The sequence below is a fragment of the Nerophis lumbriciformis genome, linkage group LG25, assembly GCF_033978685.3.
Source record: "Nerophis lumbriciformis linkage group LG25, RoL_Nlum_v2.1, whole genome shotgun sequence".
Classification (NCBI taxonomy): domain Eukaryota; kingdom Metazoa; phylum Chordata; class Actinopteri; order Syngnathiformes; family Syngnathidae; genus Nerophis; species Nerophis lumbriciformis.
In genome coordinates this window covers 10058956-10131044 of record NC_084572.2, presented here as the reverse complement: position 1 = coordinate 10131044, position 72089 = coordinate 10058956, and the positions used below count along the sequence as shown (strand labels likewise).

General features: G+C 41.5%; 1 protein-coding gene across 6 annotated transcripts; it reads right to left on the bottom strand.

Annotated features, from left to right (window-relative positions):
• Nucleotides 1-21473: 21473 nt before the first annotated feature.
• LOC133621570 (uncharacterized) lies at nt 21474-48386 on the bottom strand. 6 transcript variants are annotated; one of them, XM_061983683.2, is made up of 4 exons: nt 35983-36484; nt 27064-27450; nt 22970-23142; nt 21474-22133 (listed from the first exon to the last, which is right to left on the bottom strand). In XM_061983683.2, exons 1-4 carry the CDS (start codon nt 36167-36169, stop codon nt 22002-22004), a joined length of 879 nt encoding a protein of 292 aa, XP_061839667.1. In that variant the 5' UTR covers nt 36170-36484; the 3' UTR covers nt 21474-22001. The 6 variants fall into 6 exon arrangements, with proteins under 6 accessions (XP_061839667.1, XP_061839663.1, XP_061839665.1 ...); XM_061983679.2 differs by having other exon boundaries at nt 21474-23142; nt 27064-27118; nt 27191-27450; XM_061983681.2 differs by lacking the exon at nt 35983-36484 and adding an exon at nt 48045-48386 and having other exon boundaries at nt 21474-23142.
• Nucleotides 48387-72089: the final 23703 nt, after the last annotated feature.

Below are 72089 nucleotides of genomic sequence, written 5' to 3'. Positions count from 1 at the left end.
GGGAGGTGTTTAGGGCACGTCCGACCGGTAGGAGGCCGCGAGGAAGACCCAGGACACGTTGGGAAGACTATGTCTCCCGGCTGGCCTGGGAACGCCTCGGGGTCCCACAGGAAGAGCTGGACGAAGTGGCTGGGGAGAGGGAAGTCTGGGCTTCCCTGCTTAGGCTGCTGCCCCCGCGACCCGACCTCGGATAAGCGGAAGAAGATGGATGGATGGATGGATGTTTTAAAGCAGCTGTTGTGAGAGTAGTGTATGTGTGTGTGCACCTTTAAGAGTGGCAGTATGTGGTGTGAGTGACGTGAGTAAGATTAGATTAGATTAGATTAGATTTGATAGTACTTTATTGATCCCCAAGGGGAATCGAGATTTTCAGCACAATCCCCTTCAAGATCAGACAAAACATTACACGGAGACAGAAAAAGGATCATTGATGGGTCAGCCAGAAAGTCCAGTGCCCCTTTCAAAAAAAAAAAAAGGTGAGAAACCGGTATATGTAGGGGAAGAGTAAAAAAATATTCAGTCAAAGGCTGGACTCCAGGGCGCGGGTCCAGACTGAGGCCAAGGAAAAAAATCTCATAGCCATAGCACACATAAAGACACTAATCAATAAAACTCGCGACAGAGGGGAGTGTGAGGGACCACGAAGGCCAGTCGCTGCTCCGTCCATTGCCCTAAAGGAAATAAGCAGTGGTGTGTGTGTGTGTGTGCGTGTGTGTGTGTGTGTGTGTGTGTGTGTGTGTGTGTGTGTGTGTGTGTGTGTGTGTGTGTGTGTGTGTGTGTGTGTGTGTGTGTGTGTGTGTGTGACCATCGTTCAGGGTGAGTTGTTGTTGTGTCTATAGGCCCGGAGTCGCTCTGCAGGCAGTGCAAGCAAAGTTCAACTCCCAGGTGTTGTTGAGGAGGGAGGGCGGGTAGTCAGAGCGTCCCTCGCTGAGGAGTCCTTCAGGGATGTTTCCCAACAGCCTTTCTTCTGTTCTTGAGCAGCGTCAAGGCCATGCGAGAGAGTCAGATCGTAGATTAGGAATGTTGTTTTCCAAGCGAGCAGACATTTTCATGGCCTGTCTTCTCTAATCGTCCGTGCCAGCTCTCAATCCAATTGTTTCCATTTCCAGCAAGCCTCTCTATGATGTGATCCATCTTGCCATTTAGTTCAGAAATCTCCACAGTCTGTGATCCCACAGCTCGACCCATGCCTTCCATTGTGACGGACAGCCTTTGTAAGTGAGTGGGCGAGTAAGGAGAGCTAGTGGTAGCATGTGCAGGAGTGGTGGATGTCCGCTTGTGCCCTGTGGAAATAATAAATAAAGTGACCAAGTTGTAACTAATCGACGGCCTTGTCCTTCCGATCAAAGAGCGGAGCTTTATGGACCCAGTGTTACCCCCGACAAAACGTGGGCCCTGGAGGGAACTCCCCTGCGCTCCTCGACCACGGTCTGGGAGCCCACAAACAGGAAAGGTGTAAAGCAACCCTTGCAGAGCGGCGGCTCCCTGTTTAAAGTGTCACCTTTATTGTTAGTTTAGAAGCCCAAATACCTCCATATTGCACTTCACGCACCCTCTTTATTAACCAGTAGAATTGTCCTTTGTTGCCTTTCTTCCTCTCCACCATGTTATTGCTTGTGTGCACTTTGTGTGTGCGTTTTGACACACTCAACATCATGTAGTCACCGCCACACTGCGCCATTCAGATGAAAGAAGGGTACCGGTACTTTTCAAAGGTGGTATAGTACCGATTTCAATTAATTAGTACCGCAATACATTATATGTATACCGTACAACCCTACTACACACACACACAGTACATAGAAGAAAGTGTGTTTTTGTTGTTTGTGTCTAGCAGACGTCCAGCAGCTGATCGGTAATCCAGAAGAAGTTTCCCCTCAGTCAGGGGGAGCTCCACTTTGAAGCAGGAGACTCCACAACCACCCTGCATTAAAAAGGAAGTGGAGGAACTCTGCATCACTCAGGAGGGAGAATGTCTTCTAGGACGAGAGGAAGCTGATTACACCAAGTTTCCACTGAGTATTCTCTCTGTGAAGACTGAAGATGATGAAGAGAAACCACAAGTAGACAACCTCTTAGCTCCACTATCAGATAGTGAGGCTGAAGACGAGGTTGAAGAACCTTTGAGCAGCGATAAAGACTGTGAAGGTGATATGAGGACTCACACTGACAACAAACACTCTTCAAAGAAGAGAGGTCAAACATGTTTGAGCTGCTCAATTTGTGCTAAAAGTTTGACTAAAAACAGCCAATTTATCACATGAGAACACACACAGGTGAAAAACCTTTTAATTGTTCAGTTTGTGGCAAAAGCTTTTCTCAAAATAGCGATTTGACTGAACACATGAGAACACACACAGGTGAAAAACCTTTTAAGAGTTCAGTTTGTGGCAAACACTTTTCTCGAAATAGCATTTTGACTGAACACATGAGAACACACGCAGGAGAAAAACCTTTTAATCGTTTAGTTTGTGTCAAAAGCTTTTCTCAAAATAACATTTTGACGCAGCACATGAGAACACACGCAGGTGAAAAACCTTTTAATTGTTCAGTTTGTGGCAAAAGTGTCATGTCTGTGTGATCATGTTTTGTTTTAGTCATGTTCGGTTTTGTTTTTGGACTTTTTGTGCACTTTTGTTTGTTTTGTCACCATAGCAACCATTAGTTTCACCTGGTTCACATCTTCATGTCACGCACCTGTCTCACGTTTTCACATTTTGAGTCACGCACCTGCTGTCACTAATCATGTCACTATTATTTAAGCTTCCAGTTGCCAGGCTGTCTTTCTGACGACATCACACCCCTGACACTTTGCTTCATGCCATGTTTACGTTTCATGCCCAGTTCACGCTGCCAAGTAAGTTTTAGTTTATTAATGACACAGTTAGTGTTTTTGTTTCATTGTTCATAGTTTCTGCCTTTGTGCAAGTTTTGTGTTTATAGCCAAGTTTTGTACCTCCACTGTGAGCGCCTTTTGTTTGTTCCTTTTTATTGTCATTATATTAAATCATGTACTCACCTTCACGCCACGTATGGTTCAAATCCCGCCATAGTCCTAGTCTTGACAAAAAGCTTTTCTCAAAATAGCATTTTGACTCCGCACATGAGAACACACACAGGAGAAAAAACATTTAAGTGTTCAGTGTGTGGTAAAAGCTTTTCTCGAAATATCTCTTTGACTGAACACATGAGAACACACACAGGTGAAAAACCATTTAGCTGTTCAGTTTGTCGCAAAAGCTTTTCTGTTAAGGGTAGCTTGATTGATCACATGAGAACACACACAGATGAGTGTGAATGTTGTCTGTCTATCTGTGTTGGCCCTGTGATGAGGTGGTGACTTGTCCAGGGTGTACCCCGCCTTCCGCCCGATTGTAGCTGAGATAGGCTCCAGCGACCCCGAAGGGAATAAGCGGTAGAAAATTGATGGATGGATGGAACACACACAGATGAAAAACCATATAAGTGTTCAGTTTGTGGCAAAATCTTTTCTGTGAAGAGAAAATTGACTCAACACATGAGAACACACACTGGACTAAAACCATTTAATTGTTCAGTTTGTGGTACAAGCTTTTCTCATAACAGCTCTTTGTGTCGACACATGAGAACACACACAGGTGAAAGACCATTTAGTTGTTCAGTGTGCTGTAAAAGGTTCCCACATAAAGCAGACACACAAGAACACACAAGGGAAACTAACCAATTAGCTGTTTAGTTTGTGGTATGTTGCTCGGCGACATCCACCCTAGCCAGGACCTCCTCACTGCTTCTTTCACAAATATCTGAGGTATTCATTCAAACTTGGATTATTTGGATCATAATCTTATCCACTCATGACCCCATGTCTTCTCTGTATCTGAAACCTTCCTGAACAGTAAGATAGGTGATGCTTCAAGTGCTTGGTTACTCCTTCTTCAGTCCAGGGACCTGGGGCCTCATGTGTCAAGTTTGCGCACGCTCAAAAACCTGCACTACGCCCTTTTTCACTGCAAAGTTGAGATGAATCAAAACTGACATAATTAAAATGCAGCATGAGACACTGCACACTGATATAGTTCTGTGAAAATGATAGTCTTCTGTGCAAATGTAAAGAAAGTGAACAGTGTGGGATTTACTGAAATACTGTCAGTCTTTTAACTTTTTATTTGTGCTTTGTTGAAATTGTTCACACATTACACAGCTTTTATTTTTCTATCAATACACCACACACCTACTCAGTGGCCTAGTGGTTAGAGTGTCCGCCCTGAGATGGGTAGGTTGTGAGTTCAAACCCCGGCCGAGTCATACCAAAGACTATAAAAATGGGAGCCATTACCTCCCTGCTTGGCACTCAGCATCAAGGCTTGGAATTGGGGGTTAAATCACCAAAAATGACTGCCCGCTGCTCCCCTCACCTCCCAGGGGATGATCAGGGGGATGGGTCAAATGCAGAGGACACATTTCGCCACACCTAGTGTGTGCGTGACAATCATTGGTACTTTAACTGAACTTTATGCCTAGAAGACAGGAAGTAACTCAACAATCTTGAATAATTTCTACCTCAGTTTGTATGGTTTGTTGAGGTAGCGCTGGATTAATATGTGGAAATGACAAATGAGGTAGTTGATACATAGAATAGTTTTTTATTCATGTTTTATTTTGTTTTTTGTTCAACCCTAGATGGGTTGTGACTTAAAGTTTAATAGAAACACTGAGATTAAGTCAAAGTTCATTGTGTTCTTCAAGGTGTTTTTGAAAATCTACCATTTTTTTGTCACATTGTGTTGGTAACGAACCCCAAGATGCAGAGAAGGCAGGTTTGGTACAGGAAAACATGATTTAATGTCCATGAAATGAAGAAAAAACACAAACCAGGAACCAGGAACAGCCAAACTGGAAAACGGGAAACAGGATCCAGCAAACAGGAACTAGGAACAAAAAGACAGCTACAGGATACAGGTTGAAGGACAAGTACAAGTAGTAATGGCAACGACAAGTATCAATGACAATACTCCTGGCAAGGCAGGTTTAAATAGCATCTGGCTGATTGACAGCAGGTGTGGCCAGGTGCCAATCAGCCGCAGCTGAGGGAACAGAGCGCTCAGGGAGACAAGCAGGAAACAACTAAAACAAAAGCGCTGACAAACAGAGGAAAAACTAAAACATAACCAAACTGTCAGGGACAAGCCTGACATTTTTTTCCTCTAAATTTTCAATTAAGTTGAAGTGTTTTGTCAAGAGGATTATTTGTGATATGTACATTTTCAGAATGTGCTTGTTCTATTTTGGACCAAAGTAAAATAAAGAAAATAATCTGAAGTTGTCATAGTTGTAATTTTAAGTTATCATGCCATGATTTTACCCGTTCCGCCCACGTGGAAATAGATTTTCCTGTTCCTAAAATGAGTTTGACACCCCTGCTGTAATGTGACTCATGTGAGCAGGTTACTGTATAAACACATTTTGTTATAAGTTATAAACATGTGTTCAGATCAATGTCAGTGTAGCTGCTGACAGAAGCAACATGTATATTTGACATATGATGTCATAGTTGGTGAAATAAATACAATGCATAAATATAAGTTCATATTGTACACATAATGTGATTAAAAAGGTCTTTCCTTGGGTTGATTCACGCAAGTTTATTTAACTTTATTTTTGTTACAAACCTATGTCAATTGAGTGGGGAATATATGTTTTGTTTCTGGTTTGGTCACGTTGTTGGGGGGACAATTAATATGTGAGGGAATCAAGAAAGTAGCATGAGACGACAAGTGTTTGATGTGGAAGACGTTAATGGAGTCTCGGATTGAAAATAAACTTTATTCCTTTGGAGTTTATGAGGCCAACGAGGTATGATTACTTCTGATATGTTTGTGAAATCTATTAGTTTTCTTTTTTGGATGTCAGACTGATTGTAAGCTCTGGTTGATTATTTTCTTAGGTTCACACTTTCACAAGACTTACTTTGTGAAACAACTTGCTGTTTGCTTGAACCCACTAAAAGACAGAATACAACATTGTCGATTTTTGTTGAATTTCTATCTCCAAAGTATTTTGATATCAAAAATGTTTTTGCGATAAGGAGCACTTCAATTATGAGCCAGAAATGTAAGAAAAGATGAAATGGGTCGCTAGTTATTTAAAAGGTATTTTTTATTTTTTAAAGTGCAGTTGTCGATCGGAAGTTGCAAACTTCTGGCACATGCGCAAACACATGGAACAGTGGTAAAGTGGAAAGTCCAAGATGGCGGACTAAGCGACGTGGCTTTCCGGAGAAGTTTCACATTTACGATTTTATAGATCAGTCACAAGCTACCTGCAGGCAAGGAAGAATCAGAATCAGAATCAGCTTTATTGTCATTACGCAGGGTAACGAGATTGAGGCCATTCCATGCTAGAAAAACAATGTGTAAATATATAAAAATATAAAAGATATAGAAGTGCAATGAATATGGTGTGAAATGAATATATACATGAAAAAAACAGTGTGGTTGGTGGAATGGGTTATTGCACCGAAGAGAAGGCAGTTATGAGGGACAATGGGGCAGTCCATTCAGGATGGTTATGGCTCTGGGGAAGAAGCTGTTCTTTAGCCTGTTTATTTTGGTTTTAATGCACCTGTAGCGCTGCGATGAGGTGGCGACTTGTCCAGGGTGTACCCCGCCTTCCGCCCAATTGTAGCTGAGATAGGCTCCAGTGCCCCCCGCGACCCCAAAGGGAATAAGCGGTAGAAAATGGATGGATGGATGGATGGCACCTGTAGCGCTTCCCAGAGGGCAGCAGGTGGAACAGGTCAGAGCCAGGGTGGGTGCTGTCCTTGATGATGGCACTGGCTCTGTTGAGGCAGCGGGAGGTGTAGATGTCCGTCAGAGAGGGGAGAGGGCGGCCGATGATCTTCTGAGCCGTCTTGACCACTCCTTGCAGCCTCTCCCTGTCTGCTCCAGTGCAGCTGCCGTACCATACTCTAATACAGTAGGTCATCAGGCTCTCGATGGACGAGCGGTAGAAGGTCAGCAGCAGGTCAGGCTTCAGGTTGTACTTCCCGAGGACTCTCAGGAAGTGTAGCCGCTGCTGAGCCTTCTTGATGATTGATGTGGTGTTGACTGTCCAGGAAAAGTCATTAGAGATGTGGACTCCAAGGTACCTGAAGGTGTGGACCCTCTCTACACGCTCGCCGTTGATGTAGAGGGGGGCAGGGTCGGTGCTGCTCCTCCTGAAGTCGACGATGATCTCTCTGGTCTTGCTGGTGTTGAGAGCGAGGTTGTTCTCCGAAGACCAGGCCGTCAGCTTCAGGACCTCTTACCTGTAGACAGCCTCGTCACCCCTGGAGATGAGCCCGACCACTGTGGTATCGTCAGCGAACCTGACGGTAAGGTTGTCACTGTGGGCCGGACTGCAGTCATGGGTGTAGAGGAATCTCTTGAGTTCTTTTTGGCTGAGATCGCAACAATTGCTGACCAGCAAAAGAAAATTGTGGATCTGATGGGTGACATTCAGTCACTCAAAAGACTGACACGGAGAAAGACAAAGCTATAAAAGTTTTGGAATATCGCGTGGAGCAGTACTCCCGCATGAACAACGTGATCGTCAGCGGACTGAAGACCAAACATCCGTCTTACGCCTGTGTGGCAGCCCGGGAGAACGGCCAAAAGGCTCCCGGGAGGTCGTGGCTGCAGGATCCGCGGGTCCGTTCTCCCGGGCTGCCACACAGGCGTAAGACGGATGTGGAGGACTTTTTTTCCGCATTTTCAAGGGTTGTAAAAAAAGTATTTGTAATGTGGAGAGTGTGTGTGGTGATGCAAAATGGCTAGGGCCCCGGGGACCCAGCAAGACCGTTGGTGTAGCGAGCCACTCTTTTCTCTTTCTCTATCACCTACTTAATTTCAAGTAATATTTAGCACAGTGGTCCCCCCTTGCCAAAACAATCCGGAGGGGTCCCCCTTTACTTTTTATGCTCCAGGTGTAATGATAGTGTTTGACCACATGGTGGTAGTAATAGTCTACAAATGACTAGGAACCAATTATAGTATGTGTCGAGTAGGAGTCTTTAGAGGTAAACACACCTTGTACGCACAAGTGTTGAAGAAGCGCTTGTAATATGTTATCTTTATTAAAAGACAGTTCGACAAGTCATCCAATGATGTGTTATTTAAAACAATAACATAACATGGTACCAGGAGTAAAAGAAGATTGAAGTGGTGTATTGTGAAAAGCGACATGGATTTGAAGCCACCTGAAAAGCTGAAGCTGAGTGGAAATGTGGACAGCAATTGGCGCACCTTCAAGCAGCAGTTCCAACTGTACATGGCGGCTATGGCACTGCAGGATAAGCCGGATGCAAGGAAGGTAGCGTTACTGCTTACAATAGCAGGCCCACATGCCATTGAAGTTTACAACACTTTCGTGTTTGACAATCTAGATGACAAAAACAAGTTGGATGTTGTCATTGACAAGTTTGATAATCATTGCTCTCCCAGGAAGAATGAGACATATGAAAGATATGTGTTCCGTTCAAGAGTCCAAGCTCATGGAGAAAGTTTTGACAGTTTTGTGACTGATTTGAGGCTAAAAGCACAAACTTGCAACTTTGCTACACTGAAGGACTCTATGATAAGGGAGCAGATTGTATGTGGCATAGAAGGCAAAAAAGTCAGAGAAAGACTGTTGAGAGAGACAGAACTGTCGTTGGAGAATGCCATTCAAATTTGTCATGCAGCAGAATTGTCACAGATGCACGTCAAGACATTTGTTGAAATGGCGTCCACCGCAGCGTGGGAGGTTACAACGTGTGTGCCGTGTCAAGGGGACGGAAGTCGCAGCCTACACAGCAGAAGAGTGACGTCATGTGCCAATGCAAGCGCTGTGGGTCGCAGCACAAGCCAAAGCAGTGTCCAGCATTTGGTAAGCAGTGCTCCAAATGCAATGGAAAAAATCACTTTGCCAAACAATGTTTTGCAAAAGGAAAATCATGCGCTAAAAAGGACAAATCTGTCAATGTAGTGGAAGACACTGATCCGGGTGAAACATTCTTCGTTGGCCTAGTGAACAGTGAAAATGAAACTGAAGAAGAAGTCAATGCTGTTGATAAAGACAAGTGGATTGCACCGCTACAAATAAATGGAACTTGAGTTACCATGAAACTAGATACTGGTGCAAAGGCAAACTTGATCAAGGAGATGAGAGAAAAACCGAAAATCCACAAAACAACAGTTGCACTGAAAGACTACAATGGTCGTAGCATTGACAGTCTAAGCACATGCAAATTGAGAGTCACTGGAAAAGGAAAAGTGCACCACCTGCTATTTTCAGGTGTCACTGAAGAACGTGAGTCATTATTGGGTGACAAAGCATGTGAAGTTTTAGGACTGGTGACAAGAGTGTATCCTGTGAACACAGATGTGAGCGCTCAAAAAATTGAAACTGATTCAATAGTGCAGAATTACGCTGGTGTGTTCACTGGTTTTGGTGCTTTACCTTTCACATACAAAATACAGCTTAAAGAGCAGGCACGTCCAGTTGTCCATGCAGCACAAAGAGCTCCAGCAGCACTTAAAGAGCGTCTCAAAAAAGGAACTGGACCGGATGACATCACTGGGTGTCATAAAGAAAATTGAGGAGCCAACACATTGGGTAAACTCCATGGTCTGTGTGAAAAAGAAAAATGGCGATCTAAGAATATGCATGGATCCAAAAGACTTGAATGAAAACATTAAACGTGAGCACTACCAAATACCAAAATGTGAAGAAATAACCAGTGAGATGGCTGGCGTAAAATATTTCTCAAAATTGGAAGCGTCAAATGGCTTTTGGCAAATTAAACTAGACGAAAACAGTAGCAAATACTGCACTTTCAACACGCCTTTTGGTCGCTACTGCTTCCAACGCCTACCATTTGGGATCAAATCTGCATCAGAAATATTCCATAGAGCAATGGAACATATCATTGAAGGCTTGGAAGGCGTGCAAGCGTACATTGACGACATTGCTGTGTGGGGAAGAACAGCAAAAGAACACAACGAAAGGCTGACCAAAGTGTTGGAAAAAGTACAAAAATATGGACGCAAATTAAACAAAAAGAAGTGTCAGTTTGGAGTGTCAGAAATAATTTTTCTGGGTGACAAGCTCAGTGCACATGGCGTTCAACCTGATGATGAAAAAATACACGCCATACAAAGAATGCCAAGTCCCACAGACAAGACAGGTATACAGCATATATTGGGCGTGGTCAACTATATTGGCAAATTCATCCCAAACCTTGCTGTGAAAACATCCTGCATTGGTGAACTCCTTCACAATGACACAGAGTTCAAGTGGACGTCCAGGCACGAGAATGAGTGGCAGAGACTGAAGGAAACACTCACTACTGCACCTGTGCTGACGTTCTTCGACCCTACAAAGAAAACAAAGGTGTCAACAGATGCTTCAAAAGATGGAATAGGTAGAGTTTTACTACAGGCTGATGGTGAACACTGGAAACCAGTAGCCTATGCATCACGGTCCATGACACAGGCTGAATGTAGGTATGCTCAAATAGAAAAGGAATGTCTGGGGTTAGCATATGGCCTGCAGAGCTTCCACAACTATGTTTATGGTCTCCCTACCTTCACTGTAGAAACAGACCATCGCCCACTAGTTTCCATCGTCAAGAAAAACCTGAATGACATGACACCACAAATACAACGTTTCATGATGAAGATGCAGCCATATGATTTTCAGCTCATCTACACACCTGGAAAGCACTTGATACTGGCTGATGCACTCTCAAGAGCACCCATGGAAAACAGTGTCAGTGCTACTGAAGAGGATGTACAAAACCATGTGAATATGGTGTCAGCTGCACTTCCAGTGTCAGACATAAAATCACAACAAATCGCTGAGGAAACGGCAAAAGATGAAGAGTTGCAGCGTGTTATTACCAACATGCAGAATGGATGGCCTCCACGTTCCAGCCCACGGTTCTTCCATGTTAGAGGTGAACTAAGTGTTGTGGATGGACATCTACTGAAGCGAAACCGAATAGTCATTCCACAAACATTGAGGCAGGATATACCACAAAGAATCAATGAAGGTCATCTAGGGGTTGAAAAGTGCAAGAGACGAGCACGCGGCACTGTATACTGGCCTCTAATCAACAAAGACATTGACAACATGATTGGCAGATGTTCAACATGTCAAAAATACAGAAACAAACAAACCAAAGAACCCATGATATTGCCTGGCATTCCTACTGCACCATGGCAGAAAGTGGGAATGGATTTGTTTCATTTGAAGGGCAAAGAGTATGTTGTTGTAATTGACTACTATTCTAATTTCCTTGAAATGGCTTTGCTATCAAGCACATCATCAAACTGTGTGATCACACATGTCAAATCTATATGTGCTAGACATGGTATACAGTATACTGTGGTGAGTGACAATGGACCATGTTTCAACAGCAAAGAGTGGCAGCAATTTGCAAAACACTATGATTTCAGACACGTGACGTCAAGCCCACTGTACGCACAGTCAAATGGAAAGGCTGAGAAAGGAGTACATATTCTCAAACAACTTTTGAAGAAAGCAGTGGATAGTAACTCTGATCCATACCTAGCACTACTTATCTACAAAGCAACACCTCTTGAGTGTGGCTTGTCACCCTCTGAACTACTGATGAACAGAAAGCTTCGTACTACACTACCAAGTATGTCAACATCAACGCATAGTCAACAAGTACAACGGAAGCTAAAGCAACAAAAGCTAAAGCAGAAGTCTTTTTATGACAAAGCAGCCAAATCGCTCCCACCACTATCACCAAGTGACACAGTGAGAATTGAAAGTCCTGATGGTTGGAAAACAAAGGCTACTGTTCTCCAAGAAACATCACCACGATCATATACTGTGAAGACTGAAGAAGGACAGATACTACGTCGCAATCGTCGCAATTTGCTGAAGGTTCCAGAGACTGTTTCAAACCAAGCAACAGGTGAGTCCGAGGTTTCATCTACACCGACTGACGTTGAAACAATGCCAATACAGCACATAAATGAAGATGTGATTGACAATCCTGAACCTGTGTTGAGAAGATCCACAAGGCAGATCAACAAACCTGTGGATGATGACTACGTTTATTATTGAACTCTTTTCATTTCAAACTGATTGACAAGCTAAAGAGTTAATGTTTTCTAAAATATTAAAATGTTTTCTAATACTGTAGTGCATGGATAGTTTTTGAAAAGATTGCATATTCATGTGGTCAAGAAAGAAAAACAAGTTATTTGTTTAATACATGACATTGTATTAGCAATGTGTGCTTAGCTTAGAAAGGGGGATGTAATGATAGTGTTTGACCACATGGTGGTAGTAATAGTCTACAAATGACTAGGAATCAATTATAGTATGTGTCGAGTAGGACTCTTTAGAGGTAAACACACCTTGTACGCACGAGTGTTGAAAAAGCGCTTGCAATATGTTATCTTTATTAAAAGACAGTTCTACAAGCCATCCAACGATGTGTTATTTAAAACAATGACATAACACCAGGATCCCGCGTCCCCCCTTACGACATTACAACATGGGAAAAGTCAGCCCCCTTTAAAAGTATTTTATGATGGCAACTGTGGTCGGGGCTCCAAACGCCAAAATGCGGCGGGCGGTCCTTCTTTCCACCTTTTTTTGGCAAGAGCCCCTCATATGCTTTTTTTAAGGGATGCCCAACCTTAGCTTTTCCAAGGTGGCTTTTCCAAGGGTCCCCATGCAAACAAGTAATGAAATGTTAAGGGAAAAGGATAAGCCCCCAGCAGCATACCTCAACGATTGCAAGTCGTTCTCTTTCTTTTTTACCTCTTTTTGTGTCCATCATTTCACCTATTTGGGTTCAAAATGTCACCCAAGCAAGTCCGTATTTTCCGGACCAATCTGAGTTTGTGATTTTCAATGCAAAGCCAAAGCCATGGTCCCCCCTTACTACGAAAAGTCGGATGTATTTTTGGCAAAAACTTTATTTTGCTTTTCTCCCCCGAAGTCCCGCAAGTCCCGGGATGTTTGGAAAACTTAATTTCATCATTTCAAACAATGCTTTTTTTCGCTAAAATGTCATATGGGGGATTTTTTGTGTTTGCAAGCGTTTTGGAAAAATGGAAGTTCCACGCCTTGAAAATCTTGGAGCAGACGCAGACGGTTAATGAAAAAGAAAGATTTGGGCGGTTTCCCCGGGAGCGAGAGTCGTAAAACAGCTGCTTTAAAACATCCATTCATCCATCCATCTTCTTCCGCTTATCCGAGGTCGGGTCACAGGGGCAGCAGCCTAAGCAGGGAAGCCCAGACTTCCCTCTCCCCAGCCACTTCGTCCAGCTCTTCCCGGGGGATCCCGAGGCGTTCCCAGGCCAGCTGGGAGACATAGTCTTCCCAACGTGTCCTGGGTCTTCCCCGTGGCCTCCTACCTGTTGGACGTGCCCGAAACACCTCTTAGGGAGGCGTTCGGGTGGCATCCTGACCAGATGCCCGAACTACCTCATCTGGCTCCTCTCGATGTGGAGGAGCAGCGGCTTTACTTTGAGCTCCTCCCGGATGGCAGAGCTTCTCACCCTATCACTAAGGGAGAGACCCACCACCCGGCGGAGGAAACTCATTTCCGCCGCTTGTACCCGTGATCTTGTCCTTTCGGTCATAACCCAAAGCTCATGACCATAGGTGAGGATGGGAATGTAGATCGACCGGTAAATTGAGAGCTTTGCCTTCCGGCTCAGCTCCTTCTTCACCACAACGGATCGATACAGTGTCCACATTACTGAAAACGCCGCACCAATCCGCCTGTCGATCTCACGATCCACTCTTCCCTCACTCGTGAACAAGACTCCGAGGTACTTGAACTCCTCCACTTGGGGCAGGGTCTCCTCCCCAACCCGGAGATGGCACTCCACCCTTTTCCGGGCGAGAACCATGGAGGTGCTGATTCTCATCCCAGTCGCTTCACACTCGGCTGCGAACCGATCCAGTGAGAGCTGAAGTTCCTGGCCAGATGAAGCCATCAGGACCACATCATCTGCAAAAAGCAGAGACCTAATCCTGCAGCCACCAAACCGGATCTCCTCAACGCCTTGACTGCGCCTAGAAATTCTGTCCATAAAAGTTATGAACAGAATCGGTGACAAAAGGCAGCCTTGGCGGAGTCCAACCCTTACTGGAAACGTGTCCGACTTACTGCGGCAATGCCGACCAAGCTCTGACACTGATCATACAGGGAGCGGACCGCTACAATCAGATAGTCCGATACCCCATACTCCCTGAGCACTCCCCACAGGACTTCCCGAGGGACACGGTCAAATGCCTTCTCCAAGTCCACAAAGCACATGTAGACTGGTTGGGCAAACTCCCATGCACCCTCAAGGACCCTGCCGAGAGTATAGAGCTGGTCCACAGTTCCACGACCAGGATGAAAACCACACTGTTCCTCCTGAATCCGAGGTTCGACTATCCGGCGTAGCCTCCTCTCCAGTACACCTGAATAGACCTTACCGGGAAGGCTGAGGAGTGTGATCCCACGATAGTTAGAACACACCCTCCGGTTCCCCTTCTTAAAGAGAGGAACCACCACCCCGGTCTGCCAATCCAGAAGTACCGCCCCCGATGTCCACAGCATCCAGAGCCTTAAGGAACTCAGAGGGGATCTCATCTACCCCCAGGGCCTTGCCACCGAAGAGCTTTTTAACTACCTCAGCAACCTCAGCCTCATAAATAGGAGAGCCCACCACAGATTCCCCAGGCACTGCTTCCTCATAGGAAGACGTGTTGGTGGGATTGAGGAGGTCTTCGAAGTTTTCCCTCCACCGATCCACAACATCCGCAGTCGAGGTCAGCAGAACACCATCCCCATCATACACGGTGTTGATAGTGCACTGCTTCCCCTTCCTGAGGCGGCGGATGGTGGTCCAGAATGTCTTTGAAGCCGTCCGGAAGTCGTTTTCCATGGCTTCCCCGAACTCCTCCCATGTCCGAATTTTTGCCTCTGCGACCGCTGAAGCTGCACACCGCTTGGCCTGTCGGTACCTGTCCGCTGCCTCAGGAGTCCTATGAGCCAAAAGAACCCGATAGGACTCTTTTTTCAGCTTGACGGCATCCCTCACCGCCGGTGTCCACCAACGTGTTCTAGGATTACCCCCACAACAGGCACCAACTACCTTGCGGCCACAGCTCCAATCAGCCGCCTCGACAATAGAGGTGCGGAACATGGTCCACTCGGACTCAATGTCCAGCATCTCCCTCGTGACATGTTCAAAGTTATTCCGGAGGTGGGAATTGAAACTCTCTTTGACAGTAGACTCTGCCAGACGTTCCCAGCAAACCCTCACAATGCGTTTGTGCCTGCCAGGTCTGTCCGGCATCCTCCCCCACCATCGCAGTCAACTCACCACCAGGTGGTGATCGGTAGAAAGCTCCACCCCTCTCTTCACCCGAGTGTCCAAAACATGAGGCCGCAAATCCGATGACACAACTACAAAGTCGATCATGGAACTGCGGCCTAGGGTGTCCTGGTGCCAAGTGCACATATGGACACCTTTATGCTTGAACATGGTGTTCATTTTGGACAATCTGTAACGGGCACAAAAGTCCAATAACAAAACACCACTCGGGTTCAGATCCGGGCGGCCATTCTTCCCAATCACGCCTCTCCAGGTTTCACTGTCATTGCCAACATGAGCGTTGAAGTCCCCCAGTAGAACGAGGGAATCACCCGGGGGAGCACTCTCAAGTACTCCCTCCAGTGAATCCAAAAAGGGTGGGTACTCTGAGTTGCCGTTTGGCGCGTTAGCGCAAACCACAGTCTGGACCCGTCACCCCACCCGAAGGCGTAGGGAAGCTACCCTCTCGTCCATATTTGCAGTTGCAGCATTTTGTTAATATGAAGGTGAAAAATATAACAAAGACAAGCATATGTTTAATTGAACTGTTTACAAAAGTCTATAATTGAGAAACTATTGATAGAAGTGTTTCATGCTTGTATAAGAAATCATACCCAACTTGATATATTAAAAGAAAATGGGAGAAGGAAGGAGGGATAACTATATCTGAGGAAGAATGGACAATAAAATGGAAATATCAATGGACTTGAACCAGCTCACCAAGTGGAGGGAGTTTGGCTGGAAAAGTTTGATGAGAGTTTTTATTACACCTTCTCAGAAGTGTCACTATGATAACAACTCCCCTGCCTGCTGGAGAGATGGTGGGAAAGTAAATGCAAACCACTACCATGTTTTGTGGGACTGCTCTGCCATAAAGGACTATTGGAAAGAGATACACCAAGCTCTACAGGATATTTTCTAATGACCCTTGAAAGTAACATTCTGTTTTTCCTACCCCAGGATTAGCTGAAAAAAGATAAATACTTCATTAATATCCTACTGGTGGCTTGTAAAAAGAGCATTACTGTCATGACTTGGACTGTGGGGTTTTTGTTTTCCCAAGATGCAAAAGGATTTGGATCGGACATGGCTTGAAGGTAAATACATTTCTAATAATAACACTCAAAAGAACAAAAGGCGCGCTCAAGGCGGATGTACAAACTTGACTAATGAAAACAAAAGACTTGCACGGGGGCAAAAAACTATGAACAATAAAAAACACTAACTGTGGCAATAATAAACAAACTTACTTGGCATGGACATGAAGTGCGCAGACGTGGACAGAGTGTGACAGGGGGCATAAATGCGAGGATAGCAGGGTGAGAAAGGCTATGACTCCAGGACGAACAACAGAAAATGAAAAGCTTAAATAACACAGACATGATTAACAACAGGTGCGTGACTCAAAACAGGTGCGTGACATGACAGGTGAAACTAATGGGTAACTATGGTGACAAGACAAGGGAGTGAAAAAGCCAGAAACTAAACAAAACATGACTAAGACAAAACATGATTACACAGACATGACAGAACTCCCCCCTTACGGACAGATCCCAGATGTCCAAGAAAAAACTTAACAAGAGTCATGGGAGGGCGGGAGGGGGACATGGCGGTGTGTCGCCAGCCCAAGTGGCCCCGAATCCATCGAGGCATAGTCATGTGGCGGCGGCGAGTGGAACGCCGCTGCAGCAGGCGAGGTGGGCGACCCAGGACAGGCCACATCCGTGGCCGACTGGGAGGTGGGCACACTTGGCGTGGCGGGCGACCAGGTAGCGGCCATATCCGTGGCCGACGAGGAGACAGGCGCGTCGTCATCTTTGCAGGCATGGAAGCTCGGCGTGGCACGTCAGGCGGCGAAGCTCGGCGTGGCACGTCAGGCGGCGTAGCTCGGCGTGCGTCTTGGTATAGGTCTTGGTCTTGGCATGGCGGGTCTTGGTCTTGGCATGGCGGGTCTTGGTCTTTGCATGGCGGGTCTTGGTCTTGGTCTTGGCATGGCGGGTCTTGGTCTAGGTCTTGGCATGGCGGGTCTTGGTCTTGGTATGGCGGGTCTTGGTCTTGGTCTTGGCATGGCGGGTCTTGGTCTTGGCGTGGAGGGTCTTGGACTTGGCGTGGAGGGTCTTGGACTTGGCCTTGGCATAGAGGGTCTTGGTCTTGGACTTGGCGTGAAGGGTCTTGGTCTTGGACTTGGCGTGGAAGGTCTTGGTCTTGGACTTGGCGTGGAGGGTCTTGGTCTTGGGCTTGGCGTGGAGGGTCTTGGTCTTGGGCTTGGCGTGGAGGGTCTTGGTCTTGGGCTTGGCGTGGAGGGTCTTGGTCTTGGGCTTGGCGTGGAGGGTCTTGGTCTTGGGCTTGGCGTGGAGGGTCTTGGTCTTGGTCTTGGCGTGGAGGGTCTTGGTCTTGGACTTGGCGTGGAGGGTCTTGGTCTTGGACTTGGCGTGGAGGGTCTTGGTCTTGGACTTGGCGTGGAGGGTCTTGGTCTTGGCTAGGCAGTGCTTGGCGGCGTGGAGCTGGTACCGGAGCTTGGCATGATGCGGCTAGGCGTGGTGCGGGTACTGGAGTCTGCCGTGGAACTTGGCGTGGTGGAGCTGGTGCTAGCCTTGGTGCGGCGACAGGTGCTAGCCGAGGTGCGGCGGCAGGTGCTAGCCGAGGTGCGGCGGCAGGTGCTAGCCGAGGTGCGGCGGCAGGTGCTAGCCGAGATGCGGCGGCAGGTGCTAGCCTTGGAGCGGCGGCAGGTGCTAGCCTTGGAGCAGCTAGCCGTGGTGCTAGCCTTGGAGCAGCTAGCCGTGGTGCTAGCCTTGGAGCAGCTAGCCGTGGAGCAGGTGGAGGTGGCCTAGCTGGGGGTTGCGGCTTGGCAGGTCGGAAGACTGGTGAGGGCGGTCGTGCTGGAGGTTGTGGCTTGACGGGTCGGAAGACTGGTGAGGGCGGTCGTGCTGGAGGCTGTGGCTTGACAGGTCGGTAGACTGGTGGTGGCGGCCGTGAGGGAGGCTGTGGCTTGGCATGGTGATGCCGAGCCACCCCACCAACACAGCTCCCGACCCCAGCCCCCCTCTCAAGGGGCGGATACCAGAAGCGCTCCCTGCGGTCTGGAACTCTCTGTAGGGGTGGGCGGAGGAGGGCAGAAACTTCCCCATTAAATTGTCCAAATTGTCTTTTTTGTACCTGTGTTTTTGTGGGTGAAAAAAAAATTTTTTGTGACTTGGGCGTGACTTGAGTCCTGGGGGGCGGGGCATGAAATTTGGGTGGCTTGTCTTGACAGGATCTAATGTTCAAAATCATATTTTGGTAGTGTTGAATCATGGTCATGGGATTGGAGTCTTTTGCTGGAGGTGAGTGATCAAAAGAAAAAGAGTTGAAAAAAAAATCCTGGTCTGTGACGTAATTTTGGAGCTGCGGAGCTGGCAGCAGCCTGCTTCCGCCCGGAGTGGGAGGAGCCTGCGGGAGCGCTGCGTGCGGTCTGCTCGCCTTCCCTGACGTCCTCGGTCTGGAGCGGCGCTTCCGAGATTGCGGTGACGCAGCCTCGTCCTCGGACCAAATGGAGCTAATAGGAATAAGCTTCCCATTTGGCCCCCACGTCAGGTCTCGCTCCGCCATGGCTCCTAACGACTCCCAACTTCCTTCTTCGACCAAATTCTTTGCGGGAAAGCGATTAGCTGGAGTCATAATGTCATGACTTGGACTGTGGAGTTTTTGTTTTCCCAAGATGCAAAAGGATTTGGATCGGACATGGCTTGAAGGTAAATACATTTTTAATAATAACACTCAAAAGAACAAAAGGCGCGCTCAAGGCGGATGTACAAACTTGACTAATGAAAACAAAAGACTTGCACGGGGGCAAAAAACTATGAACAATAAAAAACACTAACTGTGGCAATAATAAACAAACTTACTTGGCATGGACATGAAGTGCGCAGACGTGGACAGAGTGTGACAGGGGGCATACATGCGAGGATAGCAGGGTGAGAAAGGCTATGACTCCAGGACGAACAACAGAAAATGAAAAGCTTAAATAACACAGACATGATTAACAACAGGTGCGTGACTCAAAACAGGTGCGTGACATGACAGGTGAAACTAATGGGTAACTATGGTGACAAGACAAGGGAGTGAAAAAGCCAGAAACTAAACAAAACATGACTAAGACAAAACATGATTACACAGACATGACAATTACCAGGAAATGGATATTACAGGAGAGCCCAACTTTGAAGCTATGGATGGAAATCACAATGGACATTTATAAAACAGAGAAGATAACGGTTTTTATTAATTATAAATTACAAAAATTTACTTCATACTGGAAATACTGGGTCGATTATGTCACGCCCCATAAGCCTGATTTTATTTAGTCTATTTAGTGATTAAATTGTTTAAAAAAATTAAAAAAAACTCCCTATATGTCTATTGTTTTTTTTTCTATTTATGTATTTACTATATGTCTATATTATTTTATTTTTTATTATTTTTGTTACTATTATTACTTTGTTTTTTGTGTGCTGTTTTTCTCTTTTTTGGGGGTGGAGGGGTGGGATGTCATCGTTGGGAAATAAACAAAAATAATATTTTGACCTTTAGGGCAGACAATAGATGTATGATGTATGCGAACATGATGCAATGGATAAGAATGTCTGATGCTGAATGTCAATAAAAAAAAATTATAATAATTTGTAAGTAAAAAAAAAACATGTAAATGATATTGATAGAAGTAGTACTCACTTCTCTCATGCGGACTGTAGCCTCCACATAAAAGACAACAATCCTGCCTTCCAGTCACAGTGTGCTGACATGACACTAGATTGCTTATTCCTCATTATCCAGGGTGTCAATCTTGGCTCAGCTCATTTCTGAGAGTCCATTTGTCACATCTGGTTACACCAGACCGTGCCTTATGTTTGCCTTTTGTTAGTGTTTAGTGTTTTAATTCCTGTCCTGTGGTTTTATTTTGGTGGCTCTTACGGTTTTGTTGGTGTTTTCCTGTGGCTGCTTCACTTCTGTACCCTAGCATTTCCCCTCACCTTTTTTCTGTTTGCAATCAAGACTATTTAAATTGATCCTTTTGCTACCTTCGTTGTCGGGACATTATTCTTTGTTCACGGGTGACCATCGACTATACTTTTTGATAACAATCTCTAGTATGCACGTACTTTGTGGACGCCGTCTGCTCCACATTTCCTGTGAGTGTTTTGCTGGGTTTCAGCAGTTTGTTTTGTTTTCTTCATAGTTTCCTGTTGCTCTCGGTTTTTAATCTTTTATCAATAAATATCCCTTTTTTTACTGCATGGTGCCATCTTGTTCATCTTCATCTTAAACATCACTAAAGGATTTTATGTAGCATTCCCAATTTCCAGTTTTTGGTGAATTCTTGTGAAATTTCCACAGTCATCTTACTCTTTATAATTAATTAGTAAATTAAGAAAATATTTACTGGGTCCTGCTGCTAGTTCACTTTTGGTGGTGTAATTTTGTTACCTGTTAAGGAAAGTATTTAATCTTAAATATATAAATAATCCTCCATATTGGCAGCCATAGTGATTCATTTATTCAGCAGAGCATTAAAACTTGGATCAGACAAAAAGTACACACAAATGCAGTCTTCCTCGCTGATAAAACATGATAGCAACATGCATCTGCTAGCTCATGATCGCCCCCACTTCTCAGTGTGGCGAGTTGGAGTACTACAAGAAGCACTCTAATACAGTGCTTAAATCTGTATTTTTAGTCTTATTATCAAGGAATAATGAGGTCACACATATTAAAACATTAATGCTAAGGTTTCGTCCAGTATTGGGCCGATGATGATGATGATGATGAAGATGTATCTGTGCAAGTGAACAATTGGATCCACAAGGGACAACAACCCTTTCCACAGACTACACACACACATCAGAAACACAAATGTTAGAAGCCTACAACAATATATGTGAAGAAGACTTTAGGATTAAAAGTGAAGATGTGAGGTGAAATAAGTACAAATGCAGCAATAAAAACAAGCAACTCCACTCACGATGGCTCTAAAGTTCAGTGATGTGTTGCTAACTTCAGCATTTTTCTTCTTTGTTGATGTTTTGCAGTAGTTAACATCCATGATGTAACAATGCTGCTAATCTACCAGAGTCCACATTTTGTTAACCATTTTATTCATTCATACTTTTAGTTGGATAATAACATCAATAAAATGCAATGGAAAAAATGTGTGGGAAAAAAACAATTAAAATAATTAGATGTCCTCTCTTCAAAGATGAGAAAATAGAATAAAATAGTAGCTACATATATAATATTCAATACATGCACACAACTTAAAAAGTAACTATAGGACAACATATAAGACTAGAAGATGAGAAGCACTACATACAACATCAAATATACATTCATATTAAACATGCTGTGTTTCTAAACTACATTTAGCACAATCACTGTTTAAGTGTTTTTACATCCCTGCAGCACGGTGGAAGAGGGGTTAGTGCGTCTGCCTCACAATACGAAGGTCCTGAGTAGTCGAGAGTTCAATCCCTGCCTCGGGATCTTTCTGTGTGGAGTTTGCATGTTCTCCCCGTGACTGCGTGGGTTCCCTCCGGGTACTCCGGCTTCCTCCCACCTCCAAAGACATGCACCTGGGGATAGGTTGATTGGCAACACTAAAAATTGGCCCTAGTGTGTGAATGTGAGTGTGGATGTTGTCTGTCTATGTGTTGGCCCTGCGATGAGGTGGCGACTTGTCCAGGGTGTACGACACCTTCTGCCCGATTGTAGCTGAGATAGGCTCCAGTGTCCCCCGTGACCCTGAAGGGAATAGGCGGTAGAAAATGGATGGATGGATGGATGGACAAACCTGCAGCTTCCATGACTGTTACACACTTGTGTTTACTGACCTGATACTTAAACCTGAAAGTTTTATCACACACAGTGCAACTAAACGGGTTCTCTCCAGTGTGTGTTCTCATGTGTGTGGTCATGCATTGCTTGCTGGAGAAACTCTTCTTACAAACAGAGCAAGCAAAAGGTTTCTCTCCAGTGTGTGTTCTCATGTGTGTGGTCATGTGATGCTTTCTGGAGAAACTCTTCTTACAAACAGAGCAAATAAAATGTTTCTCACCTGTGTGTGTTCTCATGTGTAATATCATGTATTTTTTAATGTTGAATCTTTTAGCACAAAAAAAGCAAGTAAAAGGTTTCTCTCCAGTGTGTGTTCTCATGTGTGTGGTCATGTCAACCTTTCTGGAGAAACTCTTCTTACAAACAGAGCAAGTAAAAGGTTTCTCTCCAGTGTGTGTTCTCATGTGTGTGGTCAAGTTAGGTTTTGTGGAGAAACTCTTCTTACAAACAGAGCAAGTAAAAGGTTTCTCCCCAGTATGTATTCTCATGTGTCTTGTAAAATGACTCTTCTTTCTAAATGATTTCCCACATTCAGAGCAGTCAAAGTGTTTGTTGTTAGTGTGATGTCTCGTATCACCTTTAGAGTCATTTTTACTCTCCAAAGGTTTTTGGATGTGGTCACTGTGATCAGAAGAGTGTGACATCATGTGGTCCATGTCTGACAGTGGAGCAAAGATGCTGTCTGGTTCTGACTTGATATCTTCACAATGCTCTCCATCAGCTTCTGTGATGTGTTGACTTACAAGCTCCGCCCCTCTGTTCTCCTCACTTTGACTGTGATGAAGCTGTAAGGACTGAGCTTCATCTTCATCATGAAGCTGCTCCTCTTTAATGTGGGAGGGGGCCTGTAGCTCCTTCTGTCCCACACTGGTGTGCCACTCCTCTTCATGACTCCCCGCTGACACCCGCTGGACGTCTGCAGAACAAATGAGGTGTTACTGTATTTTACTTTGCAGCTCTTATGCCAACCATCCACATTATGTGAGGTTGGCCTAATCAAATATATGCATAAAAACTATCATATCTAAAGCATTTATAGCTCTTATTACACATCTTACTGGAAGTCTTTTATGGTTGTGGACTTTTATTAATCAACAACAGGACAAACATGAAATATGGTGATGATTTAATAATAGTTAGTTAGTTAGTTAAATGGATATGCAGTCACGGGTGGCAGATGTGGGGTCCTAGTCCTTGTTTGTTTACATGGACGTCCTCGCAAGACGCAAAGTTGAATGATAAAATCCAACCTTACCTGCATGATTTATTCGTGAGAAATGGGTAGTCATTATAATAATCCTTTTATTTCCTCTGGTTTTCTCTATAATTCTGACAACTTTACTGAAGTTCCGCTAACTCCGGAAAGAACCGTTGAAAATACCCAGGTTTTTAACTTTACGCCCTTTACCACAACAGAGGTCATAAGGGCTCTAAAACAACTTAAACCTAGAAAGCCAGCTGGCTCAGATAAGTTGGAGCCGCTCTTCCTAAAGTTGGCAGCTGAAATTATAGCTGGACCACTGACTCACATTTTTAACCTTACTCTAACTTCAAATGAAATCCCCTTGGATTGGAAATCTGCCCTTGTAATCCCCCTATTAAAAGGAGGTGACCCTAGTAATCTAAATAATTACAGACCGATCTCTAAACTCTCTGTTCTGGCAAAAGTGCTTGAATCCCTTATCAGTGAACAGATAAGACTTTTTGGACGCCAACTTTATTCTGTCACCATTTCAGTCAGGTTTTGGCAGAAATCACAGTACTGTTACTGCTGCTATGAAGTTTATAAATGATGTAACTGAAGCTCTTGACAAGAAGCAGTGCTGTCTGTCCCTCTTTATTGACTTTTCAAAGGCATTTGATACTGTTCATCATGTCATTTTAATCCTGTCCCTCTTTATTGACTTTTCAAAGGCATTTGATACTGTTCATCATGTCATTTTAATCAAACATCTTTCAGCTATTGGTTTTTCTCAGCAAGCAGTTGGATGGTTTGCAAATGACCTCACAAGTAGAACTCAGGCTGTTCAGATAGAGGGTTCCTTCCCGGACGTACCGTATTTTCCGCACCATAAGGCGCCCTGGGTTAAAAGCCGCGCCTTCAATGAACGGCATATTTCAAAACTTTGTCCACCTATAAGCCGCCCGGTGTTGTAAGCCGCATCTAACTGCGCTAAAGGAATGTCAAAAAAACAGTCAGATAGGTCAGTCAAACTTTAATAATATATTAAAAACCAGCGTTCTAACAACTCTGTTCACTCCCAAAATGTACGCAAATGTGCAATCACAAACATACGTATATCAACATGGACAGAGCTGCGTGAAAAAAGCCACCCGGCCTCTTCGCGTAAACTTAAACTTACCTTAACCACTCGCTCATCTTTTCTTCATCCATCCCTTCGAGTTAGCTTTTATGATGACGCCGGCTGGAAAGGCTGGAAAGGTCTCTTTTGGCAAGGTCTTCCTTTTGAATATCACCATGGGTGGAAGTTTCTGGCCATTAGCATGGCAAGCTAGAACCACAGTGAAGGATGACTTCTCATTCCCTGTGGTGCGAATATTCACCGTACGTGCTCCAGTTGCTGTGAAATAATAATCCGTGTGCGGATGGAGAGATTGCGTCTTTTCATGAACCGGATCCCGGTCGCTTAGTAGGAGCCATTTTGTGGTCTTTACAGATGTAAACACACAAAGGAAATGAAACGTACGGTGATATCCGCGCTCTTTTTCTTCTTCTACGCGGGCGGGTGGTTGCTTACATTAGAAGAAGAAGCGCTTCCTGTCCCATGGGGGCGGGTGCTTACCTTGGCGGTTGCTTGCGTAGAAGAAGAAGCGCTTCCTGTTCTACCGGGAAAAAAGATGGCGGCTGTTTACCGAAGTTGCGAGATCGAAACTTTATGAAAATGAATCGTAATATTAATCCATATATAAAGCGCACCGGGTTAAAAGCCGCACTGTCAGCTTTTGAGTAAATTTGTGGTTTTTAGGTGCGGCTAATAGTGCGGAAAATACGGTACTGCAAGTGGAAAAGGGTTTCCCTCAAGGTTCTGTGTTGGGCCCATTATTAATTAATAATTAATAATCTTGGACAGAATATTCCGAACTCAACCTTCCATTCCTACGCTGATGATACTGTCATATACTGCACAGCACCCACTCCTGCTGAGGCCTTTAAATATCTACAACATGCATTTGACAGAACAACTTTTAAATGCAGAGAAAACAAAGTGTATGTTCTTTACCACATCAAAAACTGTAAGATCAGCACTGTGTGAGAACATTTGAACAAGAAATGGGCAACAAATTATGTTAGTATCTTCTTTTAAATATTTAGGATTTTTAATTGATGACCACTTGAGTTTTAAAGAGCACATTCTGTATGTTGTAAAAAAAAAAAACTGAAACTTTTACTGCGATTTTATTATAGAAACAAGTCTTGCTTTTCTTTTACTGTGAAACAGAAATTGGTGGAAACAACCTTTTTACCTGTTATTGACTATGGAGATGTGTTGTACATGAATGCTACTGCTGGTTGTCCCCACAAGCTGGATAGTGTGTACCACGGGGCACTGAGATTCATCACCAACTTACTCACCATTGTGTGTTATACCGGTACTCAATGGTTAACTTACTCACCATTGTGTGTTATACTCAATGGTTAACTTACTCACCATTGTGTGTTATACTCAATGGTTAACTGGACATCTCTATGTGCTTGACGCCTCAATCATTGGTATGTGTTCATCTACAAAACCATTCAGGGTATCACCCCATCTTATCTGTCTTGTATTTTTTACAAAGAAACAAGGAAGTCACAATCTTCTTTCAATTAATGTTCTTCAATTTGTCGTCCCCAAAGTAAGAACTGAACTGGGCAAGAAAGCATTTAGGTTTTCAGCAGCGAAGGCTTGGAATAACCTACAATCCAATATTCAACTTTAAACCCTTGTTACATTGAATGAGTTTAAAGCTTCTGTGAAATGATTGCAGTCTACCTTGTCTGTATGCACATGTGTTATGTCAGCAAGTTTTAATGTTGTACATTTGATGTTTTAAGTGTTGTTTACTGTTTTTAATGTAACCTTGCTGCTGCTCTCTTGGCCAGGTCTCCCTTGGAAAAGAAATATTCGATCTCAATGGGATTTCACCTGTTAAATAAAGACTAAATAAAAAATAAAAATCACTGAATATTACACACTGCAAACTTCCTGAGAGCCAACAAACGAAATAATACATCACTTACTGTACAAGGTCTGCTGTCACTATGACGCAGACGGATAGAATGTCGTTATATTTCCGTTTAGATGAAGAATGATTCATAATCATCGCCCGGAAAAGGGGGGTGACGTCAAGTGTCTTTTTGTGTCGTTCGCCATTGCTGGGTCTAAATTGGCTGTCAAACGATTCCAACTTGTCAGAGTATGTCCTCATCCTTCAACTATCCAGGTGAGAGGCACGATTCATGATCTGGAATAATCTTTCACCAGCACCGAGGTGAGAAAGGAGCTCACCCACAAAATGCAAATGGTGTATTGTTGGCACTTTTTGGATGGTTATAGAGGACCTCCCATTGACTTACCGGTATTTACATTTATGAGTTAGAATGTGATTTTAAAACAATATATATCCGCCATCATGTCTTTTGTAATGATTGTGAACGATAGAAAAATTCCCCCCAAAAAGTGCAGTTCCCCTCTAAATTTCAATGATTAGATTTAAGACTTGAAGTGTATGAGCATGAAGTGATGAAGCTTACTTGGATGAGTCTTCTAAGACAAAGTGAACAGTCCAGTTGTGATGGATTGAATGCCCTGAGAATAAAATGATATGTGCTTACTTGGACTGTGATGAAGCTGTGAGGACTCAGGTGCTTTGTCTTCATGCTCTTCAGTCTTCACAGAGACAACAGTCAGTGGAAACTTGCTGACATCATCCTCCTCCTGCCCTACAACACACTCTCCCACCTCTTCCTCTTTCATATGTGGATCCTCCTCTTCCTCTTTCATATGTGGATCCTCCTCTTTCTCTTTCATGTGTGGATCCTCCTCTTCCTCTTTCATGTAGGTGGGCTGTGGATCATCCTCTTCCTCTTTAATGTGGGTGGGCTGTGAATCCTCCTCTTCCTCTTTAATGTGGGTGGGCTGTGGATCATCCTCTTCCTCTTTAATGTGGGTGGGCTGTGGATCTTCCTCTTCCTCTTTAATGTGAAGGGGCTGCTGGACGTCTGTTGGGTAAATAAGTAAAAAAGATAAAGAGAGAATAGAAATAGTTTTGGACTGACACTATTAACACAATGACATTATTTGTGTTCTTTCGTGTGTTGCGTTAAAAGTGTGTAGCAAAACAACCAATAAAAACACGGGAAATACTTCCTTTTGTCCCAGCCACTAAAATTAATTCAAAAGTGAGTACAAAAACAGACTTGGAAATTTGATGAGGAGCAAGCTTTTTTTATAAGTACAAGGCAGCATTGATTGAGGCATTCTTAACTTTACACTAACTGATATAAAGTGTGTAAATATTTTATTCTGTATACAGTCTATGACACCTAAACATTATCTCTAAACTTAACCATATTTTTTTAATGACATAGTCATCACTATAACTTCAATATCATGGAAATAAAAAAAATCTAATTCCAAAATCATTTAAAAAAAACATTCATGGTATGTTTTTGTCATCATGCAGAATAAGTTTTTGTGGTCATTTTGTTTCCTAGGCCAAAACGAACTTTTGCCAAAACATGTTTTACTATGTGCTGTTTTATGGAGTATATCCATCAACAATTCCTCTTTAGGAATTGGAGACCATCTACGACACGCTGACAGAAAGCCAGTCACCTTTATGCTCTTTTAATAATTCAAGTGTTGACTACTTTGGTTACTGAAAATAAATGTTTACTTTCACTTATTGTTGCATGTAAGTCAGAATCAGGAAGTGAAATTATAACTTTAAATAGATTTGATTACAGTATAACATGTATTTGGTGAGTGTGTGAGTTTTAAATAATACAACTCAATCAATTAACATACTACTCAACGATACATACCGATGATACCTTGTTTGGCATGAAATTCGAGCAGATGAAAACGTTTGCAGGCGTCACCGAACTAGCTTAAAGTAGACCTGAAAAGAACTCCTTACTGTACAAAAGGCAATGCTGCCTCTCGCTGTCTAAAGGAGGAAGTGCACCTCACTGTTGACTTCCAAAGTGAACTTAAACTCTGGTTTTACATACCGTATTTTCCGCACTATAAGGCGCACCTAAAAACCACAAACTTTCTCAAAAGCTGACAGTGCGCCTTATAACCCGGTGCGCTTTATATATGGATAAATATTAAGATTCATTTTCATAAAGTTTAGGTCTCGCAACTACGGTAAACAGCCGCCATCTTTTTTCCCCGTAGAAGAAGCGCGCGGTGCATGCTGGGATATGTGACGTTTCATTTCCATTTGTGTGTTTATGTAAAGACCCCAAAATGGCTCCTATTAAGTGTGTTGTCTGTCTAATTATAAATAATGCAGACGAGGCGTGTTAACTGAGTTCTCAATGTTTTCTCACAGCGTGCTCATAACCACATTCGAACTCCCAGCATACAACAACGCTTCTCAGGGCTACCGCGCATGCTCGTAACTATCGTTGCATGCTGGGTAGTGTAGTTGTTGTATTTGCTAGCTCATAACAGCACATTGAGAGACACGCTTACGCGCTTAATTCAATACTCGCCGTCATTCCGGGTGGATTGACAAAAGACCTCCAGCCGCTAGATATTGGTGTCAACAGGGCATTCGAAGCTAGACTGCTAACTGCGTGGGAACGTCTCAGGGCTACCGCGCATGCTCGTAACTATCGTTGCATGCTGGGTAGTGTAGTTGTTATATTTGCTAGCTCATAACAGCACATTGAGAGACACGCTTACGCGCTTAATTCAATACTCGCCGTCATTCCGGGTGGATTGACAAAAGACCTCCAGCCGCTAGATATTGGTGTCAACAGGGCATTCGAAGCTAGACTGCTAACTGCTTGGGAACTTCTCAGGGCTACCGCGCATGCTCGTAACTATCGTTGCATGCTGGGTAGTGTAGTTGTTATATTTGCTAGCTCATAACAGCACATTGAGAGACACGCTTACGCGCTTAATTCAATACTCGCCGTCATTCCGGGTGGATTGACAAAAGACCTCCAGCCGCTAGATATTGGTGTCAACAGGGCATTCGAAGCTAGACTGCTAACTGCGTGGGAACTTCTCAGGGCTACCGCGCATGCTCGTAACTATCGTTGCATGCTGGGTAGTGTAGTTGTTATATTTGCTAGCTCATAACAGCACATTGAGAGACACGCTTACGCGCTTAATTCAATACTCGCCGTCATTCCGGGTGGATTGACAAAAGACCTCCAGCCGCTAGATATTGGTGTCAACAGGGCATTCGAAGCTAGACTGCTAACTGCGTGGGAACAATGGAAGACAGAAGGCGAACACACCTTCACTAAGACGAGGAGGCAGCGCCAGACGACGCCAACATCTGCCAGTGGATCGTAAATTTGCCCAACTTTTCACTTCGGACACCGAAGACGAAGGATTTACGAATGAAGAATAACTTCAGAAAGTGAGCGCTATGTTTATTTTGTGTGTTGTGACATTAACGTTCGAGCAACATTATGTTGCTATTGCTCTGCACTATTTTGAATTTTACTATGTTTGTGATTGCACATTTGCGTACATTTTGGGAGTGAACAGAGTTGTTAGAACGCTGGTTTTTAATATATTATTAAAGTTTGACTGACCTATCTGACTGTTTTTTTGACATTCCCTTTAGCGCAGCGTAGGCGCGGCTTATAGTCCGGGGCGGCGTATTGGTGGACAAAGTTATGAAATATGTAATTCATTGAAGGTGCGGCTAATAATCCGGTGCGCCTTATAGTGCGGAAAATACGGTACATCATCAATAAATTCAACAAACAAGACTGAACAATCTGCTTATTTTCTATTTTAACATGTTCTATCTACACTTCTGTTAAAATGTAATACCGTATTTTCCGCACTATAAGGCGCACCTAAAAACCACAAATTTTCTCAAAAGCTGACAGTGCGCTTTATATATGGATAAATATTAAGATTCATTTTCATAAAGTTTCGGTCTCGCAACTTCGGTAAACAGCCGCCATCTTTTTCCCCGGTAGAACAGGAAGCGCTTCTTCTTCTACGCAAGCAACCGCCAAGGTAAGCACCCGCCCCCATAGAACAGGAAGCGCTTCTTCTTCTACTGTAAGCAACCACCCGCCCGCGTAGAAGAAGAAAAAGCGCGCGGATATTATCATTTCCTTTGTGTGTTTACATCTGTAAAGACCACAAAATGGCTCCTACAAAGCGACAGGGATCCGGTTCATGAAAAGACGCAATCTCTCCATCCGCACACGGATTACTATTTCACAGCAACTGATATTCCTGTGAACCGCACTGTGGATACAACGGGAGCACGTACGGTGAATATTCGCACCACAGGGAATGAGAAGTCATCCTTCACTGTGGTTCTAGCTTGCCATGCTAATGGCCAGAAACTTCCACCCATGGTGATATTCAAAAGGAAGACATTGCCAAAAGAGACCTTTCCAGCCGGCGTCATCATAAAAGCTAACTCGAAGGGATGGATGAAGAAAAGATGAGCGAGTGGTTAAGGTAAGTTTAAGTTTACGCGAAGAGGCCGGGTGGCTTTTTTCACGCAGCTACGTCCATGTTGATATACGATTCCATGCGCGCCCACATCACGCTGGTTTTAATATATTATTAAAGTTTGACTGACCTATTTGACTGTTTTTTTGACATTCCTTTAGCGCAGTTAGATGCGGCTTACAACACGGGGCGGCTTATAGGTGGACAAAGTTTTGAAATATGCCGTTCATTGAAGGCGCGGCTTATAACCCAGGGCGCCTTATGGTGCGGAAAATACGGTAATCACTTATTCTTCTGTTGTTTGGATACTATACATTATTTTTGGATGATACCACAAATTTGGATATCAAACTGATACCAAGTAGTTACAGGATCATACATTGGTCATATTCAAAGTCTTCATGTGTCCAGGGACGTATTTCCTGAGTTTATAAACATAAGATACATGTTTAAAAAATGAAAGAAGATGTGATGCCAAAACAAATTGATGTAATCATAGTAGTAGTACTTTTTAGAGGCGGCATAGTACCGAATATGATTAATTAGTATCGCGATACTATACGAATGCTGGTATACCTTACAACCCTAATTCTTACATAGTAGGATCACCCGGCTGGTGGGTAGAAATACACTTACGACTCTAACACAAGCACTCATTTAACCCCACTTTGACTACAGAGTTCATGTTTGGTACCGTGACGCCTTAAAAGCCCTGAAAAACAAACTTCAGACAACCAAAAACAAAATGATTGGGCTTCTACTCAACCGTCCATCTCGGGCTCACCTTTCAGCCAACCATTTCCTTAAAGTGGGGAGGCTCTTGGTAGGTGACAGAGTACATCTTCTTGCAGTTGGTCTGGTGTACAAGATACACCATACCACTAAAATACCCATGTGCCTGTCTAGATACTTCAAAATATATTGACCATTATAACACCAGAGGTAGTTGTACAAGTCACATTCAACCCAGATCTCACTCCAAAAAAGGTTCTAATTAGTTTGCCTGCTATACCACCAACATGTGGATCTTCCTATCAATAGCCACAAAGGAGTGTAAATCCCTTACTTCCTTCAAAGCAGCTTTGACAAGACATTACAGGTTGCAGCTACTCGTAACTGGGAATATACAAAGCATTTTGCTGCAATTTTCTTGCAGTATTGTTGTCTTTTTGCTACTTTCTGCATACTTTGTGTTCTATCTGTGTGAGTGAACAAATATTTCAACTGAAACCATCTCAGGCTTTCTTGTAGCAGTGAATGTGTACCGTGATGAAAATGTAGCCTTTCCTATGCAAACTTCTCACAACTCCTTCAATCAATAAATCACACATTGTTACAAACTGAGAGTAACATCAACCTCAAACTGTCTCGTTTTCATGAAGAATCTAAATGAAAGCATTGCATCATCACCACAAGACAAAGCATCTATTGAAGAAAAGTGTTAATAATATAATATATATTGTTAGTAAAGATTTGAGAGTAAGAAGTAAACAATTCTGTTGTGTGTAACACAACTTGATGTTTCTTGAAAACAGCGTCCAGTAGTTGATTGTTCTCTTTCGTTCTATAAAGTTCCACCTGGTAATCTGCTATCGTTCTTTCGCACATTTTCACACAATCACAACACTTTACACTCACATGTTCACACAATCACAACACTTTACACTCACATGTTCACACAATCACAACACTTTACACTCACATGTTCACACAATCACAACACTTTACACTCACATGTTCACACAATCACAACACTTTACACACACATTTGATCTCTACTTAGCGATGTGTTGATAACGTCCGCGTCTCTTTGTTAGCAGCTAACAAGCTAAGCTAGCTAAACTTGCTAGCACGATAAGGTTCTCGCTCACCGAGACAGGTTTTTTCCTGAATTACAGACTCAAAGATGTATTTTATACGACATACATTTTTACAAACTGGAGAACAAATAATAAGACTGACTTATTAGCGTCCTTCCGGCTTCTTTCTGCGTTAATGTGCTTTCACGACAGTTGGCACGCTTGACGTCACAAGACGGTTCTGCTCTCGTCTATGACTGCTCTGCTCTCGCGAGATGTGTCATGCGCAGAAGACTTAAAGCTTTGTAGTAAATCAGGAGCGTGATCACTTTTTGATTTTCTACATTTATTTTGCATCATTGACTTTGTTAATTGTAATAAAATGTTTAATTTTATTTTTTGTTGTAATTGTTACATTAACTAAAATGATGTATATATTGTTGTATTATTCACCAATAAGTCAATACATTTTGGTCCTGTGTTTTATTCTGATGATAATGAAAAATGAGGTTAAAGGCAAAGTGAAAGTGAAACTAAGCTACTGCCTCTAGCCTACATGTCAATTTATCGTGCGGTAACCAAAAGTCACCAGTAGATGGCAGTGCAGTATTGTAAAGTCCTACATATAGTACCATTGGAAATGTTGCTGGTCATATTAATAAAACACTAATAAAACATTTTTGACAAAATACCTCTAGTAGTGATACAAATGTGCTCTGGCAAAATAATCTTATTTCCTTTGTTTGGCTTGAAAGAAGCTATGAAAATAAACATGACAAAAAATGAGTAGTTCTCAGGAAGAAAAAAAGGTTGTAGATGATGTGAAAGGACCAAATCCTCTGTTTAGGAATAATACGAATAATAATAATCAATGTTATTTATAAGGTGCCTTTCTAGAGACGATACAAACATTACTACATTGAACAATATAAAACAGAAAATGTCAGTTTAGACAAGAAACTAGAAATAGCTGAAATGAAAGTGAATAAGCATTCTGGAATAAGTGTGTTCTTGATTTGAAAAGGCTAAATGAGTATATTGTGGAAGTCTTGCTGTTCCAAAAATATGGAGGGTCAAATTGGACAAAATTAAACAATTGATTGATTGAAATAAATACATCTTTAAATAATTACTTAAAAATGTGATAATACATTACAAATGGAATTAAATACATAAATGTATTTTATCTTTCAAACTCAGCCATCAAAGTCAGTGGGCGGGTCCTAACATCTGATTGGTTCCACCGACCAGAGAGAATAGCGGTTGATATCTTCGTCCGAAAGTGAGGAAATTGTTACATCTTTGTAACTGTTTTGGACTTCAGTTTGCTTGTTATCTGTATGTGGTATATAAGTTCCTGTCCTGTGCCCATATTTGGTATTTTTCACTTCCTCGTGCTGTTCACAGGCTTCCACACCAGCTGCCTGATATGCAAACGGGACACACCTGTACCATGTTGCCAATCAGTCTCTTATTTCAGTCCAGATTGTCAACCAGACAGCTTCGGATCTTTGCTTCGCGTACGTGTGATGTTTCCGGTACAAAATGAGTTCCGTCTCTTGCGCATTTACTTCTGCACTCGCCTTCTTTTGTTTTCCCCCACTCCTTTTGTGGTTCAGTTTTCTGTTCTTTTCTTCCCTTCATGTGAGTGCACCTTTTGTTTGTATTAAATAATATTATTTTACTCAGCGTCTGCCTCCCGTCTCTGCATCCTTGGGGTCTCGTTCGTCACTAAGCTGCATTCCAGCTCCTGACAGAAATAACTGTATTAAATTCCTCTACTTTATTTGCTACATGCTGTGGGTCAGCATAGGTCTTACTTGCACATGTTCCACATCTACCAGCAACTCCCCAAAAAGTATTAAAAAGTATGTCCTTCTAAGACGTCATGTTTTCAAATACTTTTAAAGTTCCAAAGATATGAAGATATGACGGGGTGAGGTTGTGGATATTCAAGAAATACACGACGCACTTAACCGTGTAACAAATGATCCAAGGAGGGGAACCTTAAACGATGGGTTAGTGTGGCTGACACTGGGCTTAAGCTGAATAATTGTTTGTTTAAGGAGTTATCCGGCTTAATGTAGACCGGGCCTGACTTTGCCTGTGACCTTTGCTAAATTAATTTTGTCAAATCTTTTAAGGAAGTCCTGGTCTCTGACTGTTCAATGGCAGAACATATATATATATATATATATATATATATATATATATATATAAATACATCCATTTTCTACCGCTTGTCCCTTTATATATGTGTGTATATATATATACATATATATATATATATATATGCAGGGCTCAAATTTAATCACGGCAACCGCGGCATTTTCCGTGACCACCCTTGTGACTTGCCGTAATGCCCGAAAAAACTGACCGGCATTTAAGGCAAGAACATGCCGTGACCACCCTTGACTTTTTACTTGTTAATGGACTATGGATGTAACAATAAACGGTATAATGATACATCCATCCATCCATCCATTTCTACCACTTATTCCCTTTGGGGTCGCGGGGGGCGCTGGAGCCTATCTCAGCTACAATTGGGCGGAAGGCGGGGTACACCCTGGACAAGTCGCCACCTCATTGCAGGGCTAAAATGATACATCCATCCATCCATTTTCTACCGCTTATTCCCTTTTGGGGTCGCGGGGGGCGCTGGAGCCTATCTCAGCTACAATCGGGCGGAAGGCGGGGTACACACAGCGGTGAAATTCCAGATGTTTAGTAACACGTTTACATTTTTAATGACCGAAAAACCGTCATTTATCAATGCATTTTACGCAACTGCTTACTTCCTGAACACTGAAGCGCCGCAGCGTCTGCTCATGCTCACTAGAGTCGTACGGCTCGGGAGACATGGCGGTGACTTCATGCACTTTATTTTGAAAATGTCCCCTCCGAGCTAACGGAGCCGATCTCTTCGTTTCACTTCATTTCAATGGCTTCTACTTCCATGGAGTGTCGGTGTGCGATTAAGAGCACAATGCTGTTGGAGGAGAACAATATTTGATGTTGCACTTTCATTTTGAACCTGAAGCTAGCTAGCCTCCTTTAAGGTAACACTTTCCTTAACCTTAAAAAGTTACAATTGGAGGCCTGTATATGTGTGTATACCAATAGTAACAAGTTAGTTATTGATTTTGATTTTTACTTTAAGCAAGTTGCAAACAAGACACTTACATGTTTGCGGTCATTGTGATTATATTATACATTAAAATGTCATTTTCTTGTTATTAGTCAATATAAAGTTATTAAACATGTGAGAGTAAGAAGTCAACAAACCTGTTCTGTGTAACACAACTTGATGTTTCTTGAAAACAGCGTCCATTAGTAGCTTGTTCTCCTCCTTTGTTCTAGAAAGTTCCGCCTCGTATTCTGCTATCGTTCTTTCTAACACTACAAATATTTCTTCAACGGCAGCAGTTAGTCGCTGATCCACCAACGCTCTCAACATGTGTAATGTAGACATTTTCACACAATCACAACACTTTACTCTCACACTTGATCTCTACTTAGCGATGTGTTGATAACTTCTGCTAGCAGCTAACAAGCTAAGCTAACTAGCGAGCTAAGCTAACTAACAATAAACGAGCACGAGAAGCGGAACAGTGCTTCTAGCACATCGAGACCATTTTATCCTTGAATAAAGAATCAAAGATGTATTTTATAGGACGTAAATATTTCAAACTGTAGAACAAATAATAAGACTGACTTATCAGCGTCCTTCTCACGTCTTTCCCCGTCGATGTGCTTTCACGACAGTTCGCACACTTGACGTTACAAGACGGTACCACTCTGCTCTCGCGAGATGTGTCATGCGCAGGAGAACCAAAGAAACGATGCGTCATCACGGCCACCTTTTGAATCATTGACTGCGTATTTAGTGCGCTACAGCAGTGGTGCCCAACCACCGGGCCGCGGCCCGGTACCGGTCCGTGGATCGATTGGTACCGGGCCGCACAAGAATTAAAAAAATATATATATATATATATTTTTTTTATTCTTGTGCGGCCCGGTACCGGTACAAAATATATATATATATATATGTAACTGCTCTGTACCCGTCCCGCCAAGAAGCCACACACAGGCTGGATTGGATGATGTGCTTCTTTACTGGTAGCTGCAATGAGTGATCAGAACGCACACACACACAATATGTGGTTAGCACCTCTGCTGATTTCGATGTCATTAGCAGAGAACAGGAAGTCTGCCAAGTACATAACATTTTCATATTTTTACAATTACATGAAATACAATTACAGATGTGACTTAATACAATGGCTTTTAACAGTATACTTTTTAACGTGTGTGATCGTATAGTGGTTTTAACTTGCTTTTATCTTTCAATACAACATATTCTTTACTTGGTTTTTAACCAACATCATCCTTTTTTATATATTTATGAAATAGAAAATAGAAAAATACAAAATACAATACAAGGCATGACACAAATAATTAAATGGACTTTTAGCACCCTCTGGTGGTGACTAGCAAATATGACAGACCACGTTGTTCGCATGTCAAAATGGTGAACAATACAATTTTAAATATGAACGTCTTGACACATAAAACGCAGATAGTGCAACAATTATTACCTGCAATGAGTGATCAGAACGCACATACACACAATATGTGGTTAGCACCTCTGCTGATTTCGATGTCTACAGGGGGGAAATAATATCGACTTCAGTGCAAAATAGTAATACATCTGACGTGAGCAACAACCAATTCAAAAGGAAAATTCCACAACATAGCATTTCAACTGCTGTTAAATAACTGTGTATCTTACAATAAATCCCACGTTAGCTTTAGTGTAATAAATAATATTTTGCGGAGCAATATCGTTAGCAGTAGATCATTAGTCATTTTTGCGAGGGCTGTCTCCGTAGAGTGATTTGCCCTGAAACCGGATTGAAAAGGTTCACAGAGATTGTTTGACACTAAGTGTTCATTTAGCTGCTGTGCGACAATTTTTTCGAGGATTTTGGAAATAAAGGGAAGGTGGGACACCGGTCGGTAGTTTACCATGAGGTCAGGATCAAGTTTAGGTCTTTTGAGCAGAGGATGAATAGCCGCTTTTTGAATGCTAGGGGAACAGTGCCGGAGGAAAGTGATACGTTTAAAATATTTAGCACTGATGGACCTAATAATACAAAAAGCTCCTTGATAAGTTTCCCAGGAAGTGGGTCAAGTAAACATGTTGTTTGTTTTATCCCTCTTACACGCCGTAATAGTTCCTCTAATGTTATTTCATCAAAAAGAGAGAGACTATTTTGGAGGGCAGTATCCGTCGTATATAAAGTCGTATCTGTGTTAATAGAACCCAGTTGTAGCTGGGATGCGTTGTCTTTAATCTCCTTTCTAAAGAGTTCAATTTTCTTATTAAAGAAATTCATAAATTCATCTGCCGAGTGGGTGGAGCTATTGGGAGGAGTCCCTTGTTGTTAGCAATGCTACTGTACTAAACAAAAATTTAGGGTCGTTTTTGTTGAGGCGGATGAGATTTGAGTAATATTTAGCTTTAGCAGTGACGTGCGGTGAGGTTGATGGCTGGTGAGGCACTGACTTCATCACAGTCAGATTTACAAACATATGAACCCTAAAGAGTATCTTATTCACCATTTGATTGGCAGCAGTTAACGGGTTATGTTTAAAAGCTCATACCAGCATTCTTCCCTGCTTGGCACTCAGCATCAAGGGTTGGAATTGGGGGTTAAATCACCAAAAATGATTCCCAGGCACGGCACCGCTGCTGCCCACTGCTCCCCTCACCTCCCAGGGGGTGATCAAGGGGATGGGTCAAATGCAGAGGACAAATTTCATTACACCTAGTGTGTGTGTGACAATCATTGGTACTTTAACTTAACTTTAACTTTACACATACAAACTGTAGCACACAAAAAAGGACAATTACAAAAAAAACTTTACTATGGTCTTACCTTTACTTAGAAATTAAGTCCATGCGCCGCAACTAAAGCCCTCACTTAAACTTTCCACGTGCAAGATTGAATCTATTTAAAAAAGTGTAACCGAGGGTTTATAAATGTCGCCTATACTGTATGAAACTACAAAATAACAAACACGGAGGCTCCAGTTTACACGAGGACCACTTTATTTACCTTCTTTCGAAAACCTCCGCAAGGTGACATCACTTCCGCTCTTCCATCCATCCATTTTCTACCGCTTATTCCCTTTGGGGTCGCGGGGGGTGCTGGAGCCTATCTCAGCTACAATCGAGCGGAAGGCGGGGTACACCCTGGACAAGTCGCCACCTCATCATAGGGCCAACACAGATAGACAGACAACATTCACACTCACATTCACACACTAGGGCCAATTTAGTGTTGCCAATCAACCTATCCCCAGGTGCATGTCTTTGGAGGTGGGAGGAAGCCGGAGTGCCCGGAGGGAACCCACGCAGTCACGGGGAGAACATGCAAACTCCACACAGAAAGATCCCGAGCCTGGGATTGAACCCAAGACTACTCAGGACCTTCGTATTGTGAGGCAGATGCACTAACCCCTCTTCCACCGTGCTGCCCACTTACGCTCTTAGCGCCTTCAATATAAGAGCTCAAGGCATATACTGTATAACAGCGCATAACAGGAACTTAACATCACAAAGAGGAAAGCCCATGAAAATAGGTTACAAACATTATTTAATAAGAAGCCAAAAAGTGCAAAAACAATAATGTTCGTGTTGGAGGAGTTGTGAATTAGGTACACCTGCAGTCTGCAGGTGTATATAATGTTGTGTCCCTGCAGTCATTCACAACTCCTCCAACACCAACATTATTGTTTTTGCACTTTTTGGCTTCTTATGAAATAATTTTTTAAAATAGATTCAATCTTGCACGTGGAAAGTTTAAGTGTGGGCTTTAGTTGATATAACAATTCTACGGCGGGGGTGCAGGAGGCGAGCCTCAGCCAGTGCGTCTTTTGCAGCCGTTTTATGATCGCTCAGCACAAGAAATACTTTACACACATACAGTTGTTGACAAAATACAATGTACATTATATACCTCAGCTAACTAAACTATGGAAATGTATAATATAATTCATATAGCAATACAGTCTCACTGCACAGCAGGCCAGCAGTTAGCCGAGTCATTGCGCAATCCATGTTGCGGCACTGAGTGACGTGCCTCAACTGGCTGCTGTTCACCGCACCGTCTCTTCTCAGTATTTGAACGGCAAATGTGAAAATTCAGCGATTTTGAATATAAATAATCTAAAACTGGTGAAGTTAAATGGAAAATAACTTTATAGTATAATCACTGGATACATATAACAATTTAATTTTATTTTTTTATTTTTACATTTTTTTTCTTTCCATGATGGCAGGTGAGGCGGGGCCTCACCTGCCTCTAGTGACTGCACGTCACTGAGATTTAGCTAAGGTGAGCTTGCGTTTATAAGTTATTAAACTATCACTCCATGCTTGATGGAAGACTTCAAGCTTAGTCGCGCACCATTTGCGTTCCAGCTTTCTACATGATAATTTATGAGCTCTAGTTTCTTCTGTAAACCATGGGGTGCACCTTTTAGGGGCCCTTTTTTGTTTTAGCGGTGCTATACTATCAATGGTTTTGCGCAGGGCATTGTCAAAGTTGTTAGTGAGGTTATCAATAGAGCCAACATAATTTGGGAATGGTGCCATTACCGAAGGCAGTAGGTCAGCAAGAGTCATTGTTGTGACAGCATTAATGTTGCGGCTGCTATAGCAGTTATTATTATTATTAGCTTGTTGACAATGAGTCAGAACTTCGAATTTTATAAGGTAATGATCAGACATTACTTTAGTATACGGGAGTACCTTAACTTTGGAGGTGTTGACACCCCTGACTAGCACTAGATCTATCGTATTACCGTTGCGATGCGTAGGTTCATTTATTATTTGTGCAAGACCACAGCTATCAATTATAGCAGGGGTCGGGAACCTTTTTGTCTGAGAGAGCCATGAAAGCCAAATATTTTAAAATGTATTTCCATGAGAGCCATGTAATATTTTTTTTAACACTGAATACAACTAAATGCGTGCATTTTTAAATAAGACCAACATTTTTAGAGTATAATAAGTCTCTTATTCTTTTTAACAACATTGTTATTGTGAAGGTAACCAACAATAAATAAAATACTTCTTACCATTAAAGGCCTACTGAAATGAAATGTTCTTATTTAAACGGGGATAGCAGATCCATTCTATGTGTCATACTTGATCATTTCGCGATATTGCCATATTTTTGCTGAAAGGATTTAGTAGAGAACATCAACGATAAAGTTCTCAACTTTTGGTCGCTGAAAAAAAACAACCTTGCCTGTACCGGAAGTAGTGTGACGTCACAGGTTGAAGGGCTCCTCACATTTCCCAATTGTTTACACCAGCAGCGAGAGTGATTCGGACCGAGAAAGCGACGATTACCCCATTCATTTGAGCCAGGATGAAAGATTCGTGGATGAGGAACGTGAGAGTGACGGACTAGAGTGCAGTGCAGGACGCATCTTTTTTCGCTCTGACCGTAACTTAGGTACAAGGGCTCATTAGATTCCACACTCTCTCCTTTTTCTATTGTGGATCACGGATATGTATTTTAAACCACCTCGGATACTATATCCTCTTGAAAATGAGAGTCGAGAACGCGAAATGGACATTCACAGTGACTTTTATCTCCACGACAATACATCGGCGAAGCACTTTAGCTACGGAGCTAACGTGATAGCATCGTGCTTAACTACAGATAGAAACAGAAGAAATAAGCCCCTGACTGGAAGGATAGACAGAAGATCAACAATACTACCAAACCCTGGACCTGTAACCACACGGTTAATGCTGTACCGCCTGACGAAGCCTAGCAATGCTGTTGCTAACGACGCCATTGAAGCAAACTTAGCTATGGGACCTCAACAGAGCTATGCTAAAAACATTAGCTCTCCACCTACACCAGCTCTCATCTGCTCATCAACACCCGTGCTCACCTGCGTTCCAGCGATCGACGGCGCGACGAAGGACTTCATCCGATCATCGTTGCGGTCGGCGGCCCGGAGACGGAGGAAGTCAAGGTGAGGACAGCGGTGCGGCGGTGGGCATTGTAGCTTTCGACGACACCCCGGCCGCCATCAGAGTCGGCAAGAAACATATATTTCCCCAAAGTTACGTACGTGACATGCACATAGCGGCACGCATGTACGGGCAAGCGATCAAATGTTTGGAAGCCAAAGCTGTAGTCATGGTTGCGCATCTGCTATCCAACTCAAAGTCCTCCTGGTTGTGTTGCTGTAGCCAACCGCTAATACACGATCACACCTACAGCTTTCTTCTTTGCTGTCTCCATTGTTAATTGAACAAATTGTAAAATATTCACCAACACAGATGTCCAGAATACTGTGGAATTTTGCGATGCAAACAGAGCTGTTTGTATTGGGATACAATGGTGTCCGAATACTTTTCGCTTCAACCATTGACGTCACTCGCAAACGTCATCATACCTAGACGTTTCTAACCGGAAGTTCCCCGGGAAATTTAAAATTGCACTTTATAAGTTAACCCGGCTGTATTGGCATGTGTTGCAATGTTAAGATTTCATCATTGATGTATAAACTATTAGATTGCGTGGTCGGTAGTAGTGGGTTTCAGTAGGCCTTTAATGCGAATTCTGGTGCTGCATGGTTTTGCTGATGGCTTTGTAGTTATTATTTTTAACACTGTGATTATCAGAAAAATTATTCATTACTTATCGTGTTAAGCAATGTCAGCTAAGATATATCTGAGAGCCAGATGCAGTCATCAAAAGAGCCACATCTGGCTCTAGAGCCATAGGTTCCCTACCCCTGAATTATAGTCTGGAGCGCCATGCACTGAGGGTCCGATGGGGTATTCATATGTATATTAAAGTCCCCCATTATGATTATATTGTCGGTGTGCGTCACTAGATCAGCAACGAACTCTGAGAATTCATTGATAAAGCACGAGTAGGGCCCTGGGGGGCGGTAGATAACAGCCAGGTTGAGAGGCAGCGGTGTGATAGACCTCATAGTAAGCACCTCAAACGATTTATATTTATTATTTAGGTTAGGGGTAAGGTTAAAGTTTCCATTGTATATTAGTGCGACCCCCCCACCCCTTTTGAGGGGACGGGCAATATGTGCATTCGTATAGTTAGGAGGAGATGCCTCATTTAGCGCAAAAAATCGTTTGGTTTGAGCCAGGTTTCGCTAAGACCAATGACGTTAAGATTGTTGTCTCTAATGACCTCATTAACTAATAACGTTTTGGGAGACATTGATCTTATGTTTAAAAAGCCCATATTATAAGTATTGGGCTGTTTTGACGAGTTTTTGTTGAAATTATCCGTAGTAGCAATATTAACAATGTTGCGTTTATTATGCGTAATGCACTTTAAATAGTTCCGACCATATCTAGGAATTGATATGACAGGAATTTTCAGATTGTTTGCTTGGTGCTGCGATAAACTGAACGCATCATAATTTGCCACCTCAGTAGAATGCTTATTTACCTCTGACACAGTCACAACAGAAAAAACATTATGTGAGTTGTATATTATTCTAAGAGAATTGCTATGCGTACAGGGATTATCCAGCCTGGCGCTGGCTAGTTCTAGCTTAACTGTCTCCTCACCCGGACTAGCAGGCTCTGTAATTGCCTGTGACCGGGCTTGCTCTAGTGTAGTTAGTCAAGTGTGACTTAAACAGTAGTCTATGTTTTTAGCCAGGATGATGGCGCCTTCCTGGTTAGGGTGAAGGCCGTCTCTCATCAGCAAGCCTGATTTGCCTCAGAAAGAGGGCCAATTATCAATAAACGTTAGTCCCTGTTGTCTACAGAAGCGAGCCAGCCACTTGTTAAGCGAGACTAATCTGCTATATCTCTCATCATTGCCTCTCGCAGGCAGGGGGCCAGAGACAATTACTCGATGCCTGGACATCTTTCTAACGAGATCACAAGTCCTGGCTATGTTTCTCTTTGTAATCTCTGACTGTCTCATTCTAGTGTCATTGGAGCCAACGTGTACAACTATATTCGCATAACTAGTGGTGCGATTAGCCTGTCGTACGTGTTTACTAGGCCTGTTGCGAGATAGCTCCCTAAGATTAGCTTCAATGTCAGGTGCTCTGGCCCCGGGAATACACTTAATTGTGGCTGGTTTTCTAAGCTTTATGTTTCGGGTGATGGAGTCCCCTATGACTAAGGTGTGGTGCCCGGTAGACTAGGGTGTAGGACTAGCTAAAGAGCTAAATCTATTATGCGTCTCAACCGGTACACCGTAGCTTGTAGGCCGCTTAGGACTACTACAGGCTGGGTTAGTTAGCTCGCTCCAGCTAACGCTAGCAGATGTGTCCGCAACATCTAAAGTTACGAGATTACTCTGCTCTAACTGGCGAACGCGGCCAGCCTCTCCATGAGTAAGGTGCACGAAGCGCAGGAAGTCATACTCAAAGACATTTTGTTTATATTAATTTCATAATATTTTAGACAGTCCCTTTGTCAAAATAATTCTACTTCTAATCAAGAAATACTGTACTTTTCTCAGTTAATGTGGTAATATGTATATGTAGGCCAGTCCTGGGCCAATTAAGGCCCAGGGGCCACATGCGCCGGACATTCCCAAATATTTTTTTTAGATCTTTAAGATGTAAAGTGTTGCTGCAATTATGATGTGCAGTCATGTTTTCTAATGACCGTAAGTCTTCAACTAAACTAAGTCTTTCAATGTTTGGAATCTGCATCATATACTAGTTACTATGCTCATCTAATTAGTTACTATGGTCACCTAATTAGTTACTATGGTCATCTAATTAGTTACTATAGTCATCTAATTAGTTACTATGGTCACCTAATTAGTTACTATGGTCATCTAATTAGTTACTATGGTCACCTAATTAGTTACTATGGTCACCTAATTAGTTACTATGGTAATGTAGGTCACAGCAGCTCAGACGAGGCACCAAGCAGTGTGGGTGGGGAGCGTTTCCACAGAGTGTTTCCAGAGTCTGAAATGTGGGTGTCAGGGACAGTTGTGGAAGGAGATTTTTACAACAAAGTTCTAAAGCTTGTGATATATCACATATATCAGATTGTTGGTGGGTTTATTTTTACCCTTCGTGTTCATATTTCGCTGTTTGTTTCATTTTGTTTGATTGTAAAATATGTGGATGGAGACGGGGTGTGACCTTCATATGTTGTCAATATTCAGGGTTTTATCATTTATAGTTAATATTGTAAATCCCACATTCTTTATTTTTATGTACATTCTGGGTGTCTCATTTAGTAAAAAAAAATTAACATTCCATTCCATTTTTTAAGGCGGTCTGTCATAACGTTTTTAGCATTCAATTAGACAGCAGAGACTCCTCCCACCCCCACCAAGGACTGTTTTTACTGCTGGACTCTAGACAGAGGTTCCGCAGCCTCCGTAGCAGAACCTCCAGGTTCTGTAACAGCTTCTTCCCTCAGGCCATCAGACTCTGGAACGCATCACAATAATCCCCTCAATTCCTCCCAAAACGGATTAACTCGCTGGTCTATAAAGACAATATAACATACATCCATAAACCCTTATGTGGGCTCTGTCCCGAGGATGTCGTTGTGGCTTGTGCAGCCCTTTGAGACACTTGTGATTTAGGGCTATATAAATAAACATTGATTGACACCCATAAACGTGCAATATATTTATCTGTACAGTCATCTATTTATATCTGCACCTTCTTTTGTAAATGCATACACTCTGCCCCTTATTGCTCTTCTATCCTGCACTACAACCAGCTAATGCAACACAATTCCATCCTCATCTGTACTGTAAAGTTCTAATTTGAATGACAATAAAGGATTAAATTTGGATTTTTTTTTTATAGACGGTAGCAACGTAGAAATTATTATTAATATTATTCTATTGCAAGCTAAATTTTTCATTCATAAAATAGGTTTGAAAGCCAAATTCTCCCATTGGAGTGATAATTCAATCTAACCCTGGTCTCTTCTTTGCCAAGTGTCCATGGTTCTGCACCGTACAGCCATGTACTCCAGACCACCGTCTTGATTATTCTCTTTTTCCAAGGTCAAACTAAAGGCTTTTGTCAGCAGGTTTTCTCTCTTAAGAAAACACATCTTCCGCACTTGCGATCCGTGACTTGATATCTTTGTCACAGTATCCATCTTGTGCAATTATACTGCCAAGGTAGATCAACTGTGTCACTTGGTTCAGCTGTACACCACCAAGGCGGATCTCCAAGTCTTCAACCGGCTGCTTTGATATCTTCAACAGCTTTTGTCATGTCTGTGTTGATCATGTTTTTGTTTTAGTCATGTTTTGTTTTGTTTGGTTATTGGACTCTTTAGTTTCTGATTGTTCACTTTCCATAGCAACCCATTAGTTTTCATCTGTCACGTCACGCACCTGTTTCACGTTTTGAGTCACGCACCTGTTTTCGTTAATCATGTCTGTGTTATTTAAGCTTTTCTTTTTCTGTTGGTCAGCCTGGCGACATCTGCATTTAGGTTTCATAGTTTGTTCTCCGCCATTGTGCGCGCCTTTTGTTTACTTCTTTTTGTTTTAGTAATTGTAAAATAAATTATGTACTTACATTCCCGTCTCGACCCGAGCCAACTTTCCGTTGCCTTCCGGAAAAGCAAACACCCAGGACCAAGTCTTGACATTATGTCGCCAGCATAAAAGTTTTTCCGCACGAGAGTTGGACAATTTGGACGAGGCAGCGTGGGAGGTCCTCCGCGCCATGGAGGAGGAAACGCGGCGCTACTTTTCCGTGGAGTACAGAGACTCTATTTGGTCCCAGTACGGCGCTGCGTCACCGCAGTCCCGGAAACGTCGCTCCAGACCGAGGACATCTTGGAAGGTAAGCGGACAGCATGCGGCTCTCCCGCAAACTCCTCCCCCTCCGGGCGGAAATGGGCCGCAGCCGGCTTCCCCAGGATGACATCACAGACCAGGATTTTTTTTTCAACTCTTTTTCTTTTGCTCACCCGCCTCCAACAAAAGACTCAAAGAACAAGATTAAGCACTACCAAGATATGATTTTGAATATTAGATCCTCTCAATCACAAACATCTCAAATTCATGCCCCGCCCTCCAGGACTCAAGCCACGCCCATGTCACAAAAAAATGTTTTCTCACCCACAAAGTCCCAGGTAGAAGAAAATAGACTTTTTGGACAATTTAAGGGGAGGTTTCTGCCCCCCTCCTGACCTCCCTCCACAAGACCAAGATTCATGCCAAGACCAAGACCTAGACCAAGACCAAGACCCGCCATGCCAAGACCAAGACCCGCCATGCCAAGACCAAGACCCGCCATGCCAAGACCCATGCCAAGACCAAGACCAAGACCCACGCCAAGACCAAGACCCACGCCAAGACCAAGACCCGCCACGCTGAGCTTCGCCGCCTGACGCACCACGCCGAGCTTCGCCGCCTGACGCGCCACACCGAGCTTCGCCGCCTGACGCGCCATGCTGAGCTTCGCCGCCTGACGCACCACGCCGAGCTTCGCTGCCTGCTTCATCTGCAGCTTCCACGCCTGCCACGATGACGACACGCCTGCCTCCTCGTCGGCCACGGATATGGCCGCTACCTGGTCGCCCGCCACGCCAAGTGCGCCTACCTCCCAGTCGGCCACGAATGTGGCCATTCCCTGGGCGCCCGCCTCGCCTGCTGCAGCGGCGTTCCACTCGCCGCTGCCACTTGACTTTGCCTCGGTGGATTCCGAGATACTTGGTCTGGCGACCCACCGCCATGTCCCCCTCCCGCCCTCCCATGACTCTTGTTCATTTTTTTGTTTTTGGACATCTGGGTTCTGTCCGTAAGGGGGGATTCTGTCATGTCTGTGTTGATCATGTTTTTGTTTTAGTCATGTTTTGTTTTGTTTAGTTATTGGACTCTTTAGTTTCTGGTTGTTCACTCCCTTGTTTTGTTTCCATAGCAACCCATTAGTTTTCACCTGTCACGTCACGCACCTGTTTCACGTTTTGAGTCACGCACCTGTTTTCGTTAATCATGTCTGTGTTATTTAAGCTTTTCTTTTTCTGTTGGTCAGCCTGGCGACATCTGCATTTATGCTCTACACACTCTTCATCCTCTTAGATCATGCTTCATGTCCCATGCCAAAGTAAGTTGTTGTTCTATGTTTATAGTCTTTTTGGTTTCATAGTTTGTTCTCCGCCATTGTGCGCGCCTTTTGTTTACTTCTTTTTGTTTTAGTAATTATAAAATAAATTATGTACTTACATTCCCGTCTCGCCCGAGCCAACTTTCCGTTGCCTTCCGGAAAAGCAAACACCCAGGACCAAGTCTTGACAGCTTTGTTTTCTTACCACGTACCTTGGTGCCGTACTCTTCTGCCGCTTCATGCATCCTGGTCATCATGAGTTGTAAAGCGTTAACAGAGCCAGCTACTGTGGCCTGGTCACCCGTGTATCTCACAGGCTTGATGAGATGTCCTCCCACATGAATGCCTTCATCCACCTGACCTAACATCGCCCAGCAAAGCTTCAGCATAGACATTAAACAACAAGGGTGATAAACAACACCCCTGTCTGCTTCCATGTCCGATCACAGCAGGATCTGTCATACTATCCTTCAGCCTGACTGTCGCAGTCTGTTCCTTATAAAGCTGCAATCAACCTTCCATCATGCCAATCCACACCAACGCTCTGAAGGATCTCCAGGAAATGTAACCAATCTACTCTGTCAAAGGCTTTCCAATAATCCACAGAGCACACATATATGTCCTAGTTGGGGTTGATACATCTCTCGCTTAGTAGTCTTTTAAGACTACGATACCAACATGTTACTAATGATGTAATATTGTATAGTCATGAACATCTTTCACCAATCTACTTTACTTTACGTCCTAATGCAAGTAGGACATGTTTGATGTCCTTCATGCAAATATGACATCACATGACATGCATAAGCTATAAGGAAGGGAGTTGTCCTTCACTCCATTGAACAGAACTACAGGAATGAAATTGTAAAGTGAGAAGGACACAGGTATGTCATTTGTAGGTCTGAGATACTTCTATGTAAATATGATATGTATATTTGTTGTTGTTTCCTACGCATTAATGTCTGGTGCAAGTACAATAAGCCATTCTTTGGTTCAGTGTTAGCAACCTATCCTGTAATAGATGTGCTGTGAAATAACACCAGGACAAGCTACTGGACTTCATTTGATAAAGTGTCCTCTACCGTCTTCTCAGACATTGCAAGTGCAGGCGGATAAAATTCCTAAAAGTAGTTGACAGTAAAAGAAAAGTCCCAAATAAGTGGACTGTAAGGACAAGGCATTCTGCAGTGTACAGGACACATGGCATAAGAAGATTGATTGACAATGGTCTACAGTCCCTTCGCCAATCAGGACACAGAACACAATGCGCAATCATGTGTTGTAAAAAAGAAAAGAAAAACATGAGGGACACTGTAAAAAAATACACACACAAAAAAGATGGGTGTAACAGCGAGGCCGTGTAAAGTGAAGCGTGTTGTAGCGAGGGAACACTGCATTAGTTTCACCTTGTAAATGGAATAAAAAAACTTGATTCTAACAACTCCAAATAATAATACACTCACAGTCACTTATAACACAAAGCTTATGTTGTCTTTAGATACTGTCAAAATGATGTGGTTTTTTCATGAAGTGAAAAAATGCCCCCCGCATTTTTACTATGCGACATGTGTTAGCATTACATCACAAACATTTGCTCTTTTTGACATTTTTACTATGCGACATGTTTTAGCATTACATCACAAACATTTGCTCTTTTTGACATTTTTACTATGCGACATGTTTTAGCATTACATCACAAACATTTGCTCTTTTTGACATTTTTACTATGCGACATGTTTTAGCATTACATCACAAACATTTGCTCTTTTTGACATTGTTCTAGTCCAACAAACAAAACTGCAGCTTTGGACGCGTTTCATGTTTTTGCACAATCAGACAGTTGTCAAGTTGAAGAAGACATGAGATTGTAAGTCAAAAGTGACAGAAGGAATATGTTTAGCAAGACAAAGGAAGAGCACATTATTTCCAGGCTTTCACATCAAACAATGTGGCCTCGGACCTGGAGTTTGACACACATTATTTGCTCATCCCAGCCAAAAATCTTACTAACAATAATGAAATAGCTCTTCCTCCATGTATTCAACACCCAGGGGCAATAAGATGGATGAGAGTATTATGGAACTTAAAAATGGCCGTGTCCCTGCCTGAATGTCTCCAAAGCAAATACCTTTTTTTGTAGTTGCAATCAGGTCTTTGCTGTCCTGAAATGTACATCATGTAACAGTTCCTGCCCTGAAATGTACATCATGTAACAGTTCCTGTCCTGAAATGTACATCATGTAACAGTTCCTGTCCTGAAATGTACATCATGTAACAGTTCCTGTCCTGAAATGTACATCATGTAGCAGTTCCTGTCCTGATGTACATCATGTAACAGTTCCTGCCCTGAAATGTACATCATGTAACAGTTCCTGTCCTGAAATGTACATCATGTAACAGTTCCTGTCCTGAAATGTACATCATGTAACAGTTCCTGTCCTGAAATGTACATCATGTAGCAGTTCCTGTCCTGAAATGTACATCATGTAACAGTTCCTGTCCTGAAATGTACATCATGTAGCAGTTCCCGCCCTGAAATGTACATCATGTAACAGTTCCCGCCCTGAAATGTACATCATGTAACAGTTCCCGTCCTGAAATGTACATCATGTAACAGTTCCCGCCCTGAAATGTACATCATGTAGCAGTTCCCGCCATGAAATGTACATCATGTAACAGTTCCTGTCCTGGAATGTACATCATGTAACAGTTCCCGTCCTGAAATGTACATCATGTAACAGTTCCTGTCCTGAAATGTACATCATGTAACAGTTCCTGCCCTGAAATGTACATCATGTAACAGTTCCCGTCCTGAAATGTACATCATGTAACAGTTCCTGTCCTGAAATGTACATCATGTAACAGTTCCTGTCCTGAAATGTACATCATGTAACAGTTCCTGCCCTGAAATGTACATCATGTAGCAGTTCCCGCCCTGAAATGTACATCATGTAACAGTTCCTGTCCTGGAATGTACATCATGTAACAGTTCCCGTCCTGAAATGTACATCATGTAACAGTTCCTGTCCTGAAATGTACATCATGTAACAGTTCCTGCCCTGAAATGTACATCATGTAACAGTTCCCGTCCTGAAATGTACATCATGTAACAGTTCCCGCTGACACAGCCAACAACTTCAGGAGATGGTAACTTGGAAACAGGGCAGATATCCACCTTGTGAAATGGTTTATTTACTCAGAAATATCTAGTAAATGTTTACTTACATACCTTAAGTGTTTCCAAACGGCGCTTGTAACACGGTAGTAAAACGGCTGATCAAACAAAATAGAAGTCACCGCGCAAGCTAGCTCTCTGATCAGCTAGACCAGACCTTGGCATTCTGTGGCCCGCGGGCCACATTGTGCGTCCCTGTCCAGCCCGCGTGAGGCCAATCATAAATTACAAAATAAATTTAAAAAAGTATCTATGTCGAGTGTGCAATACAACGATGCTGCTTTTGTTTTGAAAAGCGTTATTTGTATTACTTCCGTGTGAATGTATGCGCGTGAGTGAATGTGAACAGCGGCAATCACAAATTACAAAATAAAGTTTAAAAAACATCTTTGTCGTGCGCGCAATACAACTGTGCTGCTTTTATTTTGAAAAGTGTTATTTATGGGCGTATGTCCGTGTGTAACCTGTGAGTGAAGGTTCACAGCGACAAGTAATGAGATGCTAAAAAGAGAAAAGTTGATGAAGAATGGCGTGTTTCCAACAAGACATGGACTGCCAAGTATTTCTTTACAGGAATTGAAGGTAAAGCCGTGTGCTTAATGTGTGGTACACAGCTTTTGAATCGCCACTACATGACGAACCACGAAGAACTATAGCAGAATTTGTCTGATGAAACGGGCGCAAAGGAGGCTGATGCGTTGATGGTAAAACTGCAAACCCAACAAAGACTTTTTGCCATATTTCACACCCCCAGAGATGCAGCCGTCAGGACAAGTTTCGTCATTTCTCACAAAATCGCCAGAAAAAGTAAGACGTTTTCTGAATGAGAGTTTATTAAGGAGTGCTTATTGGACTCTGTTGCGCTGATATAACAGGTGTTGTGACGGAAAATGCACCCCCGGACCGGAGTGTTATATCAACTAAAGCCCACGCTTAAAGTTTCCACATGCAAGATTGAATCTATTTAAAAAAGTTATTTAATAAGAAGCCAAAAGTGCAAAAACAATAATGTTCGTGTTGGAGGAGTTGTGAATGAATGAAATATGAAATCCGTGCTGCAGTCGCTGCTAGGCCACAACATTAGGTACACCTGCCGACTGCAGATGTAGTGTTATTGTTTAACTACATACATAGATGTAGTGTTATTGTTTAACTACATACATAGATGTAGTGTTAGTGTTGAACTACATACATAGATGTAGTGTTATTGTTTAACTACATACATAGATGTAGTGATATTGTTGAACTACATACATAGATGTAGTGTTATTGTTTAACTACATACATAGATGTAGTGTTAGTGTTGAACTACATACATAGATGTAGTGTTATTGTTTAACTACATACATAGATGTAGTGTTATTGTTGAACTACATACATAGATGTAGTGTTATTGTTGAACTACATACATAGATGTAGTGTTATTGTATAACTACATACATAGATGAAGTGTTAGTGTTGAACTACATACATAGATGTAGTGTTATTGTATAACTACATACATAGATGTAGTGTTAGTGTTTAACTACATACATAGATGTAGTGTTAGTGTTTAACTACATACATAGATGTAGTGTTATTGTTGAACTACATACATGATGTAGTGTTATTGTTGAACTGCCTACATAGATGTAGTGTTAGTGTTTAACTACATACATAGATGTAGTGTTCTTGTTGAACTACATACATAGATGTAGTGTTATTGTTGAACTACATACATAGTTGTAGTGTTATTGTTGAACTACATACATAGATGTAGTGTTATTGTTGAACTACATACATGATGTAGTGTTATTGTTGAACTGCCTACATAGATGTAGTGTTAGTGTTTAACTACATACATAGATGTAGTGTTCTTGTTGAACTACATACATAGATGTAGTGTTATTGTTGAACTACATACATAGTTGTAGTGTTATTGTTGAACTACATACATAGATGTAGTGTTAGTGTTTAACTACATACATAGATGTAGTGTTAGTGTTTAACTACATTCACAGATGTAGTATTAGTGTTAGTTATATTGTTGAACTACATACATAGATGTAGTGTTATTGTTTAACTACATATATAGATGTAGTGTTATTGTTGAACGACATACATAGATGTAGTGTTATTGTTGATTTACATACATAGATGTAGTGTTAGTGTTTAACTACATTCACAGATGTAGTGTTATTGTTTAACTACATACATAGATGTAGTGTTATTGTTTAACTACATACAGAGAAGTAGTGTTATTGTTGAACTACATACATAGATGTAGTGTTATTGTTTGACTACATACATAGATGTAGTGTTAGTGTTGAACTACATACATAGATGTAGTGTTAGTGTTGAACTACATACATAGATGTAGTGTTATTGTTCAACTACATACATAGATGTAGTGTTATTGTTTAACTACATACATAGATGTAGTGTTATTGTTTAACTACATACATAGATGTAGTGTTATTGTATAACTACATACATAGATGTAGTGTTATTGTTTAACTACATACATAGATGTAGTGTTATTGTTGAACTACATACATAGATGTAGTTTTATTGTTTAACTACATACATAGATGTAGTTTTATTGTTTAACTACATACATAGATGTAGTGTTATTGTTGAACTACATACATAGATGTAGTGTTATTGTTGAACTACATACATAGATGTAGTGTTATTGTTGAACTACATACATAGATGTAGTGTTAGTGTTGAACTACATACATAGATGTAGTGTTATTGTTCAACTACATACATAGATGTAGTGTTATTGTTCAACTACATACATAGATGTAGTGTTATTGTTCAACTACATACATAGATGTAGTGTTATTGTATAACTAAATACATAGATGTAGTGTTATTGTTGAACTACATACATAGATGTAGTGTTATTGTTGAACTACATACATAGATGTAGTTTTATTGTTTAACTACATACATAGATGTACTGTTATTGTTTTAACGACATACATAGATGTAGTGTTAGTGTTGAACTACATACATAGATGTAGTGTTATTGTTGAACTACATACATAGATGTAGTGTTATTGTTGAACTACATACATAGATGTAGTGTTATTGTTGAACTACATACATAGATGTATTGTTAGTGTTGAACTTCATACATAGATGTAGTGCTGATGCTCACTACTTTTGCCCTGTAGCTTAGCTACATTTCATGGAGACTAACTTGCAGCTTACATGTTCCAGGTATCTTGCCCATCACTTGGAGCCCACACAAGTTTGCTGAGTGTCTGAGGACAGCAGAGGAGGACAAGCAAACATGAAGGTGGAGATGTGGATGGTGCACGCTAGTGATGGGTTGATGAGGCGTCATGAAGCGTTTCGACACATTGCAAAACTGTATTGATACTGTGTCGATACTGTGTCACTAAATACTGACATCTGCTGGACATTAAAAATCCCTACAGGCAACCTATGGACCGACTCAACTGACACTGATTTTATGCCCTAGTACAGGGGTCACCAACCTTTTTGAAACCAAAAACTACTTATTGGATACTGATTAATGCGAAGGGCTACCAGTTTGATACACACTTAAATAAATAAATATATTGTCATTTGTAAGTTACACCTAAGTGTGATTTAAACAAGAATAGCTAAATAAATAAATTTATATATATAAAAAAATGGGTATTTGGGTCTGTCATTCCGTCGTACATTTTTTTTTCCTTTTACGGAAGGTTTTTTGTAGAGAATAAATTATGAAAAAACACTTAATTGAACGGTTTAAAAGAGGAGAAAACACGAAAAAAATTTAAATAAAATTTTGAAACATAGTTTATCTTCAATTTCGACTCTTTAAAATTCAAAATTCAACCGACAAAAAGAAGAGAAAAACTAGCTAATTTGAATCTTTTTGAAAAAATTTAAAAAAGAATTTATGGAACATCATTAGTAATTTTTCCTGATTAAGATACATTTTAGAATTTTGATGACATGTTTTAAATTGGTTAAAATCCAATCTGCACTTTGTTAGAATATTTAACAAATTGGACCAAGCTATATTTCTAACAAAGACAAATCAGTATTTCTTCCAGATTTTCCAGAAGAAAAATTTTAAAAGAAATTCAAAATACTTTAAAATAAGATTTAAATTTGATTCTACAGATTTTCTAGATTTGCCAGAATAATTTTTTTGAATTTGAATCATAGTAAGTTTGAAGAAATATTTCACAAATATTCTTCGTCCAAAAAAACAGAAGCTAAAATATGTATTATTATTTGCAATAAAAAAATTTTTTTTTACTTGAACATTGATTTAAATTGTCAGGAAAGAAGAGGAAGACATTTAAAAGGTAAAAATGTATATTTGTTTCAAAATCCTAAAATCATTTTTAAGGTTGTATTTTTTCTCTAAAATTGTATTTCTAAAAGTAATAAGAAGCAAAGTAAAAAAATAAATGAATTTATTTAAACAAGTGAAGACCCATCCATCCATCCATTTTCTACCGCTTATTCCAAGTGAAGACCAAGTCTTTAAAATATTTTCTTGGATTTTCAAATTCTATTTGAGTTTTGTCTCTTTTAGAATTAAAAATGTCAAGCAAAGCTAGACCAGCTTGCTAGTAAATAAATAAATTTTAAAAAATAGAGGCAGCTCACTGGTAAGTGCTGCTCTTTGAGCTATTTTTAGAACAGGCCAGCGAGCGACTGATCTGGTCCTTACGGGCTACCTGGTGACCGCGGGCACCGCGTTGGTGACCCCTGCCCTAGTATATACAATAATATAAACCAAGTCATTGTATTTCATTTAGGATTATTTCATATCTTCATTTAAATAAAAATATATTTTTATCTTTTTTAGATACAGTCAATAAATAATGTGAACATGTATCATAACATGGAAATCTAAGAGAACGTGTTGTGGATGATTGTGGACTGGGAATTTTTTTAATTTTATTTTTTTACACATTTTTATAAAAATAAAAATAAAAAGTTTTTCCGACGTATTACATTTTAGACGATTGCTTAGTTATTATTTCTCCGGCTGTAGAAAAGACCCGCTCACAGGGCACAGAGGAGGCGTCAGTGCGACACAGTTCGCGTATCGGTCACGTGACGTTCTAAAAGCGGTACGCGCACCGACACAGGGTTTTGCTCTATGAGCTCGACGCATGCGCCGATGCATCGGTGTTGCCGGACCCATCACTAGTACTGTGCAACAATAGCTTGTTCTGCTGTTTAGCTTGTTGCTACTTAGCATGCAGCTTCTTTGCTCGCTAGCTCACTCCTCTGAGGGAAGGTGCAATGTTTGTAAATGTCAATCTTATTCATGTGTGGCTTTGAGTGTTACATGGGCTATGTAGGGCTATTTACATCACTTTATGAGCACTGTTTACATGCTATTGCGTGTATGTGTGAAAACATGTTATGCAGCAAACATTTATGGAAATGTAGTTACTTAGTAGTGTTTATTTGACATATAGTTTGTGTCTCTTTATACAGTTTTACAACAAAAAAGAGAAGATAACAAAAGCAAAAATACATTCAAGGAAAAGAGAAAACAAAGAAAGAAATGACCAATTAGACAAGAAGAAAGGAAAAGTGCATTCTCTGTGAAAACCACTAAAGCTTCTTAAAGATAAAAGGTCTGGACTCTTTTTCCCTTTCCTTGGGATCTTCATGTTAGCTATCTGTCAACTTGTTTACGTCACGGACACAGACACGTAGGACGGAATACTATTTAAGGGTTTTTGTACTTTTAACCATTTTCCCAGATTTAATTGATAATTTAAAAGCCAATTAGAAAATGTTTTTACTTTCAGAAATCAATATTTATGCATAACATTTTTTGCTTGCAGCATAATAATGTTTACAAACATTTATATGTGTCACACCTGGGTGAAGTCTTGTCTGGGTTTCGTCTGTTGTCATGTTGTCTTGCCATTTCCTGTTTTATTTTGAAAGATTAACTCTCCCTCTCGTTTCAGGTCACTTGCTCTTCCTCCTGTTTCACTGGTCTGACGTCTCTCCTGATTGCCTGATTGTTCCCACCTGTGTCACACTCCCTCATGTGTATAAATGTCTCGTCCTCCTCTTGTCTTGTGCCAGAGTGTCTCGTTACTTCATGTGCGTACCTCCAGCGTTCCCTTGCCATAGCGTTGTCCACAGCCACAGCCACGTTTCTTGTATCTTTTTTGGATCCATGGGAGTATTTTGATTTGTAAGTTTTCTCAGGTAAGAATAGCTTCCTAGCATCACCTCCATTGGAGCGGTTTTTGTTATACTTAGTAGTTTTTTGTTCATAGCTCTTTTTTCCCTCCGTAGACGGAGCGTTTTTGTGCAAATAAATATATTGTCTTAAAATCCTGCATCTGTGTTCAGAGTCCTGTTCTGGTCGTGACAGTACACTCTGGCACAAGACAAGAGGAGGACGAGACATTTATACACATGAGGGAGTGTGACACAGGTGGGAACAATCAGGCAATCAGGAGAGACGTCAGACCAGTGAAACAGGAGGAAGAGCAAGTGACGTGAAACGAGAGGGAGAGTTAATCTTTCAAAATAAAACAGGAAATGGCAAGACAACATGACAACAGACGAAACCCAAACAAGACTTCACCCAGGTGTGACAATATGTTACTATCATCTATATATATGTCAAATGTGATCTCTTTTATTGTGAATGAGGACATCTCCACACCCTTATACATGTTTGTCAACACTATTATGCTGCAAGCAACAATTTTTATACATAATGTCCATTTCTGAAGTTAAAACCTCAATCAATCAATCAATGTTTATTTATATAGCCCTAAATCACAAGTGTCTCAAAGGGCTGCACAAGCCACAACGACATCCTCGGTACAAAGCCCACAAAAGGGCAAAGAAAAACTCACCCCAGTGTGACGTCGATGTAAATGACTATGAGAAACCTTGGAGAGGACAAGACCTACATGTTAGGGTTAGGGTTAGGGGTTAGGGTTAGGGTTAGGGTTAGGGTTAGAGAATTAGGGTTAGGGTTAGGGTTAGAGGGTTAAAGTTAGAGGGTTAGGGTTAGGGTTGGGTTAGGCGTTAGGGGTTAGGGTTAGAGGGTTAGGGTTAGAGAGTTAGGGTTAGGGTTAGGGTTAGGGTTAGAGGGTTAGGGTTGGGGGTTAGGGTTGGGGTTAGGGTTAAGGGTTAGGGTTAGGGTTAGGGGGTTAGGGTTAGAGGGTTAGGGCTCGGGGGTTAGAGGGTTAGGGTTAGGGTTAGGGTTAGGAGGGGGTTAGGGTTAGGGTTAGGGTTAGAGGGTTAGGGATAGAGGGTTAGGGTTAGGGTTAGAGGGTTAGGGTTAGGGTTAGAGGGTTAGGGGTTAGGGTTAGGGCTGGGGTTTGGGTTAGGGTTGTGTTACGGTTAGGGTTAGGGTTAGATACAGTCTATTGGCCCCTAAGATATATAGATATCTAATGTATTCATACATTGTTTATGTAGGATATACGCATGTATATATAACCTCATCATATTGTTTCTCTAACTTAAAAATAGCTGACCGTTTTTTAGGGTTAGGTTTAGGGTTAGGGTTGGGGTTTAGAATTAGGGTTAGTGTTAGGGTTAGGGTTGGGGTTGGGGTTAGGGTTAGGATTAGGGTTAGGATTAGGATTAGGGTTAGTCATAAAGAAAAAAGAGTTGGTTAGGGTTAGGATTAGGGTTGGGGTTGGGGTTAGGGTTGTGTCACGGTTAGGTTTAGGGTTGGGGTTAGGGTTAGGATTAGGGTTAGGGTTAGGGCTGGGGTTGGGGTTGTGTTACGGTTAGGGTTAGGGTTAGGGTTAAGATTAGGGTTAGGGTTAGGGTTAGGGTTAGATACAGTCTATTGGCCCCTAAGATATATAGATATCTAATGTATTCATACATTGTTTATGTAGGATATACGCATGTATATATAACCTCATCATATTGTTTCTTTAACTTAAAAATAGCTGACCGTTGTTTTAGGGTTAGGTTTAGGGTTGGGGTTTAGGCTTAGGGTTAGGGTTGGTTTAGGGTTAGGGTTAGGGTTGTGTTACAGTTAGGGTTAAGGTTAGGCTTAGTGTTAGGGTTAGGGTTAGGGTTGTTTTACAGTTAGTGTTAGGGTTATGGTTAGGGTTGGGGTTTGGGTTAGATACAGTCTATAGGTCCCTAAGATATATAGATATCTAATGTATTCATACATTGTTTATGTAGTATACACGCATGTTTATATAACCTCATCATATTGTTTCTTGAACTTTAAAATAGCTGACCGTTTTTTTAGGGTTAGGGTTAGGGTTAAAGATTAGGGTTAGGGTTGGGGTTAGGGTTAGGATTAGGGTTGGGGATAGGGTTAGGATTAGGGTTAGGATTAGGCATAAATAAAAAGAGTTGGTTAGGGTTTGGGCTTGGGTTGGGGTTTAGGGTTAGTGTTGGGGTTGGGGTTAGGATTAGGGTTAGGATTAGGATTAGGGTTCGGGTTAGGCATAAAGAAAAAGAGTTGGTTAGGGCTAGGGTTGGGGATTAGGGTTAGGGTTAGGGTTAGGGTTAGGGCTAGGGTTGTGTCAGGTTAGGGTTAGGGTTGGGGTTGGGGTTAGGATAGGGTTAGGGTTTCAAGCATGTTTTACTCAATATAGGTCATCAAATCTCAGCAACAAGATGTAATATCTTACTGAGATCATTTAGGACCAAAACACTTAAAACAAGTAAAACACTCTAACATAAAATCTGCTTAGTGAGAAGAATTATCTTATCAGACAAAATAAGAAAATAAGAAAATATCACCCTTATTTGACATATTTCATCTTACTTAGATTACACTTTTTGCAGTGTAGTGGTGTTTCCATTTGATTAATTGATGGACATCCAGTAAATTGTCTGTGACTGGGACACGAAGGAAAGTTCATCAGCCACATGGGTCGTTCTCACCCGGGATAATGGAGGCTTTTTTCCATGGTGCTTAACCCCCTACTGTTGCATGCTGGGAACGGGCAACCTAGTGCACCCGCCACTCTAAACACACACCATGGCTTTCCTCGCATAAATTAATTTTACATCCAGGAAAAGTTATATAGCCGCGACACGTGGCCTTGACAGGAAGTCTCCCAGGATCAGCCTCTTTTCAATGGCATGGTCACCTTCAATGAAATGATATGGTACTACAAAAACCCAGTGAAGTTGTCACATTGTGTAAATGGTCAATAAAAAGAGAATACAACAAATCCTTTTCAACTTATATTCAATTGAATAGACTGCAAAGACAAGATATTTAACGTCCGAACTGATAAACGTTGTTATTTTTTGCAAATATTAGCTCATTTGGAATTTGAAGCCTGCAACATGTTTCAAAAAAGTGGCAAAAAATACTGATAAAGTTGAGGAATGCTCATCAAACACTTATTTGGAACATCCCACAGGTGGACAGGCTAATTGGGAACAGGTGGGTGCCATGATTGGGTATAAAAGCAGCTTCCACGAAATGCTCAGTCATTCACAAACAAGGACGGGGCGAGGGTCACCACTTTGTCAACAAATGCGAGAGCAAATTGTTTGAGAACAACATTTCTCAACCAGCTCTTGCAAGGAATTTAGGGATTTCACCATCTACGCTCCGTAATATCATCAAAAGGTTTAGACAATCTGGAGAAATCACTGCACGTAAGCGAAGATATTAGGGACAATCGATCCTTCAGGCAGTACTGCATCAAAAAGTGTCATCAGTGTGTAAAGGATATCACCACATGGGCTCAGGAACACTTAAAAAAAACCACTGTCAGTAACTACAGTTGGTGGCTACATCTGTAAGTGCAAGTTAAAACTCTACTATGCAAAGCCAAAGCCATTTATCAACAACACCCAGAAATGCCCCCGGCTTTGCTGGGCCTGAGCTCATCTAAGATGGACTGATGCAAAGTAGAAAAGTGTTCTGTGGTCTGACGAGTCCACATTTCAAATTGTTTTTGGAGACTGTGGACGTCAAAGAGGAAAAGAACCATCAGGACTGTTCTAGGTGCAAAGTGTAAAAGGCAGCATGTGTGATGGTATGGGGGTGTATTAGTGCCCAAGACATGGGTAACTTACACATCTGTGAAGGCACCATTAATGCTGAAAGGTACATACAGGTTTTGGAGCAACATATGTTGCCATCCAAGCAACGTTATCATGGACGCCCCTGCTTATTTCAGTAAGACAATGCCAAGCCACGTGTTACAACAGCGTGGCTTCATAATAAAAGAGTGCGGGTACTAGACTGGCCTGCCTGTAGTCCAGACCTGTCTCCCATTGAAAATGTGTGGCGCATTATGAAGCCTAAAATAGCACAACGGAGACCTCGGACTGTTGAACAACTTAAGCTGTACATCAAGCAAGAATGGGAAAGAATTCCACTTCAAAAATGTGTCTCCTCAGTTCCCAAAGGTTTACTGAGTGTTGTTAAAAGGAAAGGCCATGTAACACAGTGGTAAAAATGCCCCTGTGACAACTTTTTTGCAATGTGTTGCTGCCATTAAATTCTAAGTTAATGATTATTTACAAAAGTGTGAACATGAAATATCTTGTCTTTGCAGTCTATTCAATTGAATATAAGTTGAAAAGGATTCGCAAATCATTGTATTCTCTTTTTATTTAGTAGACAACTTCACTGCTTTTGTAAATAATGACGTCTAAAGCAAGGCAAACCTTTTTCCTCCAAGGGCTAAACTGAAAATGGGCCGATGGGTAGTGGAGATCTTTAGTTGATGGCCACTCATAAGTTCGCCTTGTAGATGATTGAGTGAGATTAGAAGAGAATGATTCTGTATACAATTTTTGGAAGCCAAACGTAATGACTCTGCGAGCTGGAATCGGGCACCTCCGGTCTAAAGATAGGCCTTAGAACAGGAAGTGCAGATGATGAACTTATCAGTGGGTCGATCAGCGGCGTGGAGGTGCAGGTGGACACTCGTCTTCTCCGCTCATCTTGTTAGTGCGCTGATGAAGGAGATAAGAGGATGTTAAAGAGATGATCATGTCGGCCCGGGTCGCCGCCCTCAACGCCTCTCTGATCCAGCACAAAAGCTGTTAACCAGCTGCGGTCACTTTCACCTGTCACTCACACTCACTGGGTCGCAGGCCGTCTGCCGGGGACCGAGGCTCAGGTGAGCGTTGGACCGCGGCGGGCGGCTCCACGAGGGCCTTAAGGGGGACAACATGAGGAGGTCAGCTTGCAGACTTTTGTTGAGTACACTGCAAACACTAAAATCTAGTAAGATGAAATATCTCAAATAAGGGTGATATTTACTTATTTTCTGTCTGATAAGATAATTCTTCTCACTAAGCAGATTTGATGTTAGAGTGTTTTACTTGTTTTAAGGGTTTTGGTCTTAAATGATCTCAGTAAGATATTACAGCTTGTTGCTGAGATTTGATGACCTATATTGAGTAAAACATGCTTGAAACTAGAATATCAACTGTTGTGTCATCAACACTCACAAGTATAAAACTTACTTTTTCAAAGTCATCATTTCTTATTTCAAGCATGAACAAAATAAATCATGATGCCCAGCGCATATCATTATGTCAAGATAATGGTACTAGCATTTACTTCATTTATTTAAGAATATTTTTCAACATATTGAGCAAAAAGAAAAGTGCACTCGTTATTAGTGAGAATGTGCTTATTCTAAAGGGGAACATTATCACAATTTCAGAATTGTTAAAACCATTAAAAATCAGTTCCCAGTGGTTTATTTTATTTTTCAAAGTTTTTTTTCAAAATTTTACCCATCACGCAATATCCCTAAAAAAAGCTTCAAAGTGCCTGATTTTAACCATCGTTATAAACACCCGTCCATTTTCCTGTGACGTCACATAGTGAAGCCAACACAAACAAACATGGCGCATAGAACAGCAAGCTATAGCGACATTAGCTCGGATTCAGACTCGGATTTCAGTGGCTTAAGCGATTCAACAGATGATGCATGTATTGAAACGAATGGTTGTAGTGTGGAGGCAGGTAGCGAAAACGAAATTGAAGAAGAAACTGAAGCTATTGAGCCATATCGGTTTGAACCGTATGCAAGCGAAAACGACGAAAACGACACGACAGCCAGCGACACGGGAGAAAGCGAGGACGAATTCGGCGATCACCTTCTAACCAACGATTGGTATGTGTTTGTTTGGCATTAAAGGAAACTAACAACTATGAACTAGGTTACAGCATATGAAATACATTTGGCAACAACATGCACTTTGAGAGTGCAGACAGCCCAATTTTCATCAATTAATATATTCTGTAGACATACCCTCATCCGCTCTCTTTTCCTGAAAGCTGATCTGTCCAGTCCAGTTGGAAATGCATCTGCTTTGAGTGTCGCAGGATATCCACACATTCTTGCCATCTCTGTCGTAGCATAGCTTTCGTCGGTAAAGTGTGCGGAACAAACGTCCAATTTCTTGCCACTTTAGCATCTTTGGGCCACTGGTGCAACTTGAATCCGTCCCTGTTCGTGTTGTTACACCCTCCGACAACCCACCGACGAGGCATGATGTCTCCAAGGTACGGAAAACAGTCAAAAAAACGGAAAATAACAGAGCTGATTTGACTCGGTGTTTGTAATGTGTTTGAGAAAATGGCAGATTGCTTCCCGATGTGACGTCATCTCCGAGAGCGAATAATAGAAAGGCGTTTAATTCGCCAAAATTCACCCATTTAGAGTTCGGAAATCTGTTAAAAAAATATATGGTCTTTTTTCTGCAACATCAAGGTATATATTGCCGCTTACATAGGTCTGGTGATAATGTTCCCCTTTAAGGTATTTTTGGGTTCATTGAGGTTAGCTAATTAGGGACCGAATGTCCCATTGGGACAGAGGACCCTATTGTAATTGTAAGGTTTTATTATTATTATTCCGCCGCCTCTTTGAGCTGTAATTTGACCCCCTTAACAAAACTCACCATATTTGACACACATCAGGACTGGCAAAAATTGCGATCTAATCAAAAAACCAAATCCCAAAACTCAAAATTGCACTCTAGCGCCCCCCGAGGAAGAAAACACAAACAAAACTGCATGTAACTCCCACTAGGAATGTCATAGAGACATGAAACAAAAAACCTGGATGTAGGTCTCACTTAGACCTTGACATTGACATCCTTCAGCAAAAATCAACAAGAAGTTTGCAATTCCCCTTTCAAAACAAATGTTTTGTAAAAACAGTCACTTTTGTCTCTTTGAGCTGTAATTTGACCCATTTAACATGCTTCAAAACTCACCATATTTGACACTCACATCAGGACTGGCAAAAATTGCGATTTAATGAAAAAACCCAACCCCAAAACTCAAAATTGTGCTCTAGCGCCCCCCGAGGAAGAAAACACAGACAAAACTGCCTGTAACTCCCACTAGGAATGTCATAGAGACATGAAACAAAAACCTGTATGTAGGTCTCACTTAGACCTTGACATTGACATCCTTCAGCAAAAATCAACAAGAAGTTTGCAATTCCCCTTTCAAAACAAATGTTTTGTAAAAACAGTCACTTTTGTCTCTTTGAGCTGTAATTTGACCCATTTAACATGCTTCAAAACTCACCATATTTGACACTCACATCAGGACTGGCAAAAATTGCGATTTAATGAAAAAACCCAACCCCAAAACTCAAAATTGTGCTCTAGCGCCCCCCGAGGAAGAAAACACAGACAAAACTGCCTGTAACTCCCACTAGGAATGTCATAGGGACATGAAACAAAAACCTGTATGTAGGTCTCACTTAGACCTTGACATTGACATCCTTCAGCAAAAATCAACAAGAAGTTTGCAATTCCCCTTTCAAAACAAATGTTTTGTAAAAACAGTCACTTTTGTCTCTTTGAGCTGTAATTTGACCTCCTTAACATGCTTCAAAACTCACCATATTTGACACACACATCAGGACTGGCAAAAATTGCGATTTAATGAAAAAACCCAACCCCAAAACTCAAAATTGTGCTCTAGCGCCCCCCGAGGAAGAAAACACAGACAACTGCCTGTAACTCCCACTAGGAATGTCATAGAGACATGAAACAAAAACCTGTATGTAGGTCTCACTTAGACCTTGACATTGACATCCTTCAGCAAAAATCAACAAAAAGTTTGCAATTCCCCTTTCAAAACAAATGTTTTGTAAAAACAGTCACTTTTGTCTCTTTGAGCTGTAATTTGACCTCCTTAACATGCTTCAAAACTCACCATATTTGACACACACATCAGGACTGGCAAAAATTACGATTTAATGAAAAAACCCAACCCCAAAACTCAAAATTGCGCTCTAGCGCCCCCGAGGAAGAAAACACAGACACAACTGCTCCTAGGAAGAAAACTCAGACAAAACTGCCTGTAACTTCCAGTACGAATGTTGTAGAGACATGAAACCAAAACCTCTATATAGGTCTCACTTAGACCTACATTTCATTCATTGACAACCTCTAGCACAAATCAACAGGAAGTTTGCAATTCCCCCTTCAAAACAAAAGTTTTGTAAAAACCGGTCACCTTTTTCCAAACATTATCTCCTCTGAGCGCGTTTGTCGTGTTGGCTTCAAACTAGCACAGGAGAGAGATTGAACCCTACTGATTAAAAGTTGACCAAAAACTTTTAATTACTGCTCCGGTTTGGATTTTATGTGCCGTCAAAGTCGGTCCCGTCCATCGCTGCTTGCAGCTTTAATTATTATTATTCTGCCACCTCTTTGAGCTGTAATTTGACCCCCTTAACATGCTTCAAATCTCACCATATTTGACACACATCAGGACTGGCAAAAATTGCGATCTAATCCCAAAACCAAATCCCAAAACTCAAAATTGCGCTCTAGCGCCCCCCCGAGGAAGAAAACACAGACAAAACCGCAAGTAACTCCCACTAGGAATGTCGTAGAGACATGAAACAAAAACCTGTATGTAGGTCTCACTTAGACCTTGACTTTGACATCCTTCAGCAAAAATCAACAAGAAGTTTGCAATTCCCCTTTCAAAACAAATGTTTTGTAAAAACAGTCATTTTTGTCTTTTTGAGCTGTAATTTGACCCCTTTAACATGCTTCAAAACTCACCATATTTGACACACACATCAAGACTGGCAAAAATTGCGATCTAATCAAACAACCTAGCCCCAAAACTCAAAATTGCGCTCTAGCGCCCCCCGAGGAAGAAAACACAGACAAAACTGCCTGTAACTCCCACTAGGAATGTCATAGAGACATGAAACAAAAACCTGTATGTAGGTCTCACTTAGACCTTTACTTTGACATCCTTCAGCAAAAATAAACAAGAAGTTTGCAATTCCCCTTTCAAAACAAATGTTTTGTAAAAACAGTCACTTTTGTCTCTTTGAGCTGTAATTTGACCTCCATAACATGCTTAAAAACTCACCAAACTAGACACACACATCAGGACTGGCAAAAAATTGCGATTTAATGAAAAAACCCAACCCCAAAACTCAAAATTGCACTCTAGTGCCCCCTGAGGAAGAAAACACAGACAAAACTGCCTGTAACTCCCACTAGGAATGTCATAGAGACATGAAACAAAAACCTGTATTTAGGTCTCACTTAGACCTTGACATTGACATCCTTCAGCAAAAATCAACAAAAAGTTTGCAATTCCCCTTTCAAAACAAATGTTTTGTAAAAACAGTCACTTTTGTCTCTTTGAGCTGTAATTTGACCCCCTGAACATGCTTCAAAACTCACCAAACTAGACACACACATCAGGACTGGCAAAAAAATTGCGATTTAATGAAAAAACCCAACCCCAAAACTCAAAATTGCACTCTAGCGCCCCCGAGGAAGAAAACACAGACACAACTGCTCCTAGGAAGAAAACTCAGACAAAACTGCCTGTAACTTCCAGTACGAATGTTGTAGAGACATGAAACAAAAACCTCTATGTAGGTCTCACTTAGACCTACATTTCATTCATTGACAACATCCAGCAAAAATCAACAGGAAGTTTGCAATTCCCCCTTCAAAACAAAAGTTTTGTAAAAACCGGTCACCTTTTTTCAAACATTATCTCCTCTGAGCGCGTTTGTCGTGTTGGCTTCAAACTAGCACAGGAGAGAGATTGAACCCTTCTGATTAAAAGTTGACCAAAGACTTTTAATTACTGCTCCGGTTTGGATTTTATGTGCCGTCAAAGTCGGTCCCGTCCATCGCTGCTTGCAGCTTTAATTATTATCATACCGCCACCTCTTTGAGCTGTACTTTGACCCCCTTAACATGCTTCAAAACTCACCATATTTGACACACACATCAGGACTGGCAAAAATTGCGATCTAATCAAAAAACCAAATCCCAAAACTCAAAATTGTGTTCTAGCGCCCCCCGAGGAAGAAAACACAGACAAAACTGCATGTAACTCCCACTAGGAATGTCATAGAGACATGAAACAAAAAACCTGTATGTAGGTCTCGCTTAGACTTAGATTTCATACACTGACATTGTTCAGCAAAAATCAACAAGAAGTTTGCAGTTCCCCCTTCAAAACAAAAAGTTAGTAACAACAGTAATTTTTGCCTCTTTGAGCTGTAATTTGACCCCTTTAACATGCTTCAAAACTCACCATATTTGACACACACATCAGGACTGGCAAAAATTGCGATTTAATGAAAAAACCCAACCCCAAAACTCAAGATTGCGCTCTAGCGCCCCCGAGGAAGAAAACACAGACACAACTGCTCCTAGGAAGAAAACTCAGACAAAATTGCTTGTAACTTCCAGTACGAATGTTGTAGAGACATGAAACAAAAACCTCTATGTAGGTCTCACTTAGACCTACATTTCATTCATTGACAACCTCCAGCAAAAATCAACAGGAAGTTTGCAATTCCCCCTTCAAAACAAAAGTTTTGTAAAAACCGGTCACCTTTTTCCAAACATTATCTCCTCTGAGCGCGTTTGTCGTGTTGGCTTCAAACTAGCACAGGAGAGAGATTGAACCCTTCTGATTAAAAGTTGACCAAAGACTTTTAATTACTGCTCCGGTTTGGATTTTATGTGCCGTCAAAGTCGGTCCCGTCCATCGCTGCTTGCAGCTTTAATTATTATTATTCCGCCACCTCTTTGAGCTGTAATTTGACCCCCTTAACAAGCTTCAAAACTCACCATATTTGACACACACATCAGGACTGGCAAAAATTGCGATCTAATCAAAAAACCTAGCCCCAAAACTCAAAATTGCACTCTAGCGCCCCCCGAGGAAGAAAACACAGACAAAACTGCCTGTAACTCCCACTAGGAATGTCGTAGAGACATGAAACAAAAACCTGTATGTAGGTCTCGCTTAGACCTTGACATTGACATCATTCAGCAAAAATCAACAAGAAGTTTGCAATTCCCCTTTCAAAACAAATGTTTTGTAAAAACAGTCACTTTTGTCTCTTTGAGCTGCATTTTGACCCTCTTAACATGCTTCAAAACTCACCAAACTTGACACACACATCAGGACTGGCAAAATTTGCGATCTGTTAAAAAACCCAACCCCAAAACTCAAAATTGCGCTGTAGTGCCCCCTAGGAAGAAAACACAGACACAACTGCTCCTAGGAAGAAAACACAGACAAAACTGCCTGTAACTTCCAGTAGGAATGTCGTAGAGAAATGAAACAACCTCTATGTAGGTCTTACTTAGACCTAGATTTCATACACTGACATTCTTCATCAAAAATCAACAGGAAGTTTGCAATTCCCCTTTCAAAACAAAAGTTTTGTAAAAACAGTAACTTTTGTCTCTTTGAACTGTAATTTGACCCCCTTAACATGCTTCAAAACTCACCAAACTGGACACGCACATCAGGACTGGCAAAATTTGCGATCTATTAAAAAACCCAACCCCAAAACTCGAAATTGCGCTCTAGCGCCCCCTAGGAAGAAAACACAGACACAACTGCTCCTCGGAAGAAAACTCAGACAAAACTGCCTGTAACTTCCAGTAGGAATGTCGTAGAGAAATGAAACAACCTCTATGTAGGTCTTACTTAGACCTAGATTTCATACACTGACATTCTTCATCAAAAATCAACAGGAAGTTTGCAATTCTCCTTTCAAAACAAAAGTTTTGTAAAAACAGTAACTTTTGTCTCTTTGAGCTGTAATTTGACCCCTTTAACATGCTTCAAAACTCACCAAACTGGACACACACACCAGGACTGGCAAAAATTGCGATCTAATAAAAAAACCCAACCCCAAAACTCAGAATTGCGCTCTAGCGCCCCCTGAGAAGAAAACACAGACACAACTGCTCCTAGGAAGAAAACTCAGACAAAACCGCCTGTAACTTCCAGTAGGGACGTCGTAGAGACATGAAACAAAAACCTCTATGTAGGTCTCACTTAGACCTACATTTCATATACTGACAACTTCCAGCAAAAATCAACAGGAAGTTTGCAATTCCCCCTTCAAAACAAAAGTTTTGTAAAAACCGGTCACCTCTTTTCAAACATTATCTCCTCCGAGCGCGTTTGTCGTTTCGGCTTCAAATTAGCACAGGAGAGAGATTGAATCCTTCTGATTAAAAGTTGACCAAATAGTTTTAATTACTGCTCCGGTTTGGATTTTATGTGCCGTCAAAGTCGGTCCCGTCCATCGCTGCTTGCAGCTTTAATTTTACTTGTTTTGGAAAGTCTTGAAAAGACAAATTTTCTTGTTCTATTGGCATATCATTTTGCTTAGTTCAAGTAAAATACCCCTAATTTTTGTATTTTTTAATTTTGTTTTTGAACACGGAGTTTTTGCAGTGCAGTCAGCCAAACGTGCGGGTACAAACTCTTTCTTGAAAAAGAGAATCCTCACGTATCAACAAACAAAAGTAAGCATCCCGTAAATTATTTTGTATCCTATGACAACAGTTTGCCTCAATTCTGATCAAACTCATTGCTGTTCAACTTTTCTGGCATCTTTGTTTATTCGCTTTGCCTTAGCACCCGCCGGCTAGTTAGAGTTATCCACCTAGCCCACACTGCAAAAAGTCAGTGTTCAAAAACAAGAAAAAAAAATACAAAAATGAGGGGTATTTTATTTGAACTAAGCAAAGTTATTTGCCAATAGAATAAGAAAATTTGGCTTTTCAAGACTTTCCAAAACAAGTCAAATTAGCTAACCTCAATGAACCCAAAAATACATTAAAATAAGTATATTCTAACTAATAACAAGTGCACTTTTCTTGGTAGAAAACCAAATATGAGACCTTTTTTCTCAATATGTTGAAAAATATTCTTAAATGAAGTAAATGCTAGTGCCATTATCTTGACATAATGATATGCGCTCGGCATTACATTTCTTGCATTTTTCCATCGATAACATGACATCATCGCACCAAGTGCGTGCTCTTTCAGTCAATTAGTGCAATTAGTGCGCAAGGAATATATATAGAGTAATCGGTAGAAGATGGATGGATGGATATATATATATGTATATATATATATATATATATATATATATATACAGCCCGGCCCCCGACCAAATTATTGTAATTTTGAGGAATTTATCTGAATGTGGATGAACTATTTCTGTTGAAAATAGTTAGAAATGTCACATGTTAAATGTTTAAATATTAACTGTCAGTTTACTGTACTGTGCCAACTGTACTACTATATGAGTACCTATTTTCTATTATTTCATTGAAAATAAAACAGCAAAGTAAATTTGGCTGTCATCTGTTTTAATTATGAGACACAATTGTGTCAAAGTCATGATTTTTTTTTTTCTTGCTTGAAATAGGAAATGATTACTTTAAAAAAGTAGTTTTATACTTGCGAGTGTTGATGACACAGCTTTGCAACACTTGATATTCTAGTTTCAAGCATGTTTACTCAATATAGGTCATCAAATCTCAGCAACAAGCTGTAATATCTTACTGAGATCATTTGGGACCAAAACACTTAAAACAAGTAAAACACTCTAACATAAAAACTGCTTAGTGAGAAGAATTATCTTATCAGACAGAAAATAAGCAAACAATGGGAGACCGAGCTTTCTGCTCCGCCGCTCCCTGTCTGTGGAACGCTCTCCCCGACCACCTGAGGGCACCACAGACTGTGGATGCTTTTAAAAACCCTTCTTTTCAAATTTTTTATTTTTTTATTTTTTTTTTTTTTTAGATATATGCATACTACTTTTAGCTCTTAGGCTGTTCTAGTTTTTATTTTGTTTATTATCTTTTAATTTTATTTTTATTTTTTTTAATACAGTGTAGCACTTTGAAGTTGTTTACTCAATGTAAAGTACTTTTTACAAATAATATCTATTATTATTATTATTATTATTATTATTATTATAAGCAAATATCACCCTTATTTGAGATTTTTCATCTTACATGTATTTCAGCTTTTGCAGTGCACAGGTGTCAAACTCAAGGCCCGGGGGCCAGATCTTGGCCGTCGCATCTTTTTAACTGGCCCACGAACGCCCAGGAAAATATGCATCAATGACGTACTGTATTTTTCAGACCATAGGGCGCACAGGATTATAAGGCGCACTGCCAATGAGCGGGCCTAGTCAGGTCGATTTTCATACAAAAGGCACGCCGGATTATAAGGCGCATTAAAGGACTCATATTATTATGATTTTTTTCTAAATGTAAAAGACTTCCTTGTGGTCTACATAACATGTAACTAGAGATGTCCGATAATGGCTTCTTTATTACCGATTCCGATATCAACCCATACCGATATATACAGTCGTGGAATTAACACATTATTATGCCTCATTTTGTTGTGATGCCCCGCTGGATGCATTAAACAATGTAACAAGGTTTTCCAAAATAAATCCACTCAAGTTATGGAAAAAAATGCCAACATGGCACTGCCATATTTATTATTGAAGTCACAAGGTGCATTATTTTTTTTAACATGCCTCAAAACAGCAGCTTGGAATTTGGGACATGAGGAGGTTGAGGTGGGTGGGGTTAGGGGTAGGGGGGGTGTATATTGTAGCGTCCTGGAAGAGTTAGTGCTGCAAGAGGTTCTGGGTATTTGTTCTGTTGTGTTTATGTTGTGTTACGGTGCGGATGTTCTCCCGAAATGTGTTTGTCATTCTTGTTTGGTGTGGGTTCACAATGTGGCGCATATTTGTAACAGTGTTAAAGTTGTTTATACGGCCACCCTCAGTGTGACCTGTATGGC

What these genes read in the sequence shown, in the direction of transcription:
- LOC133621570 (XM_061983677.2), bottom strand. Translation starts at nt 36,169, where the DNA reads ATGTCTACATTACACATGTTGAGAGCGTTGGTGGATCAGCGACTAACT. An exon ending in AGTTGTGTTACACAGAACAG is followed by an intron (nt 27,451 to 35,982) that starts GTTTGTTGACTT and finishes TTTACCCAACAG; the next exon opens with ACGTCCAGCAGCCCCTTCAC. An exon ending in ACAGCTTCATCACAGTCCAA is followed by an intron (nt 23,143 to 27,063) that starts GTAAGCACATAT and finishes TTTGTTCTGCAG; the next exon opens with ACGTCCAGCGGGTGTCAGCG.